General features: G+C 37.3%; 1 protein-coding gene across 1 annotated transcript; it reads left to right on the top strand.

The window, feature by feature from the left end:
* The first annotated feature begins 42,029 nt into the window (after positions 1-42,029).
* On the top strand, positions 42,030-56,369 carry LOC147603283 (glucomannan 4-beta-mannosyltransferase 9-like). Its single transcript, XM_086796566.1, has 9 exons — positions 42,030-43,475; positions 43,562-43,660; positions 43,869-44,121; positions 48,896-49,006; positions 49,479-49,615; positions 49,734-49,847; positions 50,063-50,262; positions 50,398-50,589; positions 55,973-56,369. The coding sequence occupies exons 1-9, from the start codon at positions 43,134-43,136 to the stop codon at positions 56,130-56,132; spliced, it is 1,608 nt and encodes a 535-aa protein (XP_086652692.1). The 5' UTR covers positions 42,030-43,133; the 3' UTR covers positions 56,133-56,369.
* Positions 56,370-72,089: the final 15,720 nt, after the last annotated feature.

Here is a 72,089-nt window from a genome sequence, read left to right as displayed (position 1 = left end):
GCTATGATTGAGGGAAGATTATTTGTTAGTAGTACTAGCTTAGAAATTTGAAGAGGAGTCAAATTTTTCCACCAACAATTCAACTTTAATGCTCTTGACACTTGTTTTAGCACACCGAGAGCTTTAGAGGCGTGTGTTTTGGAGGCCGGTGCTTATGAGAAGAAAATTCAAAATGGGAGGAGTTCTTTCGTCACATAAAAGCCGGTGTGTCTTGGAGGCCGGTGCATATGAGAAGAAAATTCAAAATGGGAGGATTTCTTTCGTCACATAAAAGCATAAACCACCTCACACACTTGGAAAACCAAGATCCAAGAGCTGTATAATAGCTAAAAGCAAGTATTGATGTCATTAAAGACATATCATTAGCTAGTGGTTATATTGCGGAGGATTTGTCAAAGTGCCAAATAGGTCAATTGATTCATTTTTAGGCAAACAATTTGTTTCAAATGAGAATGTATGATATGTGTATTTCAAGTCCAATTGTTATCATCTTTATGTTCCAAGTAAAATTATTATGTTTTAAGAAAGATAGATTATATAATTCAAATCTAATTCTCATTATCTACATTGGTTCTTGATAGGTGGAGGTAGAAAATGATGATTTTCTTAAGATGGATGTGGGTGTTTGCACTCCAAACATGGCAACGGGTTCAATGTTTTCAAATTACATTCAACAGCAAAAGATAGACATCCTTCTTATATAAATTGTCCAAATGTACAAATATACTTAAAAAGCCCACATGTACCAACTTTTTCTTTTAAGACTTTGTAAAAGTTTCTTGGTGGATTTGCTATCTCACCAAATGAGGGGAAGGTCAAGATTTTGGAGATCACTAAGGTTGTGCACATTTTTAGGTATGCAAGGAGAATGCTTGAATCATGTGTAGATTATTTTCTTACATACACATTGTATAAAAAATCAATAGGCATTTCAAATCCAAGGGAGCTCACATTGTATGGAAAGCATAAGAAGAAAAAGATCAAGGAGGAAATATTATTTAATGTCAAACATGTAAGATTACATTGTAATCATATTTTTTTTCTCTTCAAATCCATAAGCAACCTCTAGAAATTTTTGTAGCTTGCCATTTTAGAAAGTTTTCACTGCCATAAAACTCATCCAACTACTCTTCTTTATTTTCTTGTTAATTTGTCATCTTTAATCTTTGAGAATCAAGCAATAACTGTTGTTGTCATGATTGATGTAAGATGTACGGGCAAAACTAGTAGTATAATTCCTTCAAGAAGTTGGCTTTATTCCTTCCTCTTGTGTCTTGTCTCTGTCAAAAGTAGGCCCCACATGCTTGATAATGAGATTTTTCTATTCCTTGTGTTTACCAATTTTTTTAGCATATCTAGTGGTGGAATACCAAGGCATTTTATTATAGAATATTTGCTACCAATAGCCATTGGGTGGAATATCAAGGCATATTATTGTAGAATATTTGCTTCTGCCAACAACAATAGTAAGTGGTTATTACAAAAGATTGAGCTCTTCAAAATAAATCTTGCAATAAGTTTTCATTTCGTACCATAAAATGTGTGATGATTTTATGAGCCCATGATTCTTGCATGTTCTCCCAAAGTCTTGAAGAGCTTTCTTGAGTAAGATATGGTCATTATTATTTTTCCATACCTTTTTGTGAAAGTCTAAACACTTCATCAAGTGCATGTCATAGTGTAGTCTAATACTCGATCCCTTGTGTTTTTCTTGATTTGTCCAATTTGGACATTATAAGAGAGTCACCAGCTTGCCTTTACACCTTGCCTTTACACCTCATATAGATGGTTTAATAGTGACCTCATAAGTTAAAGTAGACCACTTTTGACCTACTACTATTTTTAATCTTGGCACCGTGTAAACCAATTTAAGAGAGTAGTTTATATGGCTTTTGATTGCTTTGCTTTAGGCTTTAGCATCCAAGTAAATTGAATGAACAAAAAGACTAACTTCTCAATAATTCCATGAGAAGCATGGTGATTGCAAACATAGTACATGTACCAGTGGAATATTAAGGATAAGTTAATATTTTGAATCAATTATTTCTCTACAAGGAAGAGTATATTATTTATTTGGATAAACTACGCTTGCTTGTTCCTTACAATGGAGGCATGGGGGTTTAGAATTTTCTCCTTTTAATATATTGTACATATATTTATATGTTTTTAAATCTCTAGCCACGTGCCACTCTATATTGAAATTCCCCACCCCTTCTACATGCAAAGTTTCATCCCTTGAATTGTTTTCAATGATACCTAGAGTCTCCGTCTAACTAAAGACCCAATACACAAAAATATGAGATTTGGTAAACCTAGGATAATAAATTGTGAAAAGAAATGTTGTTTAGGTCATACCTCAAAGGAGCCAAGCCATCCAATGTTATTCTTTGATTAAAGCTAAAATAGTCTTGATGTAACTTGTCTATATTTCCCTCTCTATGAAGAAAAGGGTGCAAAGCTCTATTAATTAATGTAAAAGTGCCTCTTTCCATATATTTTTTTGCTTTAGAATATCACATTCATTCAGCTTAATGACAAGCTTTTGCAAAGAGATAATTTCCTCCAATGTTATTTTGTAGAAGCTCACCATACCCTTGAGAGGAGTGCTTAAACTAAAGAAGTTGTTATTAGTACAATCATAAACAATTGTTCTTTTACCATTTTTGGGTTCCTCTAGTGTGTGCACCAAGAAACTCTACAACCTCAACAAAAACATACTTTCTAGTTTTGCTTACATGAAAATGTTTACAAAGTTAAGACGTAGTGATTTTCTTTTATTCAGCTTTCACATGATGATTTTCACATGATGATTTTCACATGATGATTTTAAAAATACAAAAGTATCATGCTCTACTTATTCCCCCCATCATGAAGTGTTTTCAAGACCTCTAAATTCTTGACCACCACAATGTCTTCTTTCACCCCTTTAAAGTTAGAATGCTATATCATTTTCTTGAAACATTATGGAGGTAAAAGAGTTGAGTATGAAATATGCTCAACTAAAGGTTCCATGTTTTCAAGTTTAGTGCCTAAAGTAATTTCAAAAGGAATACTATGTTTATAATAAGGAAAGACATATAAGTAACCATGCACTAAGTTATTAAAAAAAAACATTCTAGAGTGAAAAAACTATGTTATAGCCCAAATTTATAGCCCAAATGTCTCAAATTTATAGCCCAAATGTCTTTTTCAAGCTTCTCCTTTCAACCTTAATCATTTCAATGTTGTTTATTACCATCCATTTGTGCCCGAATCCTCCTGTCATTTTCTTATTTCTTGCTTGCACAAGGGTTTTCTCTAGCTTCTCAATAGTTTGTTTCTACATTGCTACATTTTGAAGGCATTAAAAATAAAAAGATCAAGGACTCATGCTTTGATAAAGATGAATTAAGTATGTGGATTAGCTAACAAAGTATTTTAGTATTTAAGTTCATTGTATCAATATTCAGCAAGCTTAAAAAGGGTAGTTGGATTTGAAAAGTCAAGGAAAGCTTTAGTTAGTATTTGGGTTGTTGGCATAACACCACAAATCTATGTTTCTCTTGCTAGGTGCTCCCAAAACCTCTTTTTGGGGCCTTGAGTATGCATATAATGCATTTTTGCATTAACTCATATTTTTCTTCTAAATCTACATGAAGGTGATAATAACATGTAAGCTCTTTGTTGAAATTTGAGCATAATGATGAGCTATGGTGGATCATACACTAGAATCAACATCATTAACAAAGTGATTAGCAAGTGATTAAGACGTAATTAGTGGATAATTAGCAAATAGATTAATGTAGGCATGGATACTCAAAAACCAGCAAATTCTCATTAGGGCTATGCCTCAATTTATAGAGTTTACATCAAGCATCAAATCCCATTGATTTCTCCATGATTCACTCCCAGAATATCTCCACCTTTTGCCTGATTCTCTCCACCTCTTCTCTTCTCCCAGAATATCTCCACACTCCTAAATTCCCTCATGCTACCCATTATTCTCTCCCAGTAGATTCTTCTCACCTTTTCACAGGTTCTTTCACAATTACATCTTCTCTTTTACAGCCTCTAACCAAGGGCTTGTTCCCGCACACACCCTATTCACTTGTATTTTCAACACCTCCCCTCAAGTGAATACTCCTAGTACACCTAGACCCTATACCAAGTTTGCCTCCCCTTACTTGATAGTCCGCGACCAGTGTCTACTCCTCCCCTCAAGTTATCTTAGCACACCTGGACCCTGTATCAAGTTTCTTTCTTGCTTGACAGTCCGCGACCAGTGCCTCAAGTCCCTAAACTCCATAGTCCTTGACACTCTCTCTCTCTATGTGTCCAAGGCTACTATAAGTGCCCGTGACCTTGACTAAAGTGCTTACACATACATCTACCATGTGGCCTACATCATCGGTGGCTCAGAGGTGGTTTTACTTTATTGGGGCAGGTTACATTGGGTTGTGGGGTCTCTCTCTCTCTCTCTCTCTCTCAGAGATTTTCACATGGCTCCTCACTCTTTGGAGCCTCACATCTTCTCTTGTCTTCAGTCTTCTTGTCGTGGCAGCTTCTCTTCTTGTGTCCATGTCTTCCTTTAGATCTTCTTCTCGGTGTGGATCCTCTTCTTGGGAAGAGATATTCTTCTTCTTTCATGGCTGGGGCCATGAGCTCGTCCGTCAGGTTATTTTGCTCCATGTGAGCAACATGTTTCAATGTTTTGCTGACAGTTCCTTTGGGCTTTTTATGTTTATCTTTTATCATTATGCAATGCAAACCCAAATTTATGCGGGAGGTCTTACCTCTTGCCTTATTCTGGACAAGGGCAGTGTCTGTTCCCATTTTTACACTGATGCAATGTGCCCAATACATAATGCGTATAGCATCCATTCTAATGCACATTCCCAAATGCAACTCTGGTTGTGAATAATCTTGATTTTGAGTGAGATTTATAGGCATTAACCAAGGGTTAAATGTAAAATGATGATTTTCACAAATTTATCAGCATAATTTTACCAGAAATTACATTAAATTAAGGGTAACCAATTTGTACGGGATGGCTGGAGTATCAAACCAACTCTGATTTGCAATCTGAAGTTATAGGGATCTGTATCAAATACCTAATGGTTAATTTGAACCCTCAATTGCACCAAAATATAGTGATTAGCACTGATTAATCACTGATTAGCAAATTAATGCTCTGGTTTGTGTGCAGAAAACAGAGTATGCGGGGAGCCCAGATCTGGTGCCTTCCACTTCAAATGAGCTCAAATGCTTTCAAAGGCATCAATAGCAATGAGTCTAGTAGAGGATTAAGCCAAGAAACACAAGATTTGATCAAATAATGAAAGCTTAATCTCTGTTTTACCAAAGTCACCTGCAGATTTGATGAAGAGCTTGGATCTCAATGTAGACTTGATGAAACTCAATTCTGTCTTCACCAGCTTGTAGAGCATGCTTGAAAACACCTTGTTCTAGGAGGAATTGAATCAATTTGACTTGCACAAGGAGAAATCTTCAAAATGCTTCAGAAAAACGGCCCCCAGAAATCAGCAAAAATCGGCAGCTGCCGTCGGCGGTTTGATGCGTGGAGTAGATGGGCTTGAAGCCAAGTAGAATAGCTAGCTTGTGTTAGAAGCACTAGGGCTAATTTTGACTGTGCAAGGAGAATGGAGTCCTCCACTGGCTGGGGGTGAAGGGGAAGGTGAAAAACTCACTAAAAATTTGATTTTTTGCTAATTATCTACTAATCCTAATTAATTAACTAATGGGCTCATAAACCTAATTGATTCTAGGCATGGCTCTGATACCATGTTGAAATTTGAGCATAATGATGAGTTATGGTGGATCATACACTAGAATCAACATCATTAACAAAGTGATTAGCAAGTGATTAAGACGTAATTAGTGGGTAATTAGCAAATAGATTAATGTAGGCATGGATACTCAAAAACCAGCAAATTCTCATTAGGGCTATGCCTCAATTTATAGAGTTTACATCAAGCATCAAATCCCATTGATTTCTCCATGATTCACTCCCAGAATATCTCCACCTTTTGCCTGATTCTCTCCACCTCTTCTCTTTTCCCTGAATATCTCCCAGAATATCTCCACACTCCTAAATTCCCTCATGCTACCCATTATTCTCTCCCAGTAGATTCTTCTCACCTTTTCACAGGTTCTTTCACAATTACATCTTCTCTTTTACAGCCTCTAACCAAGGGCTTGTTCCTGCACACACCCTATTCACTTGTATTTTCAACACTCTTTTCTATGAATGAAGCAAAAAATTGTTTCCATGGTCATAGATAATTTTAATACAAATTTTTGGAATGTTTCTTTCTAGTATTCCTCTTAGGAAGTTGTTTTGTAAGTGTTTGGCACTAAGTAGGAGTTGTTGTATGTGATAAACTTTGAAAAGAATATTCCTAGCATCTCTAACAAAAGTGAGAGCTTGTAAGATACTAACTATACTTGAAGAGAGACTTGAGTAGAAGAATGAATATGCCTTGATTTGACATAATCTTTTCTTTTTGCGTACTTTTTCTTTTGTGGTATAGAATTCATGAAATCCCAATTTTCCTATTTTGAAGATCAAAATTTATGATAAGGTGGAAATTCTTACAAGGTCCTCAAGTGACCCGTCATTTTCCCTAATGCTCTCTCTCTCTCTCTCTCTCTCTCTCTCTCTCTCTCTCTCTCTCACACACACACACACACACACACACACAACTCACACACAAGCAGACACATACACACACATGCATGCACATGATGAGCCCTTAAGTTCTAAACTCTCTTTCTCTCTATATTTCTCTCACTCCTTCTAGCTTCAATTCTATTTCTCCTTGTTTTAAAACTAGATATTCTACCATTCTTTATGCTACTACTTTTTTGACCATGTAACTCTCTCTCTCTCTCTCTCTCTCTCTCTCTCTCTCTCTCTCTCTCTCTCTCTCTCTCTCTCTCTCTCTCTCTCTCTCTCTATAATTGCTCTCAATCCCATAACTGAGCAACATGTACCCACCTTTTTTTAAAGTTCCATACCCCTTTCTTCTTGGCCTCATTTTGATAGGGTTCTCAATCCCAAACTAATCTAGTTGTACTAGTTTACCAAGAGACCCTTATACAAAACATTCTGGTCCCATAGGCCATATGTGGTAGTCAAGGATGATAATCAAACCATCTCTCTCTCTCTCTCTCTCTCTCTCTCTCTCTCTCTCTCTCTCTCTCTCTCTCTCTCTCTCCCCCTTGAAAAAAGTCACCCTAGTGCTTTAGATCAGGATATGCCTAAACTCAATGAATAAGTCTTTTAAAAATTCCAAGTCTTACTTGTATTTTTAAATTTTGTATATAAAAAAGCTCTGTAATATCATCTTAATCAAGCTTTAAAAATGAGACCTATTCAATAAAAATCATGTCTTTAGCATTTCTGTAGTGCCTGTGTGTGTGTGTGTGTGTGTGTGTGTGTGTGTGTGTGTGTGTGTGTGTGTGTGTGTGTGTGAGAGAGAGAGAGAGAGAGAGAGAGAGAGAGAGAGAGATAACTTGTTTGAGATTTGGATTTATCTCTTTAAAACTCCATGAATAACTCTTTTAAAGTTTCCAAGACTTACTTATATTTTTTAATTTTGTATAAAACATACCTTCTTAAATATCGTGGTTGTCTTCTAATTTAGACCAATTACAGCAAATAATAACTTTGATCATTGTTATGGTCGTCTCTCTCTATTTATCTATCTATCTATCTCCTCTCCTCTCGTCTCTCCAAAATTCTAATAAAATCATAATTTAGCTAAACATTTACTTGGGAATTAGCTTTCAAGTTTTAGCTCAAGCAGTGGTCTAGAGCTCTGGCGGCTCAAGTTTGGAGTTATGTTACAAACCACAGGAACACAATCTCCAAAATAAGAAAATGTGTATGTGTACATGTGCAAATAACATATTGATCATGATTTCAAGATAGTTTGAAAAATGAAAGAAGTTCTTCGGGCAACTTGTTATAGCTATTGTGCCACCATTTAATAACTACAATAGAAGCAAGATGGAATATATGAATTACATAGAGGCTATAGTGCTCTTTAAGGTGAAGAGATGATGTCAAAATTAGGAAGATGAGAGAGAAGAGGAGAGCATGTTTCTTTTTTTGGGGGAGAGGGGTCTTGCTACTTTCTCACTAGGATAGACACCCCAATAAAAGGCACCATAAGAAAAACATAATGGAGCTAGTAAAAAAATTGCCATTGCACCTTAAAAATTTTCAACCATAATTTTTTTTTTGGCATTATGTAGACAAGATATATCTAAAAATTTTGCCTTTCTCTGACACATGTAGCATGTGCTATATGGAGTGAGCCACTAGTAGATTTGGCATGCACTAGTACAAGTCCACCTTAAGAAACCACAACAAGCATAAAGTTTGCCACATGTGCCTTCTCTTTTGAAAAAAAAAAAGCACTTTTTAAACTTGGATTGGAGATGATTGAGTTGATGATTTGGCCAATGAGATCTTTCTCTACAAACTTGCCTTTCAAGTAGAACCTATGATTTACATGAGTGAGCAAGAAAATTATTTTACAAAACATACATATTTTCCTTTTACATAGTCTCAAAATGGTAAATTGAAAAAACAAGGCATACTTATTAGGGATTTTACTCTATTTCCCCCAATTTTTGTTTGTAAATTTGCAAGGTGACAATTTTTTACCACAAAGATATACATAATCTATCTATCTATACATCTATAGATCTATCAAAAGGGAGACTCTGAGTCTTTATGTAAAACCATTTTTTTACAAGAAGATTAAGAAGGTGCCCTTATTTGATAATCAAGATACCCAAAAATAGGCATCACTCTCCCATCAAAATGTAGCCACCAGTAGTGGTACCCTCTCCTCTCTAGGGCCTTGTGGATGAAGTTTGGAGGTGAAGGGAGGTTTCTAGCCTTGTGTCAAGGATATTGCCAACTCTTGCTTGGCAGTTGAAGATTGCTAGGTAAAGGTAATTCTTTCCCTATGTTTTTTTCTTCACAATGCTCTCTCTCTCTCTCTCTCTCTCTCTCTCTCTCTCTCTCTCTCTCTCTCTCTCTCATTAGACTTCTTCCCCTTTCTTGACTTCTTCAAAGCCCCATGCTAAGGATGTTGAGCAACAAGGAGAGAGGCCAAAGCTGAGAAAAAAGAAGAAACTAAGAGAGAGGGAGAGAGAGAGAGAGAGAGAGAGAGAGAGAGAGAGAGAGGTGTTGGATGTCATAAGAACGGCCACAAGCAACCTCAATTATATATCTATGAGTATTTGTGTGTTTGTGTGTTTGTGTGTGTCTGTGTGTGTGTGTGTTGCCTCACAAGAGTATAATACTTGTAACAAATCGGATGCGAGGGAGCGGGGGGAGAGGGGTTAAGTTTGGCTATGGTAAAGTGAAGGAATGTAGTGTGCATGTGTGCATGCAGGTCCTCTATAACATTGTCTAAATAGGAAATCAAGACCACAAGGATGCCATATCAAAATCTATCTAGAATGGTGTGTGTGTGTGTGTGTGTGATATTTAAACAAAACTAAAAAAGAAAATTAGGAAAAAAAAATATGCCTCTCCTATCCTAAGTATATGCATGTGTGGAGCTTGGTCACATCGCCAAGATGTGTGTGCTCCTCTATGTGTGTGTGTGTGTGTGTGTGTGGGCACGAGAGAGAGAGAGAGAGAGAGAGAGAGAGAGAGAGAGAGAGAAAACATGAACTCCTCCCTAACGAACATTGGTTCAAGATAGCGGACACATGAATCATAACTAGACTTGGGAAGTAGTAGCATATGTGATGCTATAGGTGACCAATCCCCACCCTCTCTCTCTCTCTCTCTCTCTCTCTCTCTCACACACACACACACACACACACACGGTGGTTTCCTAGAGGGCAATTCTTCTCTTAGAGAAACCTTACATGGCTACTAGCATTGAAGAGGGATAGCACATACATATATAACACAAAGATAAGCTTGCATCATAATGCCCACTAAGAGCCAATGGAAACTCAATATCCATGTTGAGTATCACCATGCAAAAGGAAACATTGTGAAAAATTACCTGCATAAGGAGAAGCATCAGTGTGATGCTACATGGTGGCAATGTGTTATCATATAGTGATACTATCCTCCTATAAATCTTGAAACACAACATAATCACTTTGTGCTAAGAAAGGTAGAATCACAGCTAGGCTTAAGAGGTAGTAGTATTCATGTGATGCTATAAGTGACTATCCCCGACCCTCCCCTCCTACACACACCACATATGGTTTCCTATAGGGAATTGCTTCTCTTAGAGAAACCTTGCTTTAAATCTGTGAACGTGAGAAAACACCTCACTTTTATCCTTCATGAAATAAACCCACACTTTCCTAGTGTGATCATCAATGAATGTAACATAATACCTACAACCTGCAATTGTTGCAGTCTCGGTCGATGCCCATACATTTGAATATATAGCATCTAATGGCCTTACACTGACATGATTTTTATATGGGAAAGCATGTTTGGCCTACTTAGCAAGCTGGCATGCTTCACATACTTTATGCATACCATTAACCTTAAACTTTGTGGCTACTAGTGTTGAAGAGGGATAGCACATGCACATACAGCACAAAGTTAAGCTTGCATCACAACATTCTCTAAGAGCCAATAGAAACTCAATATCCATGTTGAGTACAACCATGCAAATAGAAACATTGTGCAAAACTACCTGCATAAGGAGAAGTATCAGTGTGATGCTACATGGTGGTAATGTGTTTTCACATAGTGATAAGTACTATCCTCCTACATAACATGAAACACAACACAAAACTTTTTGTTAAGGAAGGTAAAGGGCCTTCCGAAACTCGCCCCACTAACCTAGGATAATAATGACACCTCTACTGAGATACTATCGAATCAAAGAGGGAGAGCACATGCACATAGCAATCCAAGAGCAGCTTGCATATCAAATGTCAATGTTGAGTAATGACCGTGCAAAACAAAAACTAGGTAAAGGTATCAATGTGATCCTACATGGTGATAATGTGTGGTTATTTAGTGATACTATCCTACAGAGTCACTTAATCACCTTCTATATTAAGGAAGGTAAAGGGCCACCTGAACTCCCCACTAACATGGGATAATAAAGTCACATGTACTGAGGTATTGTCAAACTAAAGAGGGATAGCACATGCACATAGCAATAAATTCACCTCTATATAAAAACTATCTAATTTGGAAGGAAACTTGTTAATTTATTTGAATTTTGTAATGCCCCAAAGGAACAAAGGGTATAGCCAACTTGCTCTACTAGACATTAGAATAGGAAGAAACTTAATGACAAGTAATTTAAGGTTTTAGGTAAAATCGAGAATGTTGAGATTACACATGAAAACATGATGTGTTTTTTAGATTTTCTTTTTGAATACATTCATGATTACATCATGCTGTGAAAGCACATTAGACTTTAAAAAGCGTTATTTTCTATGTTTTAAGATGGTTTCTTTTTAAAATAAAAAATGTTATATCATAAAACAATGGTTTTTCTCTCTTGCATGATTGAAGAGCATGTCATATACTAGCCACAACCATTTTCTATATTTTAAGAGGGTTTCTTTTTCAAAATAGAAAATGTTAAATCATAAAATAGTGGTTTTTCTCTCTTGCATGATTGAAGGGTGTGTCATATACTAGCCAACAACCACTTTGGTATAGTAAGGCAACCGCCATTAGTCTATTTTGAAGAACATGCAAGAAGCTTTCACATAACACATTTTACTCAACCAATGGAAAACTTAAAGTTCACAATGTCAAGTTGATTTTGGAGCTACAATGAAGCTCTTGGAACATTACAAATATGTGGAATTGAAAAAAGTAAAGGTTGAAGGTAGAATGTGGAGGACAAGATGCTTTGAATTATACAATTAGTTGGGATTGGGAAAATAAAGGATTGGGTATGATGAGAGAGAGAGAGAGAGAGAGAGAGAGCCACTTAACGTCGGATTTATTGATCTAGAGTGACCAATCGACTCAGAGACTTGAACCCAAGTAGCTCAAGGTCAATCCCACTAGGCATTTCTACCCGACAATGGGAGGCAAAAAGGTCGTGAGAGTGTCCTCTTTTATGCACACCCCGAGAGAGAGAGAGAGAGAGAGAGAGAGAGAGAGAGAGAGAGAGAGGGGGGGTGCAGGTGTGGACTGAGGGAGAGCAGCAAGGGGACTAGGGAGAGAGGCAAGGGGATCTGCGTGTAAAGCCCCGTGAAGGGGTGAGTTGCTCCGTGTGGCTCCTTGGGATGGTGGTGGACGCCCCAGCAAAACGAATGAGGAGCATGTTGCCATGGAGCAATTGTCCCACATACACATGACACCGGGTGGCCACCGCCACCATTCGTTTGCAAGCAGCCGTGGAGAAGACGGCGATGGATCGAATCCTGCTAAAACCGCCACCACCACCACCACCACAACGCAACCTGCGCACCCGGAAGCGCGCCCCCCCAGCCCTCGAGCCCCTCAACCGTAGCGTTCTGCCCCTCTTTGCCCTCAGCTCAGAAGCAGGCTTGTTTGAGGGCAGTTGGTGGTAGCCTCGCAGTCGTGATAAGCTCCATGTCGAGATCATTATTCTAGAGTGCAGAAGAAAGGCTCGAGAGTCGGTAGCCCACCCGCCCCTCACAGCTACAAGACAGTGCTCTTTATGGACAGCACAGTGCCACCTCCTCACGTACCGCGTTTTCTGACCTACCATTCAATAGCCAATCGACGACATACCACCCCTCCACCTCACCCCCTCAAGGTAACATACCACCACCCCTCCACCTCACCCTCCTCAAGGTAACATACCACCCCTTCCATTAGAGAGAAAATTTTCCTCATAATTTAATCCAATTGTCCCTAGCCCTAAACTTCTTTTTGCACCTTTCTTTTTCTTCTTCAAACTTTTGAGTTGTTTCCCCCCCCATCTCCCACCTTTTTTTAAAAAGACTCTTAACGTTTTCAAACTCGCTCTCTCGGCCGTCAAAACAGACCTATCTTTTTCTCGTGTGCTCTTACCATCGGTCTCACCCCACCACTGTAAGTTTCTTCACACTACCAACTCTCGAGTGTGCTCTTACCATCGGTCTCACCCCACCACTGTAAGTTTCTTCACACTACCAACTCTCGAGTGTGCTTAAGTTGTTGCAACTTGCCACTTGAACCATTCAAAGATTAAGAGATCAATGTTGCCACCACAAAACGCATTCTATTAGTTTGTCTTAAGGGGCCCCTCCTCCTCTCTAGCCATTCTATGTGAGTAGCTACAAGAGCCAATACAAAGGCACGTTCACCCTAGTGCTTGAAAAACACATTTTTCCTAGGAAAAGGCAAGGCTAGACTGTAATGAGTTTTCTTTAATCAATTTTTTGTGATTTGTCGGGTCTGTAACTAAAAATGTTATGATTTGCCAAGTTTTCTTAAAATAAATTTATATGATTAGCCAAGTTTATAACTGAAAAATGTTAAACATGATAGATTTTTTTTAAGGACAAGGTGAAATTTTAGTTTCAATCGGTGCAAAATACATTGAATGATTACTTTTTTAGTTTCAATCGGTGCAAAATACATTGAATGACATTCTTTTGAGCATTGGTTTCCACCAAGAAAGTTCCAACAATAAATGGACCCCTTCCCCTCTTTAATGCACTCAAAAACACTTTTTCAAGTGGTTAGAAAAGTCAATACAAAGGCACATTCCCACCAAAAAAGTTTAATTGCAATGGACCCCCCCCTCTTTAGTGCACTTAGAATCCTTTTGCAAGTAGTCAGAAGAGCAAGTACAAAGGATTATCTGCTCAATTTGTCCATTATTTAAATGGCTAGAAGCAAATTAATAAGGGAAGCCTAGAAGAGCAAGTACAAAGGATTATCTGCTCAATTTGTTCATTATTTAAATGGCTCAATTTGTCATGTTTATAGGAATTTTACAAATCTTCTAGGCTTCCCTTATTAATTTAAACCATGCCACTTTAAAATTAATTAATTTCTCAGAATTTGCTCACCAAGCGAGGTGGATGTAGACAGGCTTTAAAGAAATGTTTAATATTTGTTGTAGAGGTAGGAGTTAGTGGTGCTACTACCATTTGTGAGCTTGCTAGATTTTTCATTGGGCATTCCAGAACTCTACACAGTAGAGTTGAAGCTACTACCATTTGTGAGCTTGCTATATTTTTCATTGGGTATTCTGTAAATCTACATAGTAGAGAAACTCTCTATATTGTTGAATTCATTTCTCTGTCTCTAGGTTCCACAACTGCTTAACAAACTCGAATTGGAACTCTATTCAAGTCAATAGATTACCTTAGCCTTATACAAGCATGTCATTGGGTCTTTAGAGCCACAAACGGGGATGGTCACTGAGGGAGCTCGGTGGAGGGAGCTTTTCTTGGCTTCCCTCTCTCTCTACTTGAACACACACTCTCTCTAACTATTCCCACCACCGTCTCCTCCCACCATCTCCCAACCCAACCTTGCCTAATCCAACCTAACCTAACCCAACCCAGCCTGCTCCACCACCAACCTTGCTCCTCCCTTTCTCTCTCTATCTATTACAATATTCCCTACCTCTCCTATCCTCTCTCCTTTCCATTGCTTCTCTCTCTCTCTCTCTCTCTCTCTCTCTCCCTTGTCTCACTCTCCTCTCTCTCTCTTTTTCTCTGTCTCTATATCTTTCTCTTTGCTCACTCTCTCTATGTCTCTCTCTATCCATCTCTTTGCTTACTCTCTATATCCTCCTCTCTCTCTATCCTTCTCTTTGCTCTCTCTCTCTCTCTCTCTCTCTCTCTCTCTCTCTCTCTCTCCATCTCTTTGCTCACTCTCTATAGCCGCCTCTCTCTCTCTTTATGTCCTTCTCTCTCTCTCTCTCTCTCTCTCTCTCTCTCTCTCTCTCTCTCTCTCTCTCTCTCTCTCTCTCTCTCTCTCTCTCTCTCTCTCTCTCTCTCTTTGTGCGCTCACTCTCTATAGCCTCCTCTCTCTCTATCCTTCTCTTTGCTCACTCTCTCTATCCTCCCTCTCTCTCTATATATCCTTCGCATTTCTCAACACGGTACACTTAACTCATGTTTTGCATACTGATCCTTCAAGTGTACAAACTTAACGCTACCTTATTCATCCACACAATAGAGAGAATGTGAATTCTTTATCGCTTTGTATGACATGTTGAACACAAACATTGTTGAAATTGTCAGTGATATCTTATTGCAAAACCCCAACATGCAATGCTCTCACCCTCTTTTTCTCTTTTTTTATATGAAAAATAAGATCATGACAATCATAAATAATTGTTAAACCCAATCACTTGAATATTCATACACAAATATGTTCATTGCACTACAATGAAATCTTCATTAAGGTAGCCTCGCACAACGTCCTCTTCAAGATAAATACAAACAATGTTCATGCCTAATTTGCATGCTACGATAGCACAATCTCCACATCTTGCATAAAGCTCTACTATCACTTGCCCTACTTTTGCAACACTTCAACAGGCTATCCCAAAAGTCATATCCATGTTGACATCCACCTGCAACAAAGAAAACATTTCTCTTAATTCCATAAAAATGTAACACCCTTAATTTGGAGAACTTATATGTTTGTACCATACCTAGCTATGCTATCCCATCTGTAAATCTTGCCCAGTGCATCGTGGTGCAAGGATCAATGATATAATCAGGCGAGAAAGGTTGTGTATGGTTTATTTCAACTATGCTCGTGAAGGTGTAGCACGAGGATATATGTCTGCATAAGAGTATGAGTTGAGTTATTGTAACAAAAAGTGATGTTCAAGGGCAACCTCTATGGTTAGTGTTGCTTACCTCTTGTCCAAACGCCTTTCCAATCTGTGTTGTACATTGCACATTTACCAAGCTGTCTAAGCAAAAGCCAGATTGCTCGGCCTCTGCTATAATGGTTGTCACTTAATACATAGTACCAAAATGACAATAATAGAGCCTATGGTCTCACAAATCCAAAGCAATAAAGGCTCGTCTCCATCTATGTGGCATAGACATAAAACGTGAGAATTTGCACCCAACTTATACACAATAACACTTAAGGTATTAATGATGGAAAAATCCTCTCATCACTCACATGTACAGAGATTCCATGGCGGAAAAATGTCATCAAGGTAGTCATAAACGGAACCTGCTTATGGGAACCTCACTATAATACAATCACATGCTGTGCTTGTATTGACTCCTTTAATATTAAAGGTCCAGTTTCCCTCTTTCACCATCTGCAACATATCAAAACGATGTACTAGCTTCTCTAGACACTCCTGGTTATAAATTGCTCAGCCTATCTTTAAAGGATCCCCATTAAATGCCCTCATCTTGGAGAATCATGTCCTAGTACACCATGTTGAGAAGAGTTAAACATTGATTGTCATTACATGATATAAAAGACACACATTTATAATCCTTACACATGTGTTCACAATTGATTATTACATATGTTAACGCCGATGCTTCTATAACAGTAGAGGAACTAGCACTTTGATGTTCGCTCAGAACACCAAGGACTATTGTTGAGGGCATACGACGAGACATTCCTACAAAGCGTACATTTTGTAAGTGCATGCAATACACATATACATTACATTATCATTTTTTAATGAGTAAAATCATACTTAGAAAATTCATTTGGATTGGGGTCAAAACACCTAGGCTAGGTGGATTATTATGTCGCAACGGTGCATTTGGTGCTTCACCTCTTGCCAAGATTATCTGGATCCATACTTATTCATCATTCCAAACTTGTAATAATCAAACCTCTCACCTCTTGGCAAGCATCTCTAGACATATAACTAAATCATGTACGTTAGTATCCGAATTATTTAACAAATAAAACTAATGAATCACGATTAAAAGAGTGCCCTGCCTGTGTTGTGCATGACCCACTTTGTCAACTTTTGGGGCTACCTCAATCTTGCAAGTGCTATCCTCATAATCACTTTCGTCATACTCTAATGTAGATACATCTAAGTCATCTTCTTCCCCTCGTGCCTTTAGTTTTTTCTTTTCCTTCATTGCATCCTTCTTTGGCACTTTTGCCCCTTTATCATCATCATCCTCTTCATCTTCATCATCCCCTTAATCTTTCATAAGACCTTTACCCTTGTCTTGAACATGAAATTGGTCACGTAGACTTCTAGTTTTCAAAATAGAAATCGTGATGATTCGAAAAGATATAAGAAAAAATATTAAAAAAGATTTGAAATATCTAATTGTATAGTACATACCATTGTTGATTACTTTGATTTACAGGCCCCGAGTATGCATCTCCTTCTTGCTTTTGGGGAATTTTCCATTTGGAAAGTCAAGGAATAACGGACATCTCTTATATATCCCTGCATCCCAAAGGTCTCGAAGTTGTTACTGTGTATACATAGTGCTTACATGTCATGGATCGCGCCCAGCCATTTATGATTACAGGCACAACTATATTTCTCAACATGGCACTTTTACGAATCCATCTACATAGAATTGTTTCTTGTAAGTTTGCAAATATAAGAGCACAATAAAGTAGTAAGTGCACTTTCTAGAATATCACACACCTGAACACAACACACTTAATATCTTTGATGATAGCAAGGTTTGAAGCTACCATGCCTTGTTTTTTCAGGATCCTACCATTTCCTCAAACAGCTTCCCAAAATACAACCTCTTGAGATTGGCGAGGTCCTCGTGAAACGTATCTGGGAAAATCATTTTGTACTTATCTGTTATTTCTACGAGGACAGCCACACCTTGTGCTCTAATCTCATGCCGTATGACTTATCTTCTTAGCCAATCCCTGAATAAACTTGCATTTGTTGTGTTGCCATTGAAATTATTATTCATACAAAATATAGTACTTTGTATATATCAAGAAAAAAGGGAAAGTAATTATTACTTACTTTTAGGGATTTGTAAGTCCTTGAGCCTCTGCAAATCTCCATCAATCAAAATATCTAAATCATTGCCTTTTTTTGGTCATTTGGCAATGAGCTAGATGCTAAGCTATACAACCTATCCTCCATCAACGAATCTGGTTTCTCATCCCAATTAACTTGCACTAGTCGGTCGTCCTGTAACACAACACCAAAATTAAACCATAACATTAAAACTATAAAATGTAGTTGCCTACCAAAAAGACAAAGAAGGAGAGTGTAGGCTTTCTTACTCAAAGAAACCTTCTCCTTATGTAGGGTTTGCAATCACCGTCGCGCCAGTCGTCTAGTAGCATGCATCCACTTTCTTTCATCTTTATAAAATGCAATTCTCCATTTGTCTTTGAACTCATTTGCAAGAGAGCTATCTACTAGGGGGTCAATATCTTGGGTGGCTCTACGAGATGCTCATCCTATTATTCATAGGTTACAAAATTAGTTTGACAATATGTAAATCTTAATCCTATATTGCAAGTATTAGAAGATAGAAGTTTTACCTAGAATATTGTTTGGGAAAGTTCTAAAAGCTTACAGTTATATCAGGATGGGTGACCCTTTTTTCTGCATCAAGGTATGTTTCTCCATCCATGCCTTGTTTATCGCTCTTGTGTGCTTCATAATTGTTTCTTTGTTTGCTAGTCCAAGTGCCCTAATGAGGCACACTTTATCCACCAGAGATGAAGAAATAGAGCCCACCACTTCATTCATCCTATGGCAAATAATCATGAGTTATGAAGAAAGATAAAACATACTTCACTTGGATCTTCCCAACTTAAAGAGATTTAAGATATACATTCTCGTAATATGTACGTTCCCTTACATGTTTAAGCAAGCTATTACTATGAAGACCTCCCCCTTGCTATCCTCATTGAATTCAATAACAATAGTGTCAACACATGGATGTCTTAATACAACATTCTTAAATGCTAAAGTCAATGTGAATCTAATTAGTCCCAAAACTATTTTAAAAAAGTTAACACCATGTTCAAAAACGTTAGCAATTTAAGATCACTCACATTTACTAATCACCTCCATCCATGCCACAACGCGATGATTATCATCTCATACATAAAACATATTGTTAATCATAAATGCCCACTTTGTGTCTTTGATCGCATTCTTGAACTCCTCATTTTTCATTCACTATATGTAATCCCATGCACTAACATCATCTTGCATTGCTTCTCTAAACAGGATTATGGAATGAAGAGATATAGCAAATGAACCTGCATCGATTTGCAACATAGCCATTTGTGTAGAATTCCCTTGCCAGATTCTTGTACCTAAACTGCACTCTTCGTATAGAGGGATTAGGCACAAGTCTGCACAAGGGAATAGGTGGAAAATTTCTTCACCTGCAATGTACACACAAGTTTTGCTTGGCAGTCATAAAAATACCTTAGGCAAGATTTGGTAAAAAGTGAAAAACAGTTACCTTTACTCTATTTAGATTGTCCTGCGGGAGGAGTTCTAGTCGCAAACGAGTTGCATGTGTCACCACAAAGTGGTCTTCATTCTTGCCTTGTTTTTCAATTCCCTCTTCCATCTCTCCTATTTCCTTTGTTTCTTTCTTGGATTTCGAAGAAGCACCTTTTTTTGTAGACCTTGAAGAGTGACTTGGATTTCTTTGTGGAGGAGCCCAATCATCATCTTCTTCTTCTTACACTACTTTCATCCTCAGATTCTTTATACTTGTTACTTCTTGGCTTGCTTGTCTGGCAAGTGTGCTCCTTTAAGTGTTGTGTACACTTTGGATATGGGGTTTCCTTTGATGTGTTTGGATCAATCTAAACACATCGATATATACAAGATAAATTATTCTCAATAAAACCACAAAAAAGAGCATAATTACAAAGGTGGGAGAGAGATATAACAACACTTACAGATATAAATAAAGAAAAATATATAAATAGAAAAAAAGAGATTAAAATATAAAATAAAGAAACAACTCTTTAGGATTTTGAATAAAATTTAAAAAAAGAGACAAGAAAGAGAAACGAACTAAAAGAAAAAAAGAAGAAGAGAGAGAGAGTAGTGGAGGCATTAGAGAGAGAGGGAAGACGTAAAGAGAGAGAGAGAAGGGGTGCGTTAGAGAGAGAGAGAGAGAGAGAGAGAGAGAGAGAGAGAGAGAGAGAGAGAGAGAGATGGTCGCCCTAAGTGAGAGAAAGTGTGTGTGTGTGTGTGTGTGAGAGAGAGAGAGAGAGAGACATGGTCACCCTAACTGAAAGGAGGATCCTCTCACTAAGGACAACATCGCCCTTAGTGAGGCCCCTCACTAAGGGCAACCGCATCTCTCTCTCTCTCTCTCTCTCTCTCTCTCTCTCTCTCTCTCTCTCTCGTCACCCTTAGTGGGGGGACCTTAGGGAGGGTACCCTCACTAAGGGTGATGTCACACAAGGCATAAGTGCACTCAAATAAGCCTCCATAAGAACTCTTTTGGTCTGTATTTTTCTTTATTGCCATCATGGAGAACACAACTTTTCACATTTTTTGTAGGAGATTTGGAGAGTATCCTATTGTTAGAGCTGTGGAGGAACGTTTTTATATTGCTAAACCTCTCAAGGGGTTCACCTAAAAATATGTAAGTATACCACGTGTGAGGGGTTTTTTAAATCGATTTTGGAAAAAAAATCGTTAGTTCATAAAGGAAAAGGGGTCATTTTATTCATGAAAAAATTTGAGGTAAAGGGGTTTTTTTAATACCCCGTGAATGCACATGATACATAGGGTTTCTTAGTAGTACACCCCGTGAGCTAAACTTGATGATTTTGTTGGAATGTTATTTCCTCATTCTCAATTCAAAGTTTTCGCAACAATCAAACCATAAGATGATGGTGTAGATCATCTTATATCTATCCAGTTAGCCAAACCCATTGGAGAGGAACTATGTTATATCTTTGATAAAGATATAACAACAAAATACCTTGTTGTTCGAATAATAGGAGAGTCAAGAAACACTATAGCAAGCACACCAAAGCAAGTCATTATTGATCTTACAGTAGAAGATTCTCCCACAAGTACACCACTTCAGAAGGGTGTGGTCAAATACTTATTGTTTGAGGGATCTCATTATTCTTCATAGAATGTTATTAGCAAGTACACATATTGAGAAGGTTGAAGAGATTCCTCAAATCTATAATGGCAATGTGGCTTTTGAGTTACCGAATGTACGTGATCCTTCAGCCTCTCCAATGCAAGGAATGGAGCAAGCACGTGATAGCCTTTGTTGGGTGAAACCTAGTGGAGAGTAGCGTGAATTTTACCAAAGGAGTATGAAAGAGTTCTTATGGAGGCTTATTTGAGTGCACTTATGCCTTGTGTGGAAGCATAACTATAAACAGCACACCGAATACATCATGGATTAGTAAGCTTATTATCTTGGCTCAATTTTTGTAAACCTTGATTAATAAGAGTATTTATTGAGACTTTGTAATTTTTTAAATAATTGGCAAGCTCACATAGAAGCTTCCCTCGCTGGTCTTAACAACAGATGGATATGACTCTCTAGCTTGTTTCTACTCCAAGAACAAACCTATATGTAGAAGAATAGGTGGTGCTACAGTGTAATATTGTATGCTTACTAGCCCACATATGACCAAATTGATAATACATCAAGGGGAACATTTGCATGAGGTTCAAAGGGGCACATCAAGGCAGGCATTACAAAAGATAAGAAAACTTGTGCAAGAGGCACTTTCAGAGGTGGCTACAAGTGGTCCAAGGAACATACAAATGAATATCTCCAAACAACTTGTATTGGATGCAGTTGTATGTCAAAGGTAATGTTAATTCCATATTGATTTTAGAAAATGATTATTCTTGTCAACTTGAGTTTACATAGTTTGTTAATTGTCCAAATCTCTTGTAGAATTAGGAGGATGGTACGTGCTTCTAGGGTCAATGGTTTAGTTCAAGGTATAGCGTCCAATATCCTAGAATTGAAGAGACAATGCGCTTTTGAGTTCTTCCGTGGTAGTCATTTTCCTAGGCAAGCTTTGGTCAAGTCAAAGTGGTTTTGCGTGTTTAAAATGTCAACCCCATAGGGCCCGTATTGATTTTAGATCTGGGGAACCGTATGCACCAAACACGAGATGGTGATTTGATAAGGTCTTGGGTTTGTTTTAATCATGTCAGGTGTGTGTAGGGATAGACACAACAATGGTTGCACATGTATATGATCCAAGGTACAGTTTGGTTTTATAAAATTCTTTAAATTTTTAAACTTTTTTTTTAGCTGTTTTCCAACTGTTATACGATGGCATGCAACTTGCAAGAGCTCATGAGACAATTGCATCTTGTGAAATGAAAGAGGAGGACAGAGTGACACAAGTTCTTTTCTGGGAAATGAATAACAATATTGTGGTGTGAAAAGGCTTTTCTAAACGAGATTTTTTTAGCTTCATGGATGAGGCTAGAGACAAGTGGAGGGTCATTTAGGACAGTCTATAATAATGGACCAGAGAATATATTGGAAGGACGTGAGTGTTTGTGTCTTTTTCATTGTTTGGGAACAAAGCTTGAACATCCATATAGTACAATATGTAGTCAGGAATTTTCAAGAAGAGCACAAATGACTATGCTGTCAGTGGCATTGTGCATTGAGTGAAGAAGAGGCAATTTTGAAATTCTTTAAAATTTTAAACTTGTTTTTAGTTGTTTTTCAACTGTTATATGATGGCATGCAGTTTGCAAGAGCTCATGACAATTGCATCTTGTGAAATGAAAGAGAAGGACACAATGGCACAAGTTCTTTTCTGAGAAATGAATATTAATGTTTTGGTGCAAAAAGGCTTTCCAAACCATATTTTTTGGCTTCATGCTAATGAGGCTAGAGCTAACTAGAGGTCTATTAGGATAGTCTATAATAATGGACCAGAGAATATATTAGAAGGTCGTGAGCGTTTGTGTCTTTTTCATTGGGAACAAAGCCTAAACATCCATACAGTACAATATGTAGTCAGGAATTTTCAAGAAGAGCACAAGTGACTATGTTGTTAGTGGCATTGTGCATTGAGTGAAGAAGACTTAATCCTCTGTTTAATTTTCGTAAAAATTGGAAAAATTAATAAGTAGATAATCTGTGAGAAGAAATGCTACCGTTTCATATTCACTAAGATGGTAATGAGAAAATTCAATTAAACTATCGAAGTCGGAGATCGAGATAATGATTTGATGTTGAGTAATCAACAGAAAGCCATGATTCCGGTAATCTTTAAAAGCTTGAAATTTTACTCAAGAGAAATACATCCCCAAAGTAGGAAAATTTGTTCCCGAGATTTTTTTTAGAGAAAGAAGCTTTTCCAAAGCTTTAGAAGAATCCATGAGTGCTTAATGGATAGGATAAACTGTACTGCTCTTGCTTACAAGCTAATTTTGATAGTTGACTCCGACAATGTATTCCGGCAAACAACAGACTTCGACAGCTGAGTCCGACATCTGATTCAGACAGCTAATTCTAACAATTGAATCTAACGACTAACTCTAACAACAATTGGCTCCGATATTTGATTAAGAGACGACTGATTCAGACTCATGACTCCAACAGCATCAACTAACTCTGCAAGTCAAAAGCTGACATGGCATTGCAGGTCGGAAGTTGACATGGCATCAGCAAACAAGTTGGAAGTTGATGTGGCATTACAGGTCAAAAGCTAACGTGGCATTCGCATGTTGAAAGCTGACATGGCATCTACCCCTCGTCACAAGTCGGAAGCTGTAACCCAAAATGTCGAACTCCGAAGGCCGTAGGCAGAATGCCAAATGCCGAATGAGGCTGATGTTAATCCCAATGCAATTGATCTCAGGCACGCCGAGCTGAAATGTGTGTTGCAGGTTGACATGGCAGCAGTGTAGAGCATAGCTGAAGTAGCAATTGTGCAGTGCCGATGTAGAGTAGTAAGGTTGCATATCTGAAATGGGGCAAATCTATATAGCTAGGAGATGACGTTAGTGATGGGAGTACCGCTCAAATACTCGTTGGCATTGCTTGAATGGTAGGCTATTATATAGTGCTAAGAATTGACTCGACCATAGGGAGTGTTTCCATGGTAAAAATCCCTAACTCTACACCTCGTTCTATTTATGGTATCAGAGCTCCAGTTTGTGTGAGAGCTAAGGAGGCAAGCAAGAGACAAGAACAAAGCAAGTTGATTGTTTTAATGAGATGAAGGGTTTATTAAGGATTTCAATAGTTACAATGCATAGCTTGTCCTTTTTTGAATAGCTTAATTAATTATTTGGTTGATTTAATCTTAGCTTAATTAATTATTTGGTTGATTTAATCTTAGCGTGCACTTGTTTGTTTTCTTTGTTTTATTTATTTATTTATTTTGCCTTGCCTTTGCCAATAGATTATTGAGGAACTTATTACATATAACATCTTGTAAAAGATATACTATTTAATTATTTGGTTGATTTAATCTTAGCTTAATTAATTATTTGGTTGATTTAATCTTAGCGTGCACTTGTTTGTTTTCTTTGTTTTATTTATTTATTTATTTTGCCTTGCCTTTGCCAACCTTGCTTCCTTATCTTTTATTAATTACGTATCTTTTATCTGTATGTATATCATTTTCTAACACATTATTATAAACAATGCATGGTCTTAAAGCAGACTTCAAGCTTCAAAGCAAAGAACCACTTTAAATCATTTGCAGATTTAAAATATTAGCACTTGCTTTATGAGCTTTGAAGCAATAGCACTTTCTTAAAGCTGTACAGTTGCATTTGGTTGAAATTATTTTGCTATGAGCTGTACAGTTGCATTTGGTTGAAATTATTCTGCTATGAGCATAATGAATTAAGCTTAAGTATAATGCATTATGCTCATGCATAAGCTCTATGCATTAAGCATATGAGCATAATGCATAAGCTCTAGCGTTATGCATTGTGCTTAATGCATAAGCTCTATGCATTAAGCATATGAGCATAATTCATTAACACAATGCATAGAGCTCTATGAGCACAATGCATTAAGCTTAGGCATGCATGTGTAAATCTCTTGTGCATAGTGCATAAGAGCTAACGTATAAGCTCTTAAAAAAGCTCTACACATATGTCTTATGCATGCTCTTATGCATAGCTCTCAATGTATCTCTTATAAGAGCTAATACATCAGCTCTTATATATAGCTCTACACATGTCTCTTATGCATGCTCTATACATATAACTCTATGCATTAAAGCTATATACAAAGTCATAAGCTATATGCATAGAGATGGATAAGCTACTACATTTAAAAGCTTTATGCATAATCTACATGTAGAAGATAACTAGAAGAATGATTTCTTTATGCCAAAATAATCCCAATAATAATGAGTTAAAGAAATGTTGAAAAGTTTATAAAACTTTGTAGAGGCACTGTGAAGTCTTCCCCAATTGTTGAATTTTTGCTTTGGTAAAACTTCCTTTATTTCTTTTTCTTTTTGTAGGATAAAGAGGGCTTTAAGCTGAAATAGATATAAGATTTTTTAAAGCTTATAATAGTAAGATTGAAAGATGTTTCTTCTACTCCCACCAGCGGCCAACGCACAGTAAAAGGAAAATAGAGAAAGGGGCTTATAATAGTATAAGCTCTTCTCTCTTCTTTTTTTTTTGGGGTAATAAGCTTATTACTAAACCCCCCTTTTTTTAAATAAAAAAGCTTCTCCACGACAACCAAATGTGCGCAGTACGCAACAGGGAAGAGAAGAAAATCAGCGCTCAACCACCATCGTCGAAGTCACCTGGGTGATGGAAGGGAGAAAAGAAATTTAGAAATTGATTTTTCTCTAGCCTTGAGTGTTCCCTTTGATTAAAGCTTTAATCCAGAATTATTTTCTAATTTATAATCAACAATAAACGCTTTTCTCTCAATTTGATTTATGGGTAATCCTCCACCATTGATTATGGATTTTGAGCATACAAAGTTAACAATTCTGAGGAATAGGCCCTTGATCTACTCAATGTGTTGATTCCATCCATACTAATGGATTATGGAAAGGATTAAGATTGATGAAGGTGGTTTTAGGAAGAAGAAGGGTGGCTTCTCTTCAAAAAGAGTGATTTTCTACATAAAGGTGGCTTAAAACCTCATCCCTTGATCTAAATCTTAATCCAGTGGCTCAGAAATTTACCATAAACCTTCCAATATTTTTTCATGAGTTCTTGAGTCTTTGTCTTCTTTACCCTTTAGATTTTTGTGAGCTTCTTACTTTTTCTTCAAGTGTAAGTACCCATAGTTCTGATACCATTGTCACAAGACCTCAGGTACTTCTTGAAGAAAATAATTAAAAACTCACATACACATCAAAGATGAAAGCATAGACTTGAGTCAAATTGATATGATAGAGAATAGCATAGCATAAAACAAGAGAAATAGAGCAACATCACCATCCACACACTATTAGTTTGCAATCTCCACTATTGGTTGCAATCTCCCCCCTCATGCGTGTAGGTTCCACTTCCATGACATGAGTATTTTGAGAATTGTATTCAATAAATAGCCCAAGGAGCTATTAATAGTTGTGCATACAAAATTGTGCTTGCTTTTCCACTTTTACAAAAATATCTCAAACACTAGAGCTTGTTCACACACTAAGTATAAATAATCATAACTCTTCTAACTTATGAGCTAGTCACATTTAGCAATGCCACACACAAGTGTGCATAAATAATTTGTACAATCATTTGGCACGTGGCCAATAAAATAATAATATTCCAAAACGATATAGACAAGATCCTTCATGTGCGACATACACACACTGCTCATCTCACCAATCTCACAAACTTGAACACATTAGTTGTTTCAATTAATTGACCTTCTCTACAATTAATCCCAATATGAAATGTTGATAGGCACAAACATAGCATACACTTACTACTTGTTTCACTACGATGAGAGTATCATTATACACATTATACACATTATCTAGCATGGCGTGTATTGCCACTTGTTACACTTTAATTAGCATTTGTTACACTTCAATTAGCATGGCACATCAATTGCATAAACCACTTGTTACGCTTTGACTGTGTGCAGTTGTTTCACTTTGGCCACAATACAGTTGTCAAGCATGGCACTACTTGTTACACCTCAACAACATACACCTATCAAGCATGGTCTCAAGCTATACCAATAACACTAGGTAACTAGTATTGAATGCGAGGTCACCCATAATACCAATTCACTAGGATGGCACACTAGCATTTAGGCATCCTCATATGGCTAAAGAGTGGACATTATGTACACTCTGGGATTATCTTTGATTCTATACCCTCAGATAATTTTGTACTGTTCCATGAGTTGATAAAATCGAATGTTGGGAGGAAAGACACGAGTGTTGCCAACAGGGATCGTAACAAAACACCCTTTATGATTATGTTTCCAAATCTTCGACCATTCATATTAGGTTTATCGTTGAAGATGTGTAGCAATGCCTCAAATAAGTGTGAATCGTGTTGGGATATAGAAGCTAGTTGGAGAATTTCTATCATAAGTCATAGAAGTTTAGACAATTTGATGTGGATTATGGGGAGATGGTCGAGTCATTCCGGCAAAACGAAATACTCTGACAAAAGAAACTTTTAAGTGTGTAAGGTTAAAAATAAATAAATAAATAAATAATGTTCCTATTGGTGGCTTGAAGCAACTAAAAACTCACCAAATTGTTGGCAAAAGCTTAAGAAGTTTTTTAAAAGTTTTTAAGGACTTTTCTAGAATTTTTGGTAGTAAAAATGGCTATCTTGGGTAAAAACAAGGGTTTTGGAGACCAAAAAGCGCTCTGTAATTTTCTACAATTTACTGGCGAGGGAGAAAATAATTTGCAAAATATGTGATAGGTTGTGGGTCATAAATTTTAAAAATATGTGAGGCATGGTGGCTTTTTAAAGGCTTAAAGATAAGCTTTATAAAGCGCTTCAAACTTTGCAATTAATCTTGGCTATGATACCACTGTTAGAGGAAAATAATCCAATAAAATAATTGCAAAGCAATAATCACAAAGCATAGAATAAAAATTACATAAGATTGGGTCCAATTTACCCCCACACAAGAGTGAGCCCACACCTCCTCTTGGGATATTTAAATCATATTACTTGAAATAACGTGTGGGACTCAAAATAGTGTCCACTTTTACAAATACATCAATTTTTATAAAAATAACTTTTGAGGCTCAAAATAGTGTCTGTCAACTTCTATAAAAATAGCTTGCTTTATTGGTGGACATGCAAGCCATACTACTCAAAAATAGGTGTAAACCTTGAATCTTTTAAATGTGTATATCTCTTAAAAAATCAAATATCCACAAGGGAGCTTTCACGTCCCAACAAATATGGACGCCACTCCTAAAATGGAATAATGGCCGACGTTGTCACAAAATCAAATAGTATTCTATTGACACTCAAAATTAAGTATCTCAAAATCTTCTTGGCCACCACCAGTTTGCCTCCATTATCCAATCCAAGGATTTGCACTTACATCAACTATGCTAATCACTTAATAAATTAATTTATTGAAAATATAAATAACCAAATAAAACTCATAACATCAAGATGATGTAATTCATACTCTCACGCATGTAGGGGATCACATGTGTATGGGTAGAGTAAGCTATGATCGATTGGATTTAGAAAGGTGTCCCAATATAAACCTATTTAGAAGAATTTATAAATAATGGTAAACGTGGGAATATAAAATTCCATGAATTAACTCCTCATAACACCAACCCTCAAGAAAAACTCATTGGAAAAATGAAGAGGGGAATATGAAATTCCATGAATTAACTCTTATAACACTAGCCTTCAAGAAAAACTCATTGGAAAACTAAAGAGGGGAGGCCTTTTTATAGCTCAATAATGAGGGTTGGTTGGACACTAATAATGCACCCCCATTTAACTAATAAATATAGCCCATAAAATCTAATGCAACTAGACCTTAATGTATATGCAACCAACCAATTTTCATGCAACTAACCACTTCCTCATATAGCTAGACCTTACACCAAGTTAACTTCCTCTCTCATGCACGATTTGAGTTTATAATTAGTTCCATAATTAGTTTCAAAGCTTGTCTCATATCTTTGTATTTATTTGCATGCACTATGCAAAAAATAGAGGGTGCCAACATACTGTCCCGCCCATCCGGCATCTGATGGTGGTCAAACTTTTCGAGTGGAGGGGTAGCAGCACCATGGACCCACTAGCAAAGTTTCAACCCCATCGGATGCCATATCATTGTGATGTCTCACCCAAACCCACTATTTTTTTGCATAGGGAACCCCTTGGGCACTATGCAAAAAAAACGGGTGGCAACACACCATCCCACCCATCCGGCTTTCAATGGTGGTGAAACTTTGCAAGTGGAGGGGTAGCAACCCCGTGGACCCACTTACAAAGTTTCAACCCCATCGAACACCATACTAGCATGATTTAGTGCTGGGAGCAGCAGTCAGCCAACAGAAAACGACAAGAGAGTGTGTTTTTTAAAGGTAATTAATCAAGGCCTTGGGTGGCTTTTTCGACTTTTGGCCTAGTAGTCACACACCCCCTTTTAGCCCAAAAGGGAGACCATGAGAGAAGATGAAGAGGATGGTAAGTGGGTGAAGAGGAACATGATGAAGTATTTGGCTTTCGGTAGGGTTGGTTGTTGCGGGTGTAGATCATGTGCTCTTTGTCTTTTGTAGAGTCTTTTGAGTTTGGGATGTACTAGATCAATGCCACAATGCAAAGGGTTTTCACATGCATGAATTCCCTTTTAGGTTTTTATTCATTCATACATGTTTCTCAAACACAAAAAAATAGAATACGATGCAAAGGGTATGTAAGATGGTAAATGCTATGCATGAATGCCATGTGTCTCAAACACAAAAAACAAAATGCGATGCAAAGGGTATGCAAGATGGTAAATGCTATGCAGCAGGTTTTCATGAGCAGTGTCCTCATGGGGTTTTCCACTTACTCATGTGCCCTTTATGATAATGATAAATAATCTAGATGGTGAAGGTGGTCCCCCTCTCAAGATGCTGAGGGTGATGGTGGAGGACCGATGCCAATCTGCTCGCGACGACGAAGACGCTCAAGGATAGGCCGATTAAAGGACTTTGTAAGGATGTTGGCATGGTTGTCCAGTAGGAATGTACTGGAGCCTGATAGTACCAATATTAATATTTAGTTCCAAATCTTATCTCATATCTTTGTATTTATTTCTCACCCAAAAAGTTTAACCCTAGGCTTTGCACTTATGCTCTCCCATTTACAAGTGCTAAGGCTAATTCTTTCACACTTAAGAACGTGCTTAATTTTAATTTATATGGGGATTGTTTATTTATTTATTATTTTTCTTAGATTTACTCATTTATTTATTTCACAATATTTACTAATGACATTTTTCTCTACTAACCCTTATATGTGTTAGTGGGTGCACATGAAAGGGTGTCCCAATAAAATTGTGCACTTATCAAAATTTTTATTTAAAAAACCTAAATTAATTATCTGAGTTTAGATTCTCAGGCTCTTAAGTTTTTCTCATTAAATGCTCACTTCCTCCCTTTGAATGTATTCTCTCACTAGAATGCGTACTTCAAAAAGCAATACCGCATGTTAATTTATAGAAAGAGGGATCTTATATTCTCCGTTAATGAACCATGATGTCCTCGTCTCATGATTTGGGGATAGTCCTTCATCAATTCTTCATCTTTCTCCCCTGCTTAAAGAACCGAGGTATCCTCATCTCATGATGTGGGGATATTCCTTCATCAATTCTTCCTCTTTCTCCCAAGTGACATCTTCAATTGGAAAAAATTTACATACTGTTTTAAGATCATGCTCTAAGAGATTATTCTTTAATATCTTAAATTGCTTTTGGTTCTAGTTCCACTTGTCCTTGAGCTCGAAAAGCAATTTTCTCATCATCTAAAATATAACTGGGATCTGGAATATGCCACTTCAATAGATTAACATGGAAGACATTTGTGGATTCCTAGATAAGGGGGAAGTAAAAGATCATAATCTTAATCTCCAATCCTTCATGTAATCACATATGGACCATAATACCTAAGTAATAACTTCTTATACTTACCCAAGGAGAGAGAACTTCTCTAAGGTCTCATGCGAAGAAAAACCATGCTACCTATTTCCTTGTTATGTCTTGTATATTACTTTTGTATGTTGTCCTCAACAACTTTAATATATTTCTTTATAGAATGCATTTGATGATCCATCTCATCCATCATCTACTTTGCCACTTTTACTTTAATCAGATAGTCATACTAATTTAATGGCATTAGGCAATCTTTTGCATATAGTGTCTTAAATGGGATCATCCCTTTGTTGATGATGAGAACCATTATAGGAAAACTTCACCAAATGAAAATGGTTCATCCATCTCTTAGATTCTTGTCCATAAAATTCTCGAAGGATATCTTTGATCACTTGGTTTACCCTCTCTACTATTGATTTCAGAATATCATAAAGTAGTACTAAGATCCATAGAGGTACCTATGGCTTTATAGAAAGCAGTTTAGAATCGAGATGTAAATTTGGCATCTCTATCACTTACAATCCTTCTAGGTAATCCATGCAATTTAAATATCTCATTTAAGATAATTTTAGAAACAGCATCTAAAGCTGTATGAGTTGTCTTTATAGGGATCAAGTGAGAAATTTTTTTTAACTGATACACTACTACCAGTTAGGAGATTACAACTTCTTAACCATGTAATTAATGACAGAGTTTTTAAGTATAATGGGGTCCTTTTAAGGTTATCCTGCATAGTCTCTCTTATTTTATATTCATCACCTTGATTCTTTCAATCTCTAAGGTGATTATTTCAATCTCTAAGGGTCTTATAGTCATAAATCTAGAATTTATAGGAATAAAAGACTTCTTTCTCTAGACCTTCAATTATGTTTAGAGGATCTTCTAAGGTCACCCTAAAGTCATCTTACGTTCCTTAACATTTCTTTTACTATCTTTTAGCCATAATTTTTTGTCCTAATTTTATCTCAACTTCCTTCTTATATTTTTGGGGTCGAGGTTAAGTCATAAATATCCTAGGAAACATTTAGGCCTTTAATTGTATACATGTCCATGCATACTACCCTTTTTAGGTTAAAGCACCCTTAATTTCTAATTTTGATAAGTTACATTTTTGGGCTTGAATTTTTCCTAATCTTGTGCTTATTGATATTAATTTTACACCCAATCTTGGAGTCGTGCTTGTGAGCTATGTATTTTTTTGTTATTCTCTCAAATATTGAAATATGTTGAACACGTGGTATTTGATAAGTTATTTGATTTGATTTAATCAATTCTTGCTAGTTTCTTTTAGCTCTATTTTCCTAGAATTTTAGATCCGTGTCAATTCAAAGTGTGTGTGTTCAGGTGCACGCATGCGTGTGCATGCACACGTGTGTTGGTACATGTGTACATGGATGTGTACTAATGTAGTCAATCAAACCCTAGAGAGAGAGAGAGAGAGAGAGAGAGAGAGAGAGAGAGAGAGAGAGAGAGTTAACATTAGTGCTTGAAGGTTTCCCATCCTTTTCACCCACACATGAACCTAAATAAAGGAAGACTTTCCATCCTTTTCACAAGCACATGGAACTTAATAAATGAGAATAGTATTGAAGGGGTTAGTAGTCCCACTAGTACAAATGTCTTCTTGTATATAAGAATTTGCAAACCTTTAGGACTAAGTTGGTGTCAACTTGGACATAAAGGAATGTGTGTGCATGTGCATGTCTGCATAAATAGATGTATCTAATTATGTTTTTGTTTTTAAAGCATTCTTAGAAAGTTAAGAGTGCATCAACAAAAGCATAAAAAAATCCGTCCTTGTTCTTCATGATCACTAGAAAGGATGCACTCATGAAGTAATGGTTGTTTTACCTATCAAGGTTTAAAGAATGCAATTGAGTTGTCTCATTCATTAACCATAAAATGTTATTTTTGTACCATCTCAACTTTGTAATAGTTTCACTATCACCTTTGTAGTTTGTAGTTCAACAAAATGCCATAGTATATTAGATACTTTAGAGAGGTTATTTAGTGATGTAAGCATCTCTTTTATATAGAAAGTGTAGAAGTATTAAAACCATTTATGCAATATTATTTTGCTTGCTTCACTATTCAGAGACAAATTTGTGACTTGATTGAAACTACATAAACTTTATTATGCATGTTTATGGGTTGTGGGTTGCAAGTTGAGGTTCTTGTATATTAATCTTATATTATGGTTGGAGTACCAAGCTTCTCGTTCATGAATGCAATTCATATTGTATAAAGACAAGCATCAATACAAAGAAAACTCAAGGAATGGAAAGTGCTATATTTTGGATTGGAGAAAATGGTTTAAAATATGAAAACCTCAAGTATAACAAGACAAAGATTATGAGCTTTATAGATAGTAATTAGAGTGCAATTCACAAGCTATGAATTTCATTGCATTTCACGAGTGTGTATGTGTGTGTGTGTGTGTGTTTAGGTGTGTATATGTGTGTTCATGTTACATGTATATATTTTATCATATTTTTGATGCATAATGATCGTAGAAAAATATGTTTGATTTAATGTGTGTAGAAGTCAGCTTCATGGAATGTGCAAATGTGCACAAGGTTATGTGCGAATGAGAATAAGGTTATTTTATGAGTTATTTTTGTTGGCCACGTGCCAAATGTTTGTACAAATTATTTATGCATGCTTGTGCATGGCGTTGCTATATTCCTGGCATATATACTAGAAGAGTTTTGATTATTTACACTTAGTGTGTGAACAAGCTCTAGTGCTTGAGCTATTTTTGTAAAAGTGGAAAAGCAAGCCCAATTTTGTATGCACAACTATTAATAGCTCCTTGGGCTATTTATTTAATAGAATTCTAAAAAACACTCATGTCGTGGAAGTGGAGCTACACGCATGAGGGGGGAGATTCAACCAAATCTTGAAGTCGTGCTTGTGAGCTAAGTATTTTTTTGTTATTCTCTCAAATATTGAAATATGTTGAACATGTGGTATTTGATAAGTTATTTGATTTGATCTAATAAATTCTTGGTAGTTTCTTTGAACTTTATTTTTCAAGAAGTTTAGATCCGTTTCAGTGGTATCAGAGAAAGGATCTAGGAAGATGGAGGCAAGAATTGAAGGCTTGATTCAAAGGTTTTTGAACAGTTGCACTCCAAGGGGCATAGAACAAAAAATAAAGGGGGTGGAAAACCACTCTGCAGAAAACCATGAAACCATCTTCTTTTTCAAAAGTGGTTTTTCTCAATCCAAACCCTCTCAATGATCCAACCGTATGGATTGAATGAGCTTCTCAAAGAGTTTTGAGTTCCACAATTCAATTGCTAGACCACTGATGGAGAGAAGAATCTATAATAGAGGGTGCTTGTGTCTCTAAAAATCAATTTATGCAAAATACACTTGCAAGTTGAATTTTATTTTTGGGAATTAAAAAGAAAAAGCTTCAAAAATTCTTGTCCCTCTTCTCTCCAATGGTCGGCAACACTGAAAATTACAGAAATTTCTTTTTCTTTCTTCTCTTTGCGCACATGGCCAGACTGCTTTACTAAGAAAAAGATGTTTTAAAAAAAGAGCTTTATAAGCTTTTCTTAAGGCTTAATAATAAAGCCTTAGGCCCCTCCTTTTCAAATTAACGGGCGACGGGCAGAAATCATCACATTCACATGAAATTTTCAAAAAAGATTTCACCTCTTCTTGCAAAAAAATTTGGGAGTCTCTTACAATAATTTTTTGGACATCCAAGAGCATCAAAGAAATATTGGCATCGGCAAATTCTTGGAGGACGGAATCAAGGCCAATCATTAGACGACAAAGTCAACGATTCAAGAGCTAAGTTTTCCGTCTTCATTCATTTATTTGCATTATCAAATTGCACTTTCGTTATCTATTTAATTGTAATGGCCACTTTACTTGCACAACCCACTATGCAAGAGCAAATCTTAGCACTACAAGAGCAAATTGCTAGTGAGCATGAAATCTGATGCAAATCAGAGCATCAAGTGCAGCGTTTCAAACACAAACGTGACTCTTCCAACTATGACGAGGAGGAAAGTGATCATGTTAGAGGCACTAATAAAGCTACCTTGCGTGCTTAGAATTCTTGGAAAGAGTCACGAATCAGTTGAAAGGTGTTCACTTTCCAAAATTATGGTGGCAAGAAGGATGCATGAGTTCTTATTACATGGATTAGCCAACTAGATGACTATTTCTCTGGTGAAAAGTTCTCAGAAAATGATAAAATTAAATATGCTTCTAATCACTTGGTGGACAATGCAGCATTATGGTGGAATGTCATTAGAACCCAGCAAGCACAAACCAAAATCTTGGAAGAGATTTCAAAAACTCATCAAGAAAGATTTCCTACCTTCACAATATAAAGCTAAAACTCGATAACGATGGTTTGTATTTAGACAGCTTGACAGAGAGAATATATCGGCTTATGTGGATAGGTTTTGACAAAGTTTATTACAAATATAGGTAATCGAGAAGGTTCGCACCAAGGATCAAAGAAGAAAGTTCATAGCAGGTTTGAAACCTACAATTCGATCAGAGGTAAATATGTTTCGACCACATTCTCTTAGCTCAGCTATTTCATTAGCCTTAAATTGTGAAAAGAAAAATGGTTTTCTTAAGAAACCAATGGCACACCAAATGTCGACATCAAACATTTTTGAAGCCTAAACCCTCTCCGAAATCAATTGATACATCTCTTAATGACCATAACACATGTATTCACATTAAGATAGATAAGTCATAAAAATGATTCAAAGAAGTGTTACAGGTGTAATGAGATTGGACATATCGCATCAAATTGTCCGCGGAAGTCAAATTTTATCTCTTGGACTCAATATGATCAATGATGATGATGAAGAAGAATACCATGACGACTACTCTCGACTCTTGAGGTAATATATTTATTTCATTTGATTATTTAATTCTTTTTAGGCAATTTCAAGGAGAGTTTTTAAGTAGAACTTCTTGAAAGAACTGGCCCTCTATATTGAACTATACTTTATGAAATTTTCACTATGTATTAGTCTTGTGGTATGGGATACGAGATTAGTCCTGTGTGAAGTATTCTGATGTATAATTATCTCTAGATCTATATGGGATAATTTCTGGTGGTATGGGACACTAAAATTTATTATACATATAACTCCTTGATATAACGTCTTTTGTTATAAATTAGAGAAGATATTTCAATTTATTTAGTATACGACAATTGATCTCCTTTTCTCGCAATAAGCAAACATGCATCTGAGATCAGTTGCTTATCCAAGCAGGAGGGATATTACATAATGTCCACCCTTAGTTGTACAGGGACGCTCGGACGTTAGTGTGCCATCCTAGTGAATTGGTACGTAGGTGACTCCACATTAAATACTGGTTACCTAGTGTTATTGACATAGCTTGACACTATGCTTGATGGGTGTATGTTGTTAAGGTGTAACAAGTAGTGCCATGCTTGACAACCGTATTGTGGTCAAAGTGAAACAAGTGGACTATGCTAGACAACTGTACACGATTGAAATGTAACAAGTGGTTAATGCAATTGATATGCCATGCTCATTGGAGCGTAACAAGTGGTAACTCACACCATGCTAGATGGTGTGTAAAATGATACTCTCATCATAGTGAAAAAAGTGGTGAATATATGTCGTGTTTGTGCCTATCAATGTTTCATATTGGGATTAATTATACAGAAGGGCAATTAATTGGGATATGTTTACATAAATACGTGATGAGCAGTGTGTGTGTTGTACATAGGTATCTTGTCTATATTATATTATTTTGTATTATTATTTGTGATTTCATGATGAGTGTAATGGTCACCAATTAAGGTGTCGCACGAGTTTTGTTATTTCAGCATTTTCTTCTACACAACTGAGGACAGTTGCTTCCTTAAATGAGAGGACTGTTATAGGTATATATTTTATCATATTTTTGATGCATAATGATCGTGGAAAATAATGCTTGATTTAATGTGTGTAGAAATCAGCTTAATGAAATATGCAAATATGCACAAGGTTATGTGTGAATGAGCATAAGGTTATTTTATGAGTTATTTTTGTTGGCCACGTGCCAAATGTTTGTACAAATTATTTATGCACGTTGTGCATATCCCTAGCATATATGCTAGAAGAGTTTTAATTATTTACACTTAGTGTGTAAACAAGGTCTAGTGCTTGAGTTATTTTTGTAAAAGTGAAAAAGCAAGCCCAATTTTGTATGCACAACTATTAATAGCTCCTTGGGCTATTTATTGAATAGAATTGTAAAAAATACTCATGTTGTGGAAGTGGAGCTACACGCATGAGGAGGGAGATTGCACCCAATCTTGGAGTAGTGCTTGTAAGCTAAGTATTTTTTTGTTATTCTCTCAAATATTGAAATATGTTGAACACGTGGTATTTGATAAGTTATTTGATTTGATTTAATCAATTCTTGCTAGTTTCTTTTAACTCTATTTTCCTAGAAGTTTAGATCTGTGTCAGTTCAAAGTGCGTGTGTTCACGTGCACGCATGCGTGTGCATGCACACGTGTGTTGGTACATGTGTACATGGATGTGTGTACTAATGTAGTCAAACCCTAGAGAGAGAGAGAGAGAGAGAGAGAGAGAGAGAGAGAGAGAGAGAGAGAGAGAGAGAGAGAGAGAGAGAGAGAGAGTGTTAACATTAGTGCTTGAAGGTTTCCCATCCTCTTCACCCACACATGAACCTAAATAAAGAAAGACTTTCCATCCTTTTCACAAGCACATGGAACTTAATAAATGAGAATAGTATTGAGGGGGTTAGTAGTCCCACTAGTACAAATGTCTTCTTGTATATAAGAATTTACAAACCTTCAGGACTAAGTTGGTGTCAACTTGGACATAAAGGAATGTGTGTGCATGTGCATGCATGTCTGCATAAAATAAGATGTATCTAATTATGTTTTTGTTTTTAAAGCATTCTTAGAAAGTTAAGAGTGCATCAACAAAAGCATAAAAAATCCATGTCCTTGTTCTTCATGATCACTAGAAAGGATGCACTCATTGGAAGTAATGGTTGTTTTACCTATCAAGGGTCTAAAGAATGTAATTGACTTGTCTCATTCATTAACCATAAAATGTTATTTTTGTACCATCTCAACTTTGTAATAGTTTCACTATCACCTTTGTAGTTTGTAGTTTAACAAAATGCCATAGTATATTAGATACTTTAGAGAGGTTATTTAGTGATGTAAGCATCTCTTTTATATAGAAAGTGTAGAAGTATTAAAACCATTTATGCAATATTATTTTGCTTGCTTCACTATCCATAAACAAATTTGTGACTTGATTGAAACTACATAAACTTTAATATGCATGTTTATGGGTTGTGGGTTGCAAGTTGAGGTTCTTGTATATTAATCTTATATTATGGTTGGAGTACCAAGCTTCTCGTTCATGAATGCAATTCATGTTGTATAAAGACAAGCATCAATACAAAGAAAATACTGAAGGAATGGAAAGCGCTATATTTTGGATTGGAGAAAATGGTTTAAAATACGAAAACCTCAAGTATAACAAGAGAAAGATTATGAGCTTTATAGATAGTAATTAGGGAGGATTGCAATATCCATATCTTATGATGTTTCTATTGGTACTAAATTTTTAAGAGAGTGCAATTCACAAGCTATGAATTTTTGAGAGAGTGCAATTCACAAGCTATGAATTTCATTGCATTTATGAGGAGCTAGTATACTTCTAAAGAATATCTTGGAGTGCTTTTTTTTTTTTGAAGAACTGAATGGACATCATACATTTTACATGAATTTGTAAACCCAATAAAATGTCTAGAGTGTATGATCAAAGTAGAAGAGTTGAATGCTTTGAATTAAACTTTGTTTTCTTAATTTAACCATGTTAAATAGTGATTTTGAAAAATCATTATAATCAAAGAAATAGAGAGAGAGAGAGAGAGAGAGAGAGAGAGAGAGAGAGAGAGAGAGAGAGAGAGAGAGAGAGAGAGAGAGAGAGAAGTTTTTAAAACTTGAACTTATGACTTCTAGGTCTCATACACACTAGCATATGAGGGGAGGGAAGCTTTAATATTTTGGTTCTTGGAAAATACTTTGATGAAAAATATTCTAGAGGGATTCCACCTAGAGAGTTTTTGACTTATGACTTCTAGGTCTCATACACACTAGCATATGAGGGGAGGGAAGCTTCAATATTTTGGTTCTTGGAAAATACTTTGATGAAAAATATTCTAGAGGGACGAACTTATGACTTCTAGGTCTCATACACACTAGCATATGAGGGGAGGGAAGCTTCAATATTTTGGTTCTTGGAAAATACTTTGATGAAAAATATTCTAGAGGGATTCCACCTAGAGAGTTTTTGACTATGAACTTCAAAGAAAAGAAGTGCTCCCAATGAAGAGTTGTTGCTTGTGGATTTCAAGAGGATGAGACTATGGGGTTCTTGGGAAAAAATATATTGAATGAATCAAAGATGAGAAATGTCCCCCAATGAATCCCCTCGAAAAGATTTTGACTACGAAGTACAAAGAAAAAAAGTTGCTTGTGATTTGAAGAAGAAAAGTTCCCTATGAAGAGTTATTGCTTGAGAATTTCAAGGAAGAAAAAATTTCCCCGTCATATTTTGTTTTGTGAACTTCCATGCAAAAAATGAATTGAATAAGTAGATGGATTTTCCTTCTCATTGTTTGAAAGCTTCAATACCATTGCAGTATGTAAAAGAGCCAATTCCTAGAGTGCACAAGCATAGGTAAGTTTGTCACACAGAAGATTGTCCCCACGTAGCTATAAGCCACCTTGGATATAGGAATATAAAAAAATACAGAGGATCGTTAAACCTTGAATTCTACTACATGCTAATCTTGCATGTTTACATTGATATACTTGGTGAATTTGAGTTGGTTGGTTCTTGAGAGTGACCATCAAAAAAATAAGGTAAATTGTGAAAAAAATGGGCAGTATTTCTACTAAACCCGTCATTTTGAAGGACGATCTAGCCCATCAAAAATGATCCTTGCTTGAAAGCAGCTGGTTTTTCAATAAAAATCATTGCTACCTCCTAGGATTACATCTATCTTATAATAAATAAAATAAATCCTTTGAGTAAAAGGCAAGGTCAATTTTGCAACCGGATTTCTAAATCTAGGGTAAATGCCGATTTTTTTCTTTTAGCACCTCTTGGGCACCTGCTTTTTATTAAGCAGTTTTAAAAGGGGGAAAATAGCTATTTGGAGTTAATTAAGCTATAAATTGATTTTATCACACGATTGGCTTCAAACCGAACCAAAAAAAATTCATTTTTCGCGTGGTGGAGCTAATAACGGCTCTTGCTTGGAAACTGTGCGGGTTGGTGGTGGGCGGTTTACGAGTAGATACTACTACTCATGTATTTATGGGAAAACCATCCATCAAATAAAAGAAAATTATATTAAACCTCACATGGGTCAAAACTTTCATTCCACATCATCGAGAAGCCAATGAATTCCACATCATCGAGAAGCCAATGAATTGCCCAAAAAAAAACGGTGATGGTGGAACTCTTCGAGTGCCTCTCTGAGGTCGTGGGATCGAATCTCCTCGGACGAATCTTTGAGGCACCTAGTTTTAGGGTGTGTGTTCAATTCAAGTTCTCTCCCCCCCCAAAAAAAAAGAGAAGCCATGAATTGGCCAATGGCAAGGAAAGAAGAGAAACTAAATTAAAACTTTCTTTGGTGGAGTATGTTACATGTGGGGTGGGGAGTGTGTGTTCGAGTTTACACATTGAGAGGCTGTTCACACGGCCATGATCCTTTTATTTAGTTCACGCTTACGCTAACCACCATTAGTAGCCTTGGAACAGTGCCTCCGTCTCCCCCCTCTCCTTCCCTCCATTGTCCGAAAAACCTTCAAAGGTTTGAAGGTTCAAAATTTGCTAGTTCTTATGAGGTTTTAATGGTAACGAGTAACCTCACACGTCTTTGACGGGTAGGAGCCTACCCTTCCTCAAACCTTAAAACTGCGGCCGGAACCTCCAAATTCTTACCATGCTATCACGTAGCAGCTTTTGAAACTCTTCCTTTATATAGTATATAGAGATATCTGTAATGCAGAATTTTCAGCACTTATGTGAGACAAAGGTTTTGTGCTAATTCACTTGTGCTCTCTTGTGCTAATGTGGTACTTTGGCCAGGTCCCTTTCTTTTGTCCTCATAAATGTATGACAAGTGGGGTGTTGGCCACTAGGTGGCCCTTTTGGATTAGTATGCATGCCCCATGGAACCAACCAGTGGTGGGTCCCATGAAAATGCACGCACCCAACCATTGTGTGAACCCCCCCTGAAAAGACACATAATAGTTAATTTTTGTACTAAGCAGCCAATATACACAATTTGTTAAGAGCCCCGATCTATGCAATACTAACAGTAGCAGTGAGGGTGGACTAGTAGTCCCACAGAACACATGCGACGGCGGCGACTAGCTAAAAAGTAGCACGGCTAGTGAAGACATGTTGAAAGCTTCAGATTCCACCAAAATACGGGTATTTTGGATCCTCTCACCTGTTGTTGCAACCAGCGAGCCAGTCATGAAAACACAAACATGCGATTGATGTAGGAGAAACCTCCATCTCTCTTGCTCTCTCTCTAACTCTCTCTCACTCACTTGTTGATGCTAGTCAGCCCGCTATGTATGTGGGGGTGTCGAGCTTGAAGATGAACGATACGACTTAAGAAGCCCCCTATATCTGTGGGGGTAGCGTGGGTCGGGGCTCTAATTAGATCGTGTTTTAGTCGTTGCCAAGATGGGACCCGACAACTAGTGGTCGAAAATATGTGCACGCGACCACTGTGTGAACCCCCCTTGAAAAGAGACACATAATAGGTAATTCATGTATTAAGCAACCAATACACACAATTTGGATTAGTACACGTACCCCATGGGACCCACCATTGTGGCGCACACCCGACCATTGTGTAAAACCCCCCCAAAAGACGCACTTAAATAATAATAGGTAATTCTTGTATTAAGCAGCCAATACACACAATTTGTTAATTAGATAGTGTATTGGTCGGTGCCAGGGTTGCTGGGGGCACACACATATACTAAAAATTTTCAACATAAAAAATAATTCCCCATCGTAGATAAAATTTTGAAATGTTTTATTGCTTCTCTCTCTCTACGCATCTCTTTTGCCGCAAAGCTGTATTGTGCATGAACGCTTTTGGCTCCCATGAAGCTTGTTGCCTCACATGGAGTCTCACCTCACCCACTCCCGCTACACTTTTCTCCTCCGTCGTCTTCTTCATCACAAAAATCATCTCACGGAAGGGTTCCATATTCCAACCCAAAAGCTCCGCAGTCTACTGGATTTCAACCCTGAGCAACATCATGGAAGCCTTCACTCCCCTGCTTTTCTTTTAACCTAAGGTCCTGTACATTATAATTTTCAAAGTGCTTTCTCTCTCTATGTGGGTCCCAAGGTGGCGGCTATGTGCTGGTTAGAACTAGTCACGGAGAGAGAGAGAGAGAGAGAGAGAGGGAGAGGTGGTTTGATTTATGTAGCTTAGTGTAGCACAGAACGGTTAAGCGTAGCATTAAACAAATAAAGGGCATTTGGGCTCTTCAGAGGGGCCCTGAAAGCTTGTAGTGAGGGGTTCTCTGCTTACACGCTAGCAGGAGAAGGGGACATTGCAACACCTGTGGAGAGTTGCCATTAGACTACCAAGCCTCTTGTGGTGATAGAGACTTGCAAACAACGTGCCTGCTCTCCCCTCAACTTGCCATTATATTGGAAGCCCAAGTCATAAAAGTATCCTCTCCCATTGCCGCAGGGCCTTCAAGAAGGGGACCTTGAAAGCCCCCCCCTAGAAGCCCTTGCTTTCCATCGTGCTTTTTACAGGCCCTCTCAAGGTTCTGCTTCTGCACCCTTTTTATCAAAGGCCTTCTCCCTCCATCATTTGTATTGCTTTTGATGAAAAGGCCAAGATCGTTTCTCTTGATTTCTAGTATTCATGAGCTTTCCAAAGGGGTTGCTTCAATCATCAGCAATATCCACCACTCCTCCATGTGAGCACCATCACTTTTCTTAATGCAGAAGGCAACCGTTGCTCTGCCAAAGGCTGTTATCTCTTCAATAGCAAGCATCTGAGGAGGAAGAAGGAAGGTAGACTCTAAAGAGAGGGCATTTCAGGCTGCATATTGAGCCTACGGTTGAGCTAAACAAAGCCGAAAAAGCAGCATGGGTCGCTCTTCAGGAAGCTTAATGGTGTCATCAAAGCTAGAGACCAGCCAAACGGAGCTGGACAACAGCATGATTGGGCAGCTAGTGGATTTGTGGTTACAGATCCGGGCGCCCATTGTGGCCCCCCTCCTGCAGATGGCCGTCAATGTGTGCCTCATTATGGTGGTAATGATGTTTGTGGAGAGGGTCTACATGTGCTGTGTGATTGTGCTCGTGAAGCTGTTTAGGAGAAAACCCGAGAAGCGTTACAAGTGGGAGTCCATCAAGGACGATGTGGAGCTGGCCAACTCTGCTTACCCTAAGGTCCTCGTCCAGATACCAATGTACAACGAAAGAGAGGTACATTTCCCTTCACAATTTGATGAAGCGTGAACTTTTTCATAGAGATTGCATGCTTAATCTGAAGCTTCTGATCGGAAATGCAGGTTTACCAGCTCTCCATTGGAGCTGCCTGTGGTCTCTCGTGGCCTTCGGATAGGATTATAGTGCAGGTTCTAGACGATTCTACTGATTCCACCATTAAGGTGCATTGTACCCACTTGCTTTTAATCCTTGTTGCTTGGATATATTAGGGCAATTAGTGGAGTTTCAATCTGGTTGTGTAACTTGTGCTGGTGGGTTCAAGCTTTGCCAATCGCCGATTTAGTTGAAGAGTTAGTCAGTGTGATTGTGGGATGTGGGGGGTCTTTAAAACTTATGATTGGGACTAATGCTGTGCTAATTGTTGAGCAGGAGATGGTGCGGATGGAGTGTCAGAAGTGGGCGAGCAAGGGGATTAACATTAAGTATGAGATTAGGGATAATAGGAGTGGGTACAAGGCAGGGGCATTGAAGGAGGGGATGAGGCATGGGTACGTGAAGGAGTGCGACTATGTGGCCATCTTCGATGCGGATTTCCAGCCTGACCCAGAGTTCTTGTGGCGCACGATACCCTTCCTCATGTACAATCCTGAGATAGCGCTGGTGCAGGCGAGATGGAAGTTCGGTAAACCTCCCTGCCAACTCCAAATATATACTTTCCTTGTTTTCTTAACTACCCTGCTGTAATGGTGCTTTGCTTTTTCTGGTTTTTATTTTGGGAAGGAAAAATGCGAAGAATAACGCCTTGTAATAGGTTATTGCAAAACTGTTTTTCTTGCCTGCAATGGTATTTTTTTTCAGGTTTTTTTAAGAAACTATTTGCTGTATTGGTGTTTTCTTTTTGAGATTGGCTTACATGGTGGACTGAACTGCTGATTAATTAATTAACTGATAGAACAGTACCATTTCGTATGAAGAATTACACTTTAAAGTAAATACGATCTTTGCATTTCTTTGTGGGAGCTGTCGCCGAGAGTAGCCTTTATTTTGAGCTGATACCTCAAATTTCTTATCATTTTGACAGCCCACCTTTGTATAGGATAATAAAATAAATGGGAGGGCTAATGCTTGCAAGGATTAAATCTGAAGGCCTTTTTCCCCGAACCTTCAACTTGACCTTTTGCTTTAATATATTCAAAAGGGCCTTAGAAAAAAAAAACTCGTGGTAGATTATTTCTTCTATATTTCCATTGAAAGTCTATAGTTTTGTTTTTGAAGCTTCAAATGGCCCCTCCAAGCAAAGATAGAATCGTAGCGAGCCTTACCGCCTGGACGGATGCCCAATCACCTCTCTCTCTCCTTGGCCAAGTGCTTAAAAATATACGAAGCCCTATTTTTTTCCCTCAAATTTACTAGTTTTTAGTTAAAATACCGACAAAAGACATAAATTTAACCTAAAAAATTGGTTAGTTTAATCTAAGTATGTCCTTACTTTGACCGGTTTTAAAAAATGCTTTTGCCTAGCCGTGGGTAGTACAGAGTGCAAGCTGCAATGTTCAAGAAATAGGTAAAACCCTACGATGAAAGTAAAAAATAGGTTGGTGAGAAATTCTCATCAAAGAATTGAACCGGTGCACATATATATACGCTATCACTTGGACAAGGAAGACTTACTTTGGGATTTTCGAGTGTTTTCCTTACCATTACACTAACATGTGATGTGAAGTGCGCGTTAGTGAAGTCATAAGGAAGGAGTTTGAGATTCCCTAAGTGATGGGTTCAAATCTCCCATGTGCGAGCTATGGCATCTAGCATCTTCAAATCTCCCATGTGAGAGCCATGGCATCTAGTGTGTGAGTAGTGTACGTCAAAATTTTCGGCCAAATAAAAAAAAAGCAAAATTTTCTAGCCAACTCTCTTCAAATTTCCGATTTATCTTATTCTTCTAAACAACAATAAAAGAAAAGGAAGTTCGAAAAAACACTGGATGGGCATGACGATTCACTGGTCAGTCCCCAAAATACACCTGTCCGCGGTCACGTGTGGAGGCGTCCTCAAGAGTAGCTTTAGTACCTACCACGTAGTGTTTCTGGAGAGTAAAGACAGAGATTTGCTGGATCGTAGAAAGTCCTGGGGAAAGCTTTTAGTTTCACCCACGCTTTTTTCCTGTCAAGATAGAATTGACGTCTCAGCAATAAATCTACGAAAATGCAATTTGCAAACCTGGGTCCCACACGTAGACCCCACCACCCCTGCCCGCTCAGTGCACTTAACTGAGCTCTCCAGTCAGTGCACCGACATTTTTTGTTTTGACACGTGTCATACGTACAAGCCTTCCCTGCGTGCTCATTGATTCGGCAATGTGACACATGGGCGTTTCCAAGGGGTGCCTTTAGTGGGACCTTCGAATTACAATTTGCAACTTTCTCGCAACCTTCCACCGACTGCCGCCCACGACATTTTTCCCTGCCAATGGGAAAAAGGAAAAGGCTCAGGAATTTTCCCGTTTTATAATTAAAATTCATAAAAATTGACCGGTTTTCTTCAAGGCAAGCCCAGAATTTGGTCGGGATTTTTAAATTTTTGCTGGTAAAAAATACACCTGTTCGTGAACACTGCAGCAGTCGTTGCCAGTTGTTTGAAAAATAAAACATTTTCCGCACAAGTTGAGGTACTCAAAAAAACCTTTACCCCTAATATATGCCCACGAATATAAGCTTTGTCCCGCGGGGAATCCTGTGTTAGAAATAAACTTTTTTTTTTCTAAGTAGTGAAAGAAAGGATGACCTTCAAACTCAACAGATTTTCATTTGAAACTGCATAGATTAACATGTTTTAAAACTTAAATGTCCAAAATTTGAATCTTTAAATTCAAAGTTAGACAAAACTTCAATTGTTTTTTTTTCTCAATTTGAGCCATGAAAATTTTATTATAGGACAATTTTTTTCTACATTGGTAGGGAGAGCGACCATTTTGAATCGTTAAATTCAAGGCTAGGCAAAATGTCAACCCGTTTTTATTAATTTGACCAGTGAAAATTGTACTAAAGAATGATTTTTTTGTCTAGTGTAGGGGGCATGCTTGCTATTGGAATATCCTCACCTTGCTCACCCCCTTCCCCCTAGGACCTACATGTAATTTAGGAAAATTATTAGTTATAATATTAATTACTTTAAAAAGTATATATTTATACTCGTGCTTCACTTTAAGTAGCATGATATGAAAGGGACCCAAGTAGGACACCCTTTCCCTTTGCGAAAGAGAAATTATATGAACTTTTGTGTGACCATTGTCAACACCCATACATTGGATGTCAACCATGAATGATCATGCATGTTTGCTTTTATTTAGTATTTGTGCATGATATCATGTATTGGGTGTTATGATCTCATGTGTCAAACTTTCTTTGGAGTGTCTATTCTTGACCATAGACGAGCCTTTGAAATGACATGCAGTGTTGCCCCTCGGGCTTCATTGTGAATATGGCCCTAGTCTTGCATAGAGTATCCATTGTTGACCATAGCACGAGCCTTTGAAATGACATGTAGTGTTGTCCCTCAGGCTTGAATATGGCCCTAATCTTTAAATTCAAGGCTAGGCAAAATTTCAACTGTTTTTTTTCAATTTGAGCCGTAACAATTCCGCTATAGGACAATTTTTTTCTGACACTGGTAGGGAGAGCGACCATTTTGAATCTTTAAATTCAAGGCTAGGCAAAATTTCAGCCCGTTTTTCTTAATTTGACGTGTTAAAATTCTACTAAGGGACGATTTTTTTGTCCAGTGTAGGGGGCATGCTTGCTATTGGAATATCCTCACCTTGCTCACCCCCTTCCCCCTAGGACGTACTTGTAATTTAGGAAAAAATTATTTGTTATAATATTAATTACCTTAATATATATATATGAGTATATATATATATATACTCATATATATATATATATATATATATATATATATATATATATATATATATATATATATATATATATATATATATATATATATACTCAGTATATATATATATATATATATACTCAGTATATATATATATATATATATACTCAGTATATATATATATATATATATACTGAGTATATATATATATATATATATACTGAGTATATATATATATATATATATATATATATATATATATATATACTCGTGCCTCACTTTAAGCAACATGGGACGCAAGTAGGACACCCTTTCCCTTTGTGAAAGGGAAATTATATGAACTTATGTTTGATAATTGTCAACACCCATACATTGGATGTCAACCATGAATGATCATGCATGTTTACTTTTATTTAGTATTTATGCATGATATCATGTATTGGGTGTTATGATCACATGTGTCAAACTTTCTTTGGAGTGTCCATTGTTGACCATAGCACGAGCCTTTGAAATGACATGTAGTGTCGCCCCTCGGGCTTCATTGTGAATATGGCCCTAGTCTTGCATAGAGGTCCTCTAAGCTTCATCAACCTTCCTGGGCTTCTTAGGTTTCAAGAAGGTGTCGAGGGAGAAAAAACATGGGGTGAAGTGCCTCCCTAGTATGTTTCATTTTGTGATTGTTCGCAAAGTGCATCTATGATTCGATGGAGTGCTTCTCCAGTATGTTCAATTATGTGATTGTCCAAAAAAGGATACCTAGTGTGGTTTTTCCTCTCTTAGTAATGAAGTGGGGGAAAGGTGAAAGAGCACTTTGGAATAGTTTTTTTAATTTTGAACTCATGGATGAGGATATGATTTCTCTTTTTATATAGATCGTATATATCATACACATACTTTTGGCATATTGGATATTAAATGTAGGTTTGGCAAAATGAGAGTGATAAGGTTTAAGGTGGCTCCCCTTGTTATAGGGGGTTCCCGGTTTACACACTACCCTGCTTCTTTTGGGTTGGTGGTGAGTATTTCACATGAACAAGCTATGGATATGGGCGACTTTTGTCCATAAGGTGTGGGTGAGGAGTTCCCCCCATGCCGTCGGTGGATTTTGGGGTCAGGACTCAGGATACATGTGTAAGCCCTCCATAGGCGGTTCACAGCCTTATCCCTTGGCCATGATGCATGTCAATTGAAAACGAGGATGGGCAAGGGGGCACTTTTGCCCATGAGGCATGGGTAGGGGAGATCTCTCCCCAATTGTTAAAAGAAAAAACACCCCCCTCCTCATGGTACAATTATGTGTAAAGGTTCAAATTATGTACAAGGGTTGTCCTTTGAGACTTGTTTCTTATTTATTGTGTGGTTGTGGGTTGTAGCTTCTGTAGAAATGGTGTATGAATACACAATGTAAAGTTAGTAAAGTGGCCATTGCTTCTTCTGAGCTCTCATTGGCTTCATGGTGGGTGGGGTGCCAACTTTCCTTTTTTGGGTGTTTGGTTGTTGCTTGGCTTCATGGTGGGTGGGCTGCTAACTTTCCTCTTTTGGGTTTGGTTGTTGCTTGGCAGTGAATTCTGACGAGTGTTTGATGACAAGGATGCAAGAGATGTCCTTGCACTATCATTTCTCAGTAGAGCAAGAAGTGGGCTCCTCCACCTACGCCTTCTTTGGCTTCAACGGTGCGTGCCCACATGGGCACACTTTTTTATTATTTATGATATCAAGTAATTTCAAATAAATAGAGAGCTTAATTACATCTCTGCATAAATCACACGAACTTAATCACATTAAGGTTAACTTCAAAAGAGTTTAGGGAGGTTAAAAAGTGGGCACTTAAACACAACCTATCCTAAAATATCACACTCAATACATCTGTGGTTTTAGAAAGGAAAATATATACTTATGAATATATATAGATTTTATCTTTTTAATAATTTTCGTATTTAAGGTGGTTTTAGGTAAATAATATATTTATTTAGAAAATTTTGCCAAAATACCAAATATATATTGGAAAAATTTATAAATTTACGTTTTATGAGCAATAATTGAAAAAGTGGTTTTCTTAGCATGCTTTCACCCCTTAATTACGTTGCTAATCCTTGTGTTTTTTCACCTTTTTTTTTGGGGGGGGGGTGTTTGGTGGTTGATCAGGCACAGCTGGCGTGTGGCGCATTAGTGCCATTAACGAAGCTGGTGGCTGGAAAGATAGAACCACCGTTGAAGACATGGACTTAGCTGTGCGTGCCAGTCTGAAGGGCTGGAAGTTCGTCTACATCAATGATCTTTCGGTGAATTTTATGGATTAATCGCAAATTCATTAGAATACCCTTCATTTATGAATCCAAGATTAAGCGGCTGAAATCGCCGGCAGTCTACTTGGCGTGACCAGCAAGTAATTGTCTGCAGGTGAAGAACGAGCTTCCCAGTACCTTCAAAGCCTTCAGGTATCAGCAACATCGCTGGTCGTGTGGGCCGGCCAGCTTGTTTAGGAAGATTCTACCAGACATAATCAACAATAAGGTGATAGATAAGTCAATAATAATCAGCTAAAGAGTTTCAATAATGTCAATTTGATTACTACTCAAAGTATTATTTCAATAATGTCAATCTGATTATCACTAAAGGTATTATAATATTCTTTCCCTTTTTGGAGAAGGTTTAGAGGTGTATTTTGTTAAACATCAATTCGAGAAATGGGCTGTTAATCTTTTTTAATTTTTTTTTTTTTTTTGCAGAAAGTGGTAATTTGGAAGAAATTTCATATAATTTATGCATTTTTCCTGGTTCGGAAAATTGTAGCCCACATTGTGACCTTCGTGTTCTACTGCATGGTGATACCCACCACTGTGCTGGTTCCAGAAGTGCACCTGCCCAGATGGGGGGCCATTTACATGCCCTCTGCCATCACCCTTCTCAACGCCCTGTGTACTCTCAGGTATTTTTCTCACCTTAATTTTCCGATTTTTGCTTGATTTTTTATCTTTTTATTTTTTAAAATTTCGGATTTTTGCTTGATTTTTTTTAAAACTGATTATTATTATTATTATTATTTCTTGTTTTGGCCATGCAGATCCCTGCACTTGCTAGTGTTCTGGATCCTTTTTGAGAATGTGATGTCTCTGCACCGCACAAAAGCAACCTTTGTGGGGCTTTTTGACCTCCAGAGAGTGAACGAGTGGATTGTCACAGAGAAACTTGGTGATGCCTTGAAAAGCAGGCTCGGAAAGCTCGGCAAAAGATCCAGAATGAAGTTCGGTGAGAGGTAACAAGATTAGATTCAACCATTTTATTTTATTCGATTCAATTGCTTCAGTTTTTGGATCTTTAAAAAAATCAAAAAATTCCCAATCATATTTTTTTGAACTGTTTTTTTTTTTTGGGGGGGGACGCCAATTCACTCCTTTTTGTCCGATCTCTTTAATTTTCATCCATTTTAATTTCTAATTTTATAATCTCAGTTTTTAAAAATTGATTTCGAATTTCCTTCCTTTGGCTTATTTGTTTTTTTGAGATTTATTTCCGGCCTTTTTTGAGGGCCGTCTTTTTGACCTCTTTTTTAGTCATGTAATTTGCTAGCTTTGATGCGGTTTTAATTATTTCCAATTTTTAGGTTTTTTTCACTTTTTTCTTGGCTTAATAATCTTCTTGAGATATATTTAAGATTTTTTCGGGGGCATTTTTCACTATTTAATTTTTTATCACTCTCCAATTTTGCAATTTGCTAGCTTTGATGCAGTTTTAATTAATTCAAAATTTTAAGTTTTTTAAAAAATATTTTTTCTTCGGCTTAATTATCTTCTTGAGATATATGTAAAAATATTATGGGGGCATTTTCACTATTTAATATTTTATCACTTTCCAATTTTGTTATTTGCTACCTTTGATGTGGTTTTAATTATTTCAAAATTTTAAGTTTTTTTAAATAAACATCCTCACTTTTTTTTGGCTTGATTATCTTCTTGAGATTTATTTAAAGCTTTTCTGGGGACATTTTTCACTATTTAATTTTGGGTCACTCTCCATTTTTTTTTTGAGAAGAACTTGAAGTATGTATTAGAAATAAAAAGAAGCTAGGAAGAGCTTATTACAAAAAGCTTTTTATCTGAAGAAGCTTAAGTCCAACAAACAAACAAAAGACCACTCTAAAGGGTAGCTTGGACCTCAGCAACGTCCGTAATGTAATGCATCAATTCCTCATCCCTAAGAGAGGCAACTATTGTTGCTCTTTTCTCGTATTCTAACTAGATTTTTGCATCTCTCACTTCATCAAGGAGATTCACCATGTTTGCATCCATTCTTGCCATTAGAATGTCTTTGAGTTTTTTAATCTCAACATATAGTAGGTCCTTGGTATCCCTCAAGGTACTTAAAATATGTAGAACCAAAGAGTTTCCGAGACCCTGCACAATGTCAAATTGCTTATTCTAAAAAACATGCAAATTTCTACCAATTCATACATTCCATAAAAATGCAAATATTCACCTAGTAAAATCGGCTTTACCTAGTAAAATCTCTTTCCAACTAAGATCATGGAGGTGATTGAGGGAGACATACGAGTTTCAGAGTTGTCTTGACTCTCGCGTAAGACATGAAGAGATGGGGGATAGTTTCATTGGCACGGTTACATCTTGAGTAGAGTAGTGCCTAATCCTATTTTACCTACACGAGCATTGCTCCATAGCGCGACATAGAATGAGCCACGTTAAGCAAGAATTTTTTTGTGGTATGAATTTGGACCAAACGTTAGTAAATCTGTATTCCCATTGGTGAATTTGGGCATGTTCTTGGATTCATATAGGTATAATATCTTTATGCTGTATTAGCGGACGTTCAAATTTCACATTGTGAAGTTTTTGTCCAATTTGCAAACAGTTGATATTGTGTTAATTCTTCTTTCTATTTGTTATGATCCTTAGTGCTAGGCTTCATTATGGCTGAGTCTGCCCTGTATCTTTGGAGCTCTGACAGAAACCCAATACACAGACCTTTGTATGAATGTATGCTCTTATGTGTGTGTGTGTGCGCGCGCGCGTGCGCGCTTGGGGGGGGGTGTGTGGGAGCATATATTGATACCAAGTTTTGCACCCACTATTGGGCACTGATGACGTTAGTGGGGATGTCGTAGTATCCAGTCCATACTATGCAAGATGGAGTTGATGGTTTATTGTCTAGATTGGATGACTATCATGAGGTAAGGTGAATTTGGGCATGTTCCTCGATTCATCTAGGTATATGTATTCCCATTGGCTCTCATTCCAATTGAGATTCCACCTTTTATTCAGAGTATGATGTAAAGGAGAGGCTCAACATTAACGAAGCGAGGGATCGGTAGGAGACTGCCCTTCCTAGACTAGACAAACATTTTGGGAAGTAAGGGACCTTTTAGGTGGATAAACTGTTCTTCTTGATTCTGCCAAATAGACATCCTTTGTGTCAGAAGATTGAGGTCATCCTCTGTAAGCTTGTAAGTTTCCTCGAGTTCAGTTCTGGATGACATCCTTTGGTTTTGAAGTTCCACACATCTCCCCAAGTTGTAAGACCTTTCTTTGAGAGCTTGTGTGTAGACCTGTACAATGGCTGAGGGATGTAGTTTTGACAAACAATGGAGAACCATATGGAGTCATTGAGGGTAATATTCTCCTTGAGTTTGTTCTATGAGGACCACATTCTTTTGATGAGCATGCTACCCTTAGGTTTGATTTGGATCTTACTGAAAAACAAGACAAGAGGAGGAAGATTCTTCCATCTCTGTAACCCCTGAACGGCAAATAGGGTGGAATCCATGTGAATGAGTTGGGCCCAATCTTCATTAGGGTTGAGTAAGCTTCTGACCACCCATTACTAGCCATTCTATCAACAAGTTCACTCATATGTGGGATCCCCAGCCCACCTTCTTCCTTAGGTAGCGTACAGTATTTCCATGCAACTTTGGGCATTCTGAAGGTATCTACATCACCTCCCCAAAGGAAGTTTCTGTGCATAGACTTCAGGGGCTTAATCTCAGTCAGGGAAGGTCCCCAACAGGAGAAAAAGATGGTAGTAGGGATTAAGATATGCTTCACAATCCTGTAGACTAGAATGTTTTGCAGATCTTTCCATTTGGCAAAATGCATTTTTACCTTTACCATGATGCAGAGCCATCTTTGATGCATACTGACTCCAAAGCCCATTGGAATCTCTAGTAGTCTGAAAATTCTGTCATCAAGGATAGTCTGGCTTCCTTGATCCTTGATCAAGAAGCCATTGATCAGGCCCTCGAGTAAAAGTTGTGATACTTGTTTTGGAGTGATTGACGAGGGACCTAGAAGCGAGGTAGAATGTCTGGAGGCAGTCCTAGAATGACCGGATAGATTGGGGGTCATTATGAATCAAACTATTTGTGTCATCTGCAAACTGTTGAAGGCATAGTTGCTTTCGGATCCCAAGGAGATTGATCCCTCTCAGCCTTTGACCCTGTATTGCATTCTCAACCCATATCTTGAAGAGATTGCAGTATAAAATCCCATTCCAGTCTATCATAAGCTTTATCAAAGTAAATTTTGAAGAAGATGAAGTCTTGGTTAGAACTCTGAGCATATTCAAACCCTTCCCAAAGAGCAATAATGGCATTCAGAATGTATCTTCCCTTGACAAAACCTTTTTGTTCACTTCTATTAAGGGTGTTAGTGAGACAAAATGAGAGGGCTTTTGCAAAGATTTTATATGCAGTTGAGAGCACTCCAATTGTTGATTTCCTCTTTAGGCCCTCTTTTGTGGATTAGCTTGATCACACCCTCATTGATTTGGCGGGGGAGGGCACCAAAGGAGAGGGATTCTTTCCAAAGGAGAATTAGGTAGGGGATCAAGATTTTCTTATAGCATTTGAAAAATTCACTATGCAAGCCATCCAGTCCAGGACCCTTGCATTTTTGAGGGAATCTATAGCTATCCCTAATACCTACTCAGGCAGATCCCTTTCAAGCATTGGCCCCGAAGAGGGGGGAACTGTTTCTGTTCTGACACCTAGCAATTTTAGCACAAGCTTTCTGTTTTGCAACAGATCTAAGAGGTGGGGAGCTGAAAATGTTCTGATAATGAGAGTGAACTATTGCTAGATCTTCCTCTGTTGACATGGCCAGGATCCCATGGATGTCCCTCAGCATGGGGATAGTGTCTTTTTCCTTTTTCTTTTTAAGGCACTTGAAGGTTTTTAGTTGGTATGACCCCTTCCCTGCCCACCATTCTCTCAGAAAGAGTTGATTCTGTGCGTTTTCAGTGTCCTACTCTCTTCTCTGGTCAGCCTTTGCACCAAGATACTGTTCTTGGCAGTACAACTTCCCTTCAGTGACCTCTTTCTAAAGCAATTCTAGTTGTCTGAGTTTGGCCTTCTTCCTGGCAGTCCTATGAATGTCCCTTCGATTCTTACCTGTCTTAGAAACTGCTGGGTTTGCCTGATTGCTTGAGACCAGGCTCGAGTAGGTGGTTACAGGGAATGAAATGCCCTTAAGAAAATTGTTTGGATTTTCTCTTACACAATAGGAGATAAAACAGGGACAGGTCAGCGACCCAGCTTTGACCTAGTTTCCTACTTTTAGAATGGATATGAGAAGTGGTTTGTGGTCAGATATGTGGGTTGAGTTGAGGACTCTAATTTGGGAGTTACTGAAGTCCTTAGCAAGGGAACCACTGAGATAACATCTATCCCATTGTCGTCCTTTCGTTGTTTGAGGAGCTTGGTAGTCTCCCTTCCTCCGGGGTTAAGAGTGCTAAGGGGGAGTCTGCACTAAAATCCATTCTATCAATTTCCCTCTCAAGTATGTTCATGGTATTGTTATGTTGGGAGTCTTGGACGAACTCCTCATCCTTTCAGGATTCGCCATCGTCTTTTGGAAGCTGAGAAAGATCAGCCGCATCCACAAGCAGGGGAGTGAACGTATTTTGATTCCTTCCTCTGGCCTGGGGTTTGAACGGGACTTGTCTGAAACCCCTGCCTCTCCTATTAACAGGTTGGAAACCCTCATCCTCTGTTAGGGGAGAGCGAGAGTTCCTAGGAACGTGCCGGGGAGGGGGGGGGGGGGGATTTGGGGGTCAGTCTGAGAGGACAATTTCTGATAAAATGACCTTGTTTATTACAAGGAAAGCAGGCATTAGGCAGGTTCTTATAGGTGATAGGCTGATTAATACTAAAATCTCTGCCTAGATCTGTCAGAATTTCCTGGGGGAGGTCCTTATAAGGTCCACTTCTATCAAAGCCTGGGGATGAGACCTCGGATTGAGATCAAGATTAGGTCTTTGACTTTGGAGTTTGCCAAGGGTTTCTACTATGGGTATTTGGAAGGTTTGGGACCATTAGGGGAGAAGTGCCGGAGGAGGGTTCTAATCATCCATTTCCCAGCATCAGGATGTTAAGGGCCATATCTTCATCCTTAAAAGAGAAAACAAAAATAGTTGTTGGGCAGCTATTGGATATAATCCAATACCTAATTATCATCTTGGGTTAATTACTATTTTCAGATTTTTTTTTCCAAGAAGATGCCATCTGTAACTCATTTTTAATATCTGACGAATTCTATTCAAGTAATTTGCTTGCTGTGGTGTGAGCGTTGCACTAATTATATGGTTTACAACTGAGTTAATGCTAATTGCAATCTACATTATGTGTGCAGGATGCATATACTTGAGCTCCTAGCCGGCCTCTACATCTTCTTTTGTGCAGTATACGACTTCAGCTTTGGTCACAATCATTTCTACATCTATCTATTCTTGCAAGCAGCTGCATTTTTTATCATGGGTTTTGGTTATATTGGCACATTTGTTCCAACCTAAAAATAAAAAAATTAAAAATCCCACTGTTAACAAAGACAACTGCACTTCTCATGTGATTTTTCGAGTGATTCGTTTAGCATTTTGTGCAGCAATTCATTTTTAGAAAAAATGGAAGGTAGAAGGAGCTCTGCACAGCTCAAAGAGGTGTATACACTATGGTAGAATTTTGTAGAATAAGGCCCCCCCCACATGTAAAAGCTTTGTGATCAGAATCTACAAAATAAGATCATAATTTTAGTGGGGTGTGTCTCCACGGCTTCCATCTTTGAAGCTTTGAATGTTACCACGTTGTTGTATAGTTTATGATCATAGCCTGTACACACTACCACGTTGTTGTATAGTTAATGATAATAACCTATACACACATTATATTCTCCACAGAAGCTCTCCACCCCAAATTGGGCACCAAAAATGTTTTACAAGAGGCTTGGGCTATTCACACTTTCCAAAAAAATGCCACTAAAAAAAAGAAAATGCCCCTCCCCTACTTGGGCGAGGGAGGTCATCTTCGTCTTCTTCTATTATCTTATTTCCATTGGTATCGCAACTCTAAGCGTACTCTTATTTGTATCTCCTTTGTATTCTTATGCGTAGAGTTTACACCTGGTGTATTGCACATGGAGGGAGAGAGAGAGAGAGAGAGAGTGTGTGTTGTCCACATCGACACACTAGAGAGAGATTGTCAAAGAGAGAAGTGTGCCACCCGCGGGGAGAGAGAAAGAGACAGAGGAGGATCCACATGCAAGAACTTTCAAAAAATTTAATACTGAAGGTTTTTAAAAAAAATAAAAAGTAAAGCATTTTTTTGTTTGTTTAAAATACGCATGACCTACGTATATTTGAAGCAATTGTTGAAAAGAGCGGATATTCCATAGCAATTGTTGAAAAGAGCGGAGTTAAATGTGGGTGAAACAGCTTTACATCTTTACATTCAGACCTAGTTCTAAAAAAAACTCATTTTTTTTGTATCTCCATGTTGAGCAAACCACATATTAAAGACCATATGTCATCTTCTATCACTAAAGAAGACTTCCTATGAAATTTGGTAACCTAGTTGAATACATGCCTCAATCATAGCTTTAGTTGTGCAACCTTTAGAAGATTGTTTCTCCAAGGCATCTCCTTTCTTGGTCCATATTTTCACTAGTGGTTTGGTTCCAGTAGGGTTCTCAATGAAGGCCACATAAGTGCACAATCTACTTCTCTTTGAGGTATCACCTTTTAGTCTTTGATCCGAACTTTATAGCTTTTGGCTTAAGATATAATCTTGTAACACCTTGAAACATAAAGAGAGCATGTTAGGATTTACCTAGTATATATGAAAGTCACCCAAGGAGGTATAGGGGTCAAGCAATGCCAACTTGCAATGCTTGAGTTATTTGAATCATCTCATCCTTATTCAGCTTATTCACATAGTATACAGACCAACACATGTACATACATTTGTGCATCAGCTTTGTCACATCTGTGAGATCATCCCCCTGTTCCCATCGAGCAACGGATTCGAGTACTAGCAGCGGAAGTAACACTTCTCGCGCGGGACAGGGGTCCCACATTCGGGGCCTCGTCCATAGATATCCGGACAAGAGACTAATCCGTCGGTTTTTTCAAAATCGGACTGGGAAAAACTTTCCTTACCCGAAAAGCACGAGCGATTTCACCAGGATAATTTTTTACTCTAACGTAGTCAAGACCATTACTGATCAAGCTGATCCGATTGCACCTATAAAGATACTCGGTCAGATCAAGGAAGAAACTTGCACTTGGATCATTGGGATCAATAATTTTTTTTCCCATCAAGGAGGCACAGCCGTTGATTCCTATCCATAGAACAATTACTATCCGGGATTTACTTTATCTATCGTAATAACAGAAATTGAGTCTCGATTTACGGATCCATCAGTCCAGCCTAACCCCATCCAGTCCCATGGGTTAGCCAACCGCCCAACCACTGTAGTGATGGGATCCAATTTGGAATTTGGTTAGGTTTTGTCCCGAGTACCAAGGAAAAGAGTTCCAAGGTCCCCTAGCCGGAAGTTCATGCAAACATAAAATTAGCCACACCACTTACACACCCAATATGAAATTACCTTTTCACAGATTCAACCAGTTTTAAAACAATCCTTTAATGAAACCATAGTACCACTGATCACAATCTTCCAAATTATCCGGTTGATTCTTAATTTCCCATCATTCCTTCATCAAAGTATCTATGGCATCATTGGCAACTACAACGCTCACCACCTGTCCACTCAGGGGCCTTTTCAATAGTTCCTAGCCCATAATACTTGGCAATATAATCACTTATAAAAATCAAGATGGACTCTCGTTGAAGATCAGCAAGATTAACCAACAGATCCATATAAAGAGCCATGGACTCATCCATTGAAGACCAGCAAGGTCAATCAACCAGATCCATACGCGGTTTCACAAAACAACTCTTACTCCTTGTTCCAATATCTTCCTCGACGCATGCGTGGGTATCCTAGGCGACCCAGAGTGCGAGCACCGTATGGTCAGCACCCTCTAGGATCCTTCCTTGGTCCCTCATCTACCTTACCGGAAGCTCACCATTTTAATCGAACCGAGGTTGGTCAAGACCTGGGCCGACCTTGCTACGCGAGACGTCCACCATTGACTCTCTGTCAGCAGTTGTAACTTTATCAGTTAGGTCTCCACGACCTTAATCACAAGACGGTCAAAATGCTTCCCCAACATTCTTGACATAAAATAGCCATTTACAAATAGTATTTAGAAACAGTTTACAAATACAGTTTCTATATAAACTCTCGTTTTTTTACATTATCCCTCATCAATCCACATTACTTATTCCACATTCCATTTATATGTGTACTCATCCCATCACATCATTTTTCATCTCATCACTTCAGATTCCTTCACATCACATATCATATATTCACATCCATACATATATCCACATCCACATCCACATTCACATCCATACATCCACATCTACATCCATGCATCTATTTTCACATCCACATCTACATGCACATTCACATCTATACATCCACATCTATATGCATACATTCACATCTACATGCATACATCCACATCCACATTCATACATCTACATTTACATGCATACATCCACATCTCCATGCATACATCCACATCCACATTCACATTTACATCCATACATCTACATCTATATGCATACATCCACCTCCACATTCACATCCACATCTATACATCTATATCTACATGCATACATCCACCTCCACATTCACATCCACATCTACACATCTACATCTACATGCATACATCTACATCTCCATGCATACATCCACATCCACATTCACATTCACATTCACATTCACATTCACATTCACATTCATACATCTACATTTACATGCATACATCCACATCTACATCCATGCATCTACATCCACATCCTCATTCACATCCATACATCCACATTCACATTCACATCTACATGCATACATCCACCTCCACATTCACATCCATAATCTCACCCTATCACAACCCATATACATCTTATCCCATCACATACATTTCTTACCTCATCCCATACACATCCTATCACTTCTTAACTCATCTTATCACATCTTAACTCATCTCATATGCATCTTATCACATCTTATCACTTCTCATATCTTTTATGCATACCTCTATGCATGAAATTCAATTATGCTAAAAGTAATACTTTTATAATAAAATATTCATCTCTTATACATACCTCTATGCATGAAATTCAATTATGCTAAAAGTAACTCTTTTATAATAAAATATTCATCTTTTATGCATACCTCTATGCATGAATTTTAAATATGATAAAAGTAACACTTTTATATTAAAATAATAATCTTTTATGCATATCTCTATGCATGAAATCTAATTATGATAAAAGTAACACTTTTATATTAGAATAATAATCTTTTTTGCATACCTCTATGCATGAAAATCAATTATGCATAATATAAAAATCAATTTCTCTAGGCTTACAATGAATATCTTTCAATTAATCTAGGATGATAATTCTTAGAATATGATAGGAAGTTCTCTTTTCATGATTCGAATGAAATTATTTTATGCGTAATTTTTATAAAAATTTTGCCATAGCTCCGTTGCTATGATGACTGATAAATCTTAAATTTTTTAAGGGATAAAGTTTATCATTAAGAAAATAATTAGAATGATTCCTAAATGGATCATTAATCCATAATGGATTGAATCATCAATATTCATGAAATACATAAACTAAAAGCATAGAGAAAAAGTCATTAATTTGACCTCAAGTATAGATTAATCTTGGATTAAGAAAAAACTTTATGAAAAGCTTCATTTGGATTGAGAATGGGTCATGAGTATGATCATTTCTTGAGTGAGAGAGAGAAATTACATAAAAATCATTTGAATTAAACATAAATAAAAATTTATGTAACTCTTAACTATCATTAATCAATTAACTTCAATAGCATTCATCAAATTATGTAACTCTTCACTACCATTCATCAATTAACTTCAATAGCATTCAAAAACCATTCCAATTAAGCTTCTCAAGCTTGAGAGGGGTTGAGAAGAGAGAAACATTGAGAAATTATAGAAAAGATCAAAATTCACCACTTATCTTACAGATTGCTTGATTCTTTGTTCACGGTAGAGGTCTCCAACCAATCAATTGGTTTAGTATGTTGAAGGAGCTACCAATGAAGATTGAAGAAAGAGGGAAGCTCCAATTTCTTACAAATTGGAGAGAATTTTAGAGAATAGTAAATATTAGCATTATTTCAGTATAGCTCTAGAATAGTAAAATTCTCCTCCTTTTTTTCAAAGGATTCATGTTCTATTTATAGGAGAGAGAGGCTCTAACCAAAGCTAACTGATTTCTAGAATTTTCTAATTTCAGTTTGGTTGAATTTGGACTAGATTTAGACCTAGTTTGGTTCCTTTTTGATTCGGTTTGGTTCCTTTTTGATTTGGTTTGGTTCAAGAGAGAGGAGAGATAAAAATATCACATTATTTTTGAGTTTAAAACTCATTCAAGCATGTGAAATATGCACCTTCTTTAATGGACTCCCCTTCCTTACATATGTGTCAAAATGGAATCATTATACCCAAAATATCTTATATTTTTAATATTGCTCATATTTTTTTACTAATAAACCTTGTACATTTTCAACTCTTCATCTTATGTGAGCATTTACTCATTTTTGGATACCCAAAATATCTCATATTTTTAATATTGCTCATAGTTTTCACAAAACAACTCTTACTCCTTGTTCCAATATCTTTCTCGATGCACGCGTGGGTATCCTAGGCAACCCAGAGCCTGAGCACCGTATGGTCAGCACCCTCTAGGATCCTTCGTATAGGTGACCTAGTGCTTCACTCATAGGCCGCTTCCTTGGTCCCTCATCCACTGTACCGGAAGCTCACCATTTTAATCGAATCGAGGCTGATCAAGACCTCGACTGACCTTGCTACATGAGACGTCTACCATTGACTCTCCGTCAGCAGTTGCAACTTTATCAGTTAGGTCTCCACGACCTTAATCACAAGGCGATCAAAATGCTTCCCCAGCATTCTTGACAAAAAACAGCCATTTACAAACAGTTTACAAATACAGTTTCTATATAAACTCTCATTTCTTCACATTATCCCTCATCAATCCACATTACTTATTCCACATTCCATTTATATGTGTACTCATCCCATCACATCATTTTCCATCTCATCACTTCAGATTTCTTCACATCACATATCATATATTCACATCCATACATATATCCACATCCACATCCACATTCACATCCATACATCCACATCTACATCCATGCATCTATTTTCACATCCACATCTACATGCACATTCACATCCATACATCCACATCTATATGCGTACATTCACATCTACATGCATACATCCACATCTACATGCGTACATTCACATCTACATGCATATATCCACATCCACATTCATACATCTACATCTACATGCATACATCCACATCTCCATGTATACATTCACATCCACTTCACATTCACATCCATACATCTACATCTACATGCATACATCCACCTCCACATTCATATCCACATCTATACATCTACATCTACATCTACATCTACATGCATACATCCACCTCCACATTCACATCCACATCTATACATCTACATCTACATGCATACATCCACATCTCCATGCATACATCCACATCCACATTCACATTCACATTCATACATCTACATCTACATGCATACATCTACATCTACATCCACATCCTCATTCACATCCATATTCACATTCACATCTACATGCATACATCCACCTCCACATTCACATCCATAATCTCACCCTATCACAACCCATACACATCTTATCCCATCACATACATTTCTTACCTCATCCCATACACATCCTATCACTTCTTAACTCATCTTATCACATCCTAACTTATCTCATATGCATCTTATCACATCTTATCACTTCCCATATCTTTTATGCATACCTCTATGCATGAAATTCAATTATGCTAAAAGTAACACTTTTATAATAAAATATTCATCTCTTATGCATACCTCTATGCATGAAATTTAATTATGCTAAAAGTAACTTTTTTATAATAAAATATTCATCTTTTATGCATACCTCTATGCATGAATTTCAAATATGATAAAAGTAACACTTTTATATTAAAATAATAATCTTTTATGCATACCTCTATGCATGAAATCTAATTATGATAAAAGTAACACTTATATTAAAATAATAATCTTTTATGCATACCTCTATGTATGAAATCTAATTGTGATAAAAGTAACACTTTTATGTTAAAATAATAATCTTTTATGCATACCTCTATGCATGAAAATCAATTATGCATAATATAAAAATCAATTTCTCTAGGCTTACAATGAATATCTTTCAATTAATCTAGGATGATAATTCTTAGAATATGGTAGGAAGTCCTCTTTTCATGATTTGAATGAAATTATTTTATGCGTAATTTTTATAAAAATTTTGCCATAGCTCCGCTCTATGATGACGGATAAATCTCAATTTTTCTAAGGGATAAAGCTTATCATTAAGAAAATAATTAGAATGATCCCTAAAATTGGATCATTAATCCATAATGGATTGAATCATCAATATTCATGAAATACATAAACTAAAAGCATAGAAAAAAAGTCATTAATTTGACCTCAAGTATAGATTAATCTTGGATTAAGAAAAAACTTTATGAAAAGCTTTATTTGGATTGAGAATGGGTCATGAGTATGACCATTTCTTGAGTGAGAGAGAGAAATTACATAAAAACTATTTGAATTAAACATAAATAAAAATTTATGTAACTCTTAACTATCATTAATCAATTAACTTCAATAGCATTCATCAAATTATGTAACTCTTCACTACCATTCATCAATTAACTTCGATAGCATTCAAAAACCATTCCAATTAAGCTTCTCAAGCTTGAGAGGGGTTGAGAAGAGAGAAACATTGAGAAATTATAAAAAAGATCAAAATTTATCACTTATCTTACAAATTGCTTGATTCTTTGTTCACGGTAGAGGCCCCCAACCAATCAATTGGTTTAGTATGTTGAAGGAGCCACCAATGGAGATTGAAGAAAGAGAGAAGCTCCAATTTCTTACAAATTGGAGAGAATTTTAGAGAATAGTAAATATTAGCATTATTTCAGTATAGCTCTAGAATAGTAAAATTCTCTTCCTTTTTTTCAAAGGATTCATGTTCTATTTATAGGAGAGAGAGGCTCTAACCAAAGCTAACTGATTTTTAGAATTTTTTAATTTCAGTTTGGTTGAATTTGGACTAGATTTGGACCTAGTTTGGTTCCTTTTTGATTCCTTTTTGATTTGGTTTGGTTCAAGAGAGAGGAGAGATAAAAATATCATATTATTTTTGAGTTTAAAACTCATTCAAGCATGTGAAATATGCACCTTCTTTAATGGACTCCCCTTCCTTACATATGTGTCAAAATGGAATCATTATACCCAAAATATCTCATATTTTTAATATTGTTCATAGTTTTTTACTAATAAACCTTGTACATTTTCAACTCTTCATCTTATGTGAGCATTTACTCATTTTTGGATACCCAAAATATCTCATATTTTTAATATTGCTCATAGTTTTTTACTAATAAACCTTGTACATTTTCAACTCTTCATCTTATGTGAGCATTTACTCATTTTTGGATACCCAAAATATCTCATATTTTTGATATTACTCATAGTTTCTTACTAATAAACCTTGTACATAGTCAACTCTTCATCTTATGTGAGCATTTACTCATTTTTGGGTATCTTCTTTTACAAAATTGGATTTATCTCCTCCCTACACATGGATTGATGCTATTGGCCCATAGGAACCTTAATTGGACCATAATCCAAAAATTTCTGAAAATCTAGACCCTTAGGCTAAGGTCCTTCATATCCATTTTCAATTAATTCTAATTACACATTGGAAAGTTCTTTTTGAATTTCTATTTCAGGGGAACTTATTTTAATAAGATGAGTTATTTTTCTATCCAAGAATTTTCATAATCTGAATATTCTCTCTCTAGAATATTTTTCCTCTCTATGTCAAAACAGGCAGAGACGAGATCTCTTATATTTCTGATGAGGGAATTGATTACAGAGGAATATGTTGGACTTTTGAGAGGCTGGGGAGGAATCTTACAACATCCATCCTTAGATTGGATTCTTTTTGAAAGACTACATAGTTTCTGGTATTCCATCTCCCATACACTTCAGAACTTGATTATGTTTAAAATTAGATCAACAGCGCCATCAATGACTATCCATCTCCCTAAGATCTAGTTCCTCCACTGGCCTTGTATTCATGTGATACAACAAATCCATTTCCCAACTCTGTCCCATGTCCCTCTAATAGAAGGACAATCCCAAAAGGCATGCTTTTCATCTTCCAGGGCAGTCTTGCACTTGGGACAACATCCACTAGTGAAGTTTCTATGAAACACGTTGATCCCAATAGGTAGGGCCCACATACATATCCTCCAAAGAAAGACTTGGGATTTTGTAGAAATAACTCTCCCATATTGCTTTCCATCTCCGTCTCCAACTGTTTGGGCTCTAGTTTACCCTCCAAATTTTGTTACAGTAATCCACATTCACCTCACTTTTCCTCAACTCCATATACAAGTCTAGATGAGGTACAAAAGGGAAACATAAATGCTTATTATTTGAGAAAGAACTTTTGCACACAAAGATCATTTATGGCTTTGTGTTATCTAGTAGACTAGTTGTTTCATTGGATCTCCAATTGAAGCTTTGAATGTTACTACGTTATTTTGTTATGGACGTTAAAGTAATAACCAAGACACATTATCCTTGGCAAAGTTGTCCACCCCAAATTAAGCACCGTAAATGCTCAAAAGCAGTACCTTTTAGGCTTTGGCAAACTTAAGGGCTATAACACACTATTTCCAAAAACCTATTAGTTTTTTCATTCTTTTTTTTTTGGGGGGGAGCAAGGATAAACACTATTCTCCATGCTCACGAATTTGGGTGGGGCAGATCTTCTTCTTCTTATTTGCAGGCTACTACCACATGGTGGCTCCCATTAGGGCCAAAAACGGCTAGAAAAGGGCTGTTTGTTAATCTAAGGATTAAGAAATTGTCCAATTGTGAATTGACACGTATACAAAAGTATGGCATTCTTGTCTCCTCCAAATGTCTTCTTAACGGTTCTATTTTAGTGGCGAACGGCTAAAACGGCTAAATTTAGACGTTTACGATAGCTAACATTGAAGTTTGGGTCCAAAATAGTGACATCTTGTTCCATTTTTTATTTCAAAAAATCAAGCATGAAGATACGAAATCCTCTTTTCAGGCCTTGAAAACAACGCTATTAATGACAAAACACCAAATTTTTTCAAACGTATACTTTCCACCTTCCCTTCATTTTGGCATATGGTTTATTCTCCTTTCTTTGCACTTTCAAAAGATTCACTATTCAAAAGATTCCCTATTTTTCTCTTATCTGTGAGCTTCTATGGCGTCCTCACGTCGTCCTTCTCATAATATAACTTCTTGTGATTTTCATAACACGAGAGAAGATGGTGTTTGGAAACCCATGTCTTTTCGTGTGAATGATTGGGTAACAATGCTTCCCTCTTGCAAAGGTGCCCACAGGGTGAAAAGAACCAAGCGAAATGAAGTGAAATCCCATTGGAAAGGTCGTGTTCTTGCATTCAAAGTGACCGACAATGGCTGGCTTGCAAAAGTTCAACATGTCTACATGGCCAAAGACATGGTGTTGAACTTGGATGAACATCCAATTCTCCATTCTTACTGTAATTCAACAAAACTTTATCTATTTGATACAACACAATATTTCTCTTTCTGATATATTTGTTGTTTGTTTCATTTCAGTTATCTTTCCGTCAACAGCTGTGGAGTGGCAGCCTGTTGAGAGCTTAAGTGGCACATTCAAAGCAATTCACAAGGGGATTGCAGATGTCATGTACGCAGACAAACCACCTTCATTTTACAAATCAGTGGATTTATTTGTGTATTTTGCAGAATACAGGGTTCCATCAAGAGAAGGTGTTCATGGAGAATTATATGACATACCTATTCCCACATTAATGTCACTAGAATGGGAAGTTCCTGATCCAAATACCATAACAAGCTTCAAATCCAAAATCAAAGATGATATTCTTAAAGCTATGTCTCCTGGAAGGATTTCAAGAAGGATAAAAATTCAATGGTTCTTGCCTATACATGTCTTTGTGGCATGTTTCAAAACAATGGAATTGGAGAGGACAATCTCTGACTGATCTGGACACTGTACTTGGAGAAGGATGGAGTACCAAGGAAACTTTTCATATGGGGGACAATATCAGTTGTAGAGTAAGCCCAAATTCTTTGTCTATCTCATACCAACTGTGTCGCCAATCCCTAGTTTTGGGCTATGACTATAGGAGATGGAAAAGCAAGCTTGGTAGTTGGGTCCCTTTGGATTCTGAAGAGAATTGTCCAGAGTTTGAATTTAACATCATAGTACATCCATTCATAGATCCCAGGAAACTCATAGTAACATCAAACTGGCGACTACAACATGTTAGAGAGTCGCTTGAGTTTTTGGACGAAATATCACCTGAATATAGATTCAAAGTAGATGATATTGTTGTCAGTACAAGGATGGAGAGTGTAACCTCATGCATCACATGTCTCCCCCCAAAAAAAGTTTTATTTGAGCCACTTGCAAGGGCAAGTTTGTATAGTTGAAAAGGATTTCTCCAATAATGTAATCAATATATTCTGCTAGATTTCGTCTTGACTTCTTCACAAAAATGGTTAACAAATTGTTTGCAACACAGAACAAGGTTTAACAGTTGAATATCAAATTATTGATACTGAATTTAAGTACAGAATATTGTCCCAAAAAGGGTGTGTTCATATGGACAAAATGAACAAAACAAAAGCCAATATGTGGAATCACTCTACAAAATCAACTTTCCTTTTGGCATGAGATGACCCTGCATCTTTAGAGAATCTTTCTCTCTTCTGTTTGCTTCGATCAAATTTTGCTGATTGAGGTTCAAGTTCTGGAGTTTTCAGCACTTGAGGTGTTGGAGAGGAAGACTTTAGAGTGAATTCCTCTAATGGTGGTAAGTTGGGCTCCTCTCTGAGACCTTCAGGTGTTGGCGAGGGAGATTTGGCAGTGGGGTCTGGTTTTGGAGAAGGTTCTTTGGAGGTTGGCCTTGGAGACTTGGCAGTCTTCTTGGGGAACTTGAAAAAGAAATTTAATGGAGAGCCAACATTTGCCCTCTTACTACCTTTGTTGGATAAACGACGCTTTTGAATTTTAAATTTCACTGGTGAGTGAAAAGGAAGACCTTTAGTAGCACTCCTCTCTTTGACAGGGGTCTTCTCTTTAGCTGGAGAAGAACTCTTCTCTTTGGCAGGAGGACTAGGGATCTTCTCTTTGATAGGAGTCTTCCCTTGAGCTGGTGAAGAGCTCATCTCTTTGGCAGGAGGGCTAGGGGTCTTCTCTTTAGCAAGAGGGCTAGGGCTCTTCTCTGTAGCCTGAGGGATCTTTCCTTTAGAATGGGTCTTCTCTTTAGAATGGCAAGAGGGCTAGGGGTCTTCTCTTTAGCAAGAGGGCTAGGGTTCTTCTCTGTAGCCTGAGGGATCTTTCCTTTAGAATGGGTCTTCTCTTTAGAATGGCTCTTTTTCCCCTTGGAAGATCTGCTCTTAGTAGGGCTCTTCTTTCTCTTCTTGTTCTCTTTGGCAGAGGTCTTTTCCTTTTTGAATGAGTCATCCTTGTCTTTGCTTTCCTTCTTCTCTCTCTTCCTTTTCTTTGAAGTTGTATCCTTGGCTCCTTTATTAGGTGGAAAGGGAGAATCAGGATCATATGGATTGATGGATCTGCTCAAAACCATGGACACTGCCTTCTCCCTTACCCAACTTACCCAAGAATCTGGATACTCATGCAACTAAGACAAAAGAAAATAAGAAAGTAAGAAAATAGGTCACTAAATGTATTCACTAAATCAATCAATGGTTTTCATTCATGAACTTACAGTAAGTGTTGTCATTCTAAATCTTGACTCAAGATATCTCCAAGCATTAGCAAGTACCATCCATCCACAAGATGTTGAGTCTTTTTGCAAAGGAACTTCCTGATTGAAGTACTTAAAATCTTCAAGTTTGTAGTCTACATAGGTAGAACTTAGAAAACTCAAGATAAGTTTGGCAGCACTGCAAGCATAAAATATTGAGGGTCAACCAAATAATTGAAAACATGCAAGAAATTGTTCTGGAACATAAACCATGGAAAAGTTGATTCTTACATTTTACTTCTCCCATGAATGGATGCCAGAGAGTTCATAAAGATCACATCTCTATCCAATAGATTGAAGATAATAAGACTCCAATGGCCTATGTGATAATATGAATACTGCAATTAGTTATGAATATTGTAATGTCTATTATAGGCAAAAGATAATTGAGTATGAGTCTTACACTTCAACATAAGGGTATACAATGTAATTGCAGGTAAGCATATCAAAGTTTTTGAGAAAACTTGCAAGATCCCCTTGCCTATTGAAAAGGCACTGTGTAACAAGGGGATCAAGAATGGTCACTTGCACAGCCATTGATTCATGAAGATCCCTCATAAGACATCTGGAGACACAAACAAAACATGTCAACAAAAGCAAGAAAACATCTGAGAAATTCATCAAGAAAACAAAAGCAAATCCACACAAACCTCAGACAGATGAAGAGGACTGTGTCAGATATCTCAATATTGTGATTCACAAGCATACTTGTGTCTTTATGGGCAATGTCACAATAAACCTCATCCTCTCCATGCATGGACACATCTACTATCATTTGACCTGTCACATTCTGATAAAGCTCTGAATTGGATGCATGGAGAATTTCAGCTTGCTGAGAAAGAATGGCATCCTCTGAAATCTTCTCCTGCTCTCTCTCTTTTTCAACTTCTTCTTTGATATCCTGAGCTTTTCTTGTATCATAAGTATGAGAAATATCTTCAATAACAACTGATTGCTTGGGTTGCCTTGCTGGAGGGATATTAAGAATTTCAAAAGCCCTCATATCTTGACTTGGGATGGGCTCCAAAGCTTTGTCAAACTTATATCTAAGTCTGGACACAAGCACAAAATCTTTGCTCATAAGAGTGATCCTATGAGCAAATGCAGCAGCAATGTAGCCATCATTTATAAAGTCGATTAAAAAATCTTCAGCAGCCTCTTGAAGACACATGAGGGCCTGGGTCTCCCATCGCACTTTCTGAAGATTTGTGTTTCTCATTTTGCCAACTAACCTTTCTGATATGTCCCTGACAACCCGAGTAAATGGCAGTCGAGGGATGAGAAGACTAGTAGATTTCTGTGTTGCTCTTATCTCTCTTAAGGACTTCACCTGATAATTTAATCTCTTTCTTGCTGTCGCCCTCGCACGAGGCTTTGGAAGAGGCTTTTCTTGTTTGGAAGGTCCTGGTTTGTCCTCAGCTTTTTCAGTCTCCAATGGTGGGTAGACTTTCCTTGCACTCTGTTTTGTCCTTGCCATTGAAGCTTAAAAAAGAGACCAGATGAAGAGATGTGTATAATAGGACAAAAAAATAAGGTGGCCCGAAGGAAGCGATAGAGCGAATCCAAAGATAATGGAAAGTGATAATCGCTTGATTCAGGAAGTAACAAAAGTAGAAGTCCCGAACGAAGCGATGAGGCAAATCCAAAAATCTTGGATGAGCGTAATCGCTTGATTCGGGCAGTCAAGAAAAGGACGGAATGAAGTGATTAAAGGATTCCGAATGTCCTGGAGGAAAGGTGCAATCGCTTGATATGGGAAAGAAATGAAAAAGTAGGTTTGGGGAAATAAGGTGGCCTGTTCTCGCTTGATTCAGTGTCGGAGAAAAATATGAATATTTTCAACAAAATTAACTTTTTATACCTCGGATTTGTCGTACAAAGGACCGTTGGATACACGTGTCATGTAATCATTATTGCCACGTGGCATAAACGGTCACTATTTAAGGTGTTTTAATCACGCTACATATATTTTTCAAAACTCTCTTTCAAAATTTTCCCCAGTTTTGTACCACTTATTTGCGTCAAATCAAGCTGTGCACCGTATTGTCTTCCTAGCCCTATTTTGCAAAACTCAATATTTATTTTGGGACCTTGGAATTGCCAAAGCCTGCACCAAGCGATAGAGAAATTCCAATTTTTTGGACCTTTCATTTTCGCTTCGTTCGGGCTCATCAGAATTATTCAAGCATTTTTCTCAAATATCTCAATGAGCAAAAGTGTTGCGGGTCGACATGAACTTGTTGATGAAAGCCCAAGTGAGAAACTCTTGAATGCTATTTTGCAAGATGGTCATGATATGAAGATATACGTTGATGCAGTGGAGATATTCAATCCAAGGTTTTCTCTTTCAGATGTTTTGTTGAAGCTTAAGGACATTCTTGAAGATGAGTACAAGCAATTTGAAATGTCAATTCAAGCTCATTGTTTTCATATCGGAGACCATGATTTTTGTCACCTTATAGATTTTACACAGCTGTCTGTGGAGAAAGCCAAAGTTACAAAGAGGTTCAGTAGATTTTCAAATAGAACCTCTTTCACATGCCCTTCATCCATTTCTTGTCCAATCCATAAAAAGCATTGCAACCTTGTCCCCAAGGATGTCTCCTTTCTTTTCTTCCTATTTTTGAAAGCAGAAATACAGGATAAAGAGCAACAACCAGAAATTGATGCAGAGAATGAGGAAGAAAACTTAAATGTCACCACAGTCTCAAAGTTAGAGAAAAGTGAGATTTTAGAAGAGGAAGAAATTGATGTTCAAGCTGAGGAGAGAGAAAGTGCCAATCTTGATGTTGCAGAATTTAGGGCTTTCACTATTACTGAAGAGCCCTCAGAGGAAGCAAGCATATCTGAATCCTCTGTTACTCTTCCAAACCTTCCTTTCTTCTATATCAATGAGAAAGATTTTATTCCTCTGTCCTATCTTCAATGTCTCTTCAATATCAGAGAAGACTACTGTATTGTAGCAATTTCAGAAGCTTGTGAAGTGGCCAAAGACTTTATTGATATAGAAGAAGAGTCAAAGGAAGAGTTTTTGGCACTTGATTTGCAAACATCTGACCACTCATTTATCCCTGCTACTGATGCACTTGCCTTGTGCCTTAAAAAAGTGGAAGAGGGGAAACCTTCCTTGAGTGATGAGGATTTTGAGAACAGGCTTATTGAGTCTTTTGGCAGAGATTTCAAGCTTCAGGCAGATTCTGATAAAGTGGAAAGGGTTGGCTCATGCAACTTGATGAAAGACAAAGTAGTAATTGATGATGAGTTGCAGAAGGTAGCTTCCATTTAATCTTTTGTAAAATGTTATTGTGATTGTAATTTTTTTAAATTGAGGTTTTTGTCTTGCAGATTGAATTGCTTGA

The sequence above is a fragment of the Cibotium barometz genome, chromosome 64 (genome assembly GCF_041138505.1).
Source record: "Cibotium barometz isolate CiBa-2024 chromosome 64, ASM4113850v1, whole genome shotgun sequence".
Taxonomy (NCBI): Eukaryota; Viridiplantae; Streptophyta; class Polypodiopsida; order Cyatheales; family Cibotiaceae; genus Cibotium; species Cibotium barometz.
This window is presented reverse-complemented; position numbering and strand designations above follow the sequence as displayed.

Coding starts and splice junctions, on each gene's coding strand:
- LOC147603283 (XM_086796566.1), top strand. CDS start 43,134: ATGGGTCGCTCTTCAGGAAGCTTAATGGTGTCATCAAAGCTAGAGACC. Junction 49,616..49,733: donor TCTACATCAATGATCTTTCG/GTGAATTTTATG, acceptor AATTGTCTGCAG/GTGAAGAACGAGCTTCCCAG. Junction 50,263..50,397: donor AACGCCCTGTGTACTCTCAG/GTATTTTTCTCA, acceptor TTGGCCATGCAG/ATCCCTGCACTTGCTAGTGT.